The sequence below is a fragment of the Dama dama genome, chromosome 5 (assembly GCF_033118175.1).
Source record: "Dama dama isolate Ldn47 chromosome 5, ASM3311817v1, whole genome shotgun sequence".
Taxonomy (NCBI): Eukaryota; Metazoa; Chordata; class Mammalia; order Artiodactyla; family Cervidae; genus Dama; species Dama dama.
The window spans coordinates 44,277,229-44,349,317 of record NC_083685.1 but is presented as its reverse complement, the minus strand read 5'-3'; positions in this window follow the sequence as shown (position 1 = coordinate 44,349,317).

Here is a 72,089-nt window from a genome sequence, read left to right as displayed (position 1 = left end):
TTTGCTTTAGAAATGTCATCAACAAAGTACCAAATTTTATCATTCACATTTTTTTCCTCCACAAAACACTACAACATAGATCAGCCAAGTTCTTTGCCACTGAAAATAAGGATTGTCTTTCCTTCAGTTTTCAACATGTTCCTCTTTTTTGTCTGAAACCTCTTTAGAATCATCCTTAACATCTATATTTCAAGCATGAACCTCAAAACCTCAGCCTCTACCCATTATCCTCTCCCAAAGCCACTTCCACGTGTTTAGGTATTAGTTATGACAGCACTCTGCTCTTGGTGCCAAAATCTGTCCTAGTGTTCTTAGAAAGTGAAAGTTTACTCAGTTGTGTCCGTCTCTTTGCAACCCCATGGACTGTGGCCCACCAAGCTCCTCCATCCACAGTATTTTCCAGGCAAGAGTACTGGAGTGGGTTGCCATTTCCTTATCCAGAGTGTTCTTAGACTGCATAGCAAATACCATAGACTGGGTGGCTTAAACACAGAGACTTACTGTCTCACAGTTTTGGAGGCTGGAAGTCTGAAATTAGAGTACCAGGAGGTTGGGTTCTGATGAGATCTTCTTTCCTGGCTTGCAGAGGCTGCCTACTCACTGTGTCCTCACACTGGGTAGTGGGGAGTGGGGTGGACAGGACAAATCCAGGCTCTCCATGTTTCTCAGTTGCTATTGTTGTTTAGTCACTAAGTCATGTCTGACTCATTGTGACTCCATGGACCATAGCCCACCAGACTTCTCTGTCCTTGGGATATCCCAGGCAAGAATACTGAAGTGGATTGCCATTTCCTTCTCCAGGGGATCTTCCTCACTCAGGGATCAAACCCACATCTCCTACATTGGCAGGTGGATTCTCTACCACTGAGGCACCACAGAAGCCCTGTTTCTCAGCATAAGAACACTAATTTCCTCATGAGGGCTCTACACTCAGGACTTCATTTAAATTTAATTATTTTCCAAAGGCTTCATCTTTTACTACTATCACATGGTACAATTAGAGCCTCAACATATGAATGGGGGAGGAAGATACAAGTCAATCCATAGCACTTGACAGGATAATGTCTTCCCATAAATGACTTAATTCTTTATAAAGTTGCTTAATTTTTTAATCTTGCATTCTATTCTTTCTGTTCCTTGGTTTGTATTTTGCTTTATGCATCAATGATTACAAGCTTTTTACCTTAACTTGCCTTCTTACTGATAGCATGTTGGGAGGAAGATGCAGAAAGTATATGCATGTATACTCCCCAGTCAATAGGTCAATTTAAATCAATGAATAAATAGTGCCTTAGATTATATGAGAGTTACACAGCATAGAAACATATCCATGTTAACAAGTAGTTTTAACTGAGGGAGGGAGATAGCACATACACTCAAAAATTGGTAACTTTATGGAGATTTTTGTAAATGCTACAGAAAAGATATGAAGAAATTGCTATGTAAGCTGAGAGAAAGGAAATTTCATTATGGCTGGGAGAAATGGAAAAAAAAAAGTGATCTGCGAATTGAACCTTCAAATATTTTGATGAAAAGTATTTCTGCTTTCTTTTTTTCCTCAGTCTCTGTACTTCCTTTTTCTCAAGATCTATCTCCCTTTTCTTTCAATGAACTCAGCCTCATTATTTTCTTATACCTCTGACTGTTATTCAGGCATGGCCCACACTTGCCCTGGCCACCAAACCTCAGACACACAGACCTGTAGGAATTGGAGGTGAAAACTGAAATGTTTCTTGGGAACAAGAGGGAATTTACCCTGGGAAAAGACTCAGGAGAGGCAGGGACAGGAATGAGTCCCCAGCCTGGGCCAGAGGAAGTGTGCACCAGTTTTTATGCAAAAAGAGAAATCATCAGCCCTTTCAGCGGTGTTTGCCTCAGGAGTGTGGCTGCATTTAAGCAAAGCATCTGAATCAAGAAACTTCAGGAATCACCCATTAAAATTAAAGAGCAGAAAACACATAAACTGATTCTCCCTGGGAAATCACTTTCTGCATTGTCTAATTTCCTCATTGCATGTATTATATAATTGACCTTTCCTCACTTTCAGCTTCTATTTAAAAAAAAGAAAATTACAGTGAAATTATACAGGAAAACAGATATTTTAAAACATTTTTAGAATTAAAATTCAATATAGATTTATTTTTCCCCCCTCAGAGAACTTTCTTGTGCTACAACACAGTTCAATGACCACATCACAATATTACAGGACATCTGGAACTCAAAGAAGTTTCTTAAATGTAAGCAGGGTCAAGAGAGAAATGTGTGATTTTTGAAGTAAAAGTGATGACAGCATAATCAGATGATCTAGGAGGCCAGTGTAAGTTAGCTCTAGTAACAGCCACAAAAAATATGTGAAGAACAGAAGTTTAGGGAAAAAAGTACATCTAGCACATGAAAGAATCTTTAATATGCCAAGTGCACATTGTGAAGAATAATAAAATTCTGATATATCAGCTTCTGGTTTTTATCTAAAAATATATACATGTCCACTATTAGAGAAGTATCATAAAGCATTTAATTTTATTTTTAAAATATACTATCTATAAATGAGATTAAAAGTATTAAAATCCTTTGACCTTACCTATATCATATGTGCAATTTCAACTAGATAGGACTTCCCTGGTGGTCTAGTGGTTAAGAATCTGCCTGCTAATGCAGGGGACACGGGTTTGATACCTGGTCCAGGAAAATCCCACGTGCTGCGGAGCAACTAAGCCTGTGTGTCACAACTACTGAGGCCGTTCACCTACAGCCCCATGCCCTGAAACAAGAGAAGCCACTACAATGAGAAGCCTGCACACCACAATGAAGAGTAGCCCCCTCCCCACAACTAGAGAAAGCCCACGCGTAGCAATGAAAATCCAAGACAAAGATAAGTAACTCCTGTCATCATTGCAACTCTTCTTTTCTAATCAGTATTCTAACCCTTTCAAGGAGCTTTCTGTTAGTCACTGTTATATAATTCATCTTTCACAACTGAATATCTGCTAATGAACTCATTCCTGTTTCAAAAATAATTTTTATGCTTATTTGTGAAAAGTGGATTCTTCATTTCTTTCTCATTGCCCTGAAATCAAGAGAATCTTAAATTAATGGCTACTTACAACAAGATAATAAATTACCAACAATGATAAAATTATATACATAACTAATTTTAGAGCTCTAAAATATATACATCAGGGTATCACCTAGGGGTGAAAAATAAAAGCAATCACATATTAAACACCTACTAAATTATGTGGATGTTAGTATTACAATAATAATTTTATATATATATAAAAAAGAGATTGTCTTTTTTCAGTGAGCTTTAAAACAAATATCATATTTAAATATAATAGAATTCTGAATTTAATACTTCAGAATATTAAATTCTAAATTTAATATTCTAAAAATAATATGAAATTTATGTCACTGAATATTAAATATTAAATAGGTACAATATGAAAATTTAGAAAAAATAATAAAAATTATCGTTGGTTTAACACTGCAGTGAAACAATCTAAATTAAAAATACTACTGAGGGAGAAAGTCTTCTATTTTCCTGAATTATGTAGGCAATTAAAAAGTCTTTCCTTTCCTCAAGTAGTCAAAATCTGTGAATCCGTGGAAATTAAGCAACCCACTCCTGAATAACCAATGGGTCAAAAAAGAAGTCAAAGGGGAAATCAAAAATTTATTGAAAAAAATGAAAATGGAAACACAATGTATAAATACCTATGGGATGCTGCAAACACAATTTTCGGAGGAAAGTTTAGAGGGATAAATATCTGTATTAAGAAAAATAAAGATATCAAATATACAGCCCAGCTTTACATTTCAAGGAACTAGAAAAAGAAAAAATGTACTATACCCAAATTTAGCAGAAGGAAGTCAATTCCAAAGATCAGAGCAGAAATAAATGAAGTGGAGGTGAGAAAAAAACAAAAGAAGATTAATAAAACCTTGCACTAGTCTTTTGAAAAGATTGACAAAGTTGGCAAACCTTTAGCTAGATTAAAGAAATAAAGAGAGCATCCAAATAACTAAGATAACTAAGATCAGAAATAAAAGACATCATAACTGATAACACAGAAATACAAAGGATCATAAGAAACTACTATTAACAAATTATATACCCAAAAATGATTAACCTAAAAGGAATGGATGAATTCTGAGAAATATATTAGCTGCCAAGCGTATAATGTGAGGAAATAGAAAATATGAACAGATCAAAACAAGTGAGGAGACTGGATCAGTAATCAAAATCTCTCAACAAAGAAAAGTCCAGGACCAGATGGTCCCACCAGTGAATACTATCAAACATTTAGAGAATAATTACACCAACCAAACTGCTTTATGAATAAGGAAATTCACAGTATCAGATGGATTTACCAAGACTAAAAAGCAGTACATGAAAATATAGTTGATCATTGAACGACATGGGTTTGAACTGTGCAGGTCCACTTTTTTTTTTTTTTTCATTTATTTTTATTAATTGGAGGCTAATTACTTTACAATACTGTAGTGGTTTTTGCCATACATTGACATGAATCAGCCATGGATTGACATGTGTTCCCCATCCTGAACCTTCCTCCCACCTCCCTCCCCATCCCAGCCCTCTGGGTCATCCCAGTGCACCTGACCCGAGCACTTGTCTCATGCATCCAACCTGGGCTGGCGATCAGTTTCACACTTGATAATATACATGTTTCGATGCTGTTCTCTCAAATCATCCCACCCTCACCTTCTCCCATAGAGTCCAAAAGTCTGTTCTATACATCTGTGTTTCTTTTTCTGTCTTTCATATAGGGTTATCGTTACCATCTTTCTAAATTCCATATATATGCGTTAGTATACTGTATTGGGTCCACTTTTGCATAGACTTTTTTCAATAAATACCACAGCACTGAATGATCTGTGTCTAGGTGAATCTGTGGATGTAGAACTGCTGATGAGAAGGACCAACTGTGAAGTTATAAGTGGATATTTGACTATCGAGGGGTAGGCACCCCTAAACTCCAAGTTGGTCAAGGGCCAACTGTGTATTCTGTGATGATCCTACTATTCTACATGAAGAAATATACATTTTTTCATGAAAGATGGTGTTAAGCTAAAGACGCATACTTAAACCCTAAGGTAAATACATGCACATGCACACACACATACACACACACATTTTGGCTGAAAAAACAACTAAAGATGAAATATGATACTAGAAATACTAGATTAATCTACAATATGGAAGAAGTAAAAGAATTAAAAGAAATGAAAAAAAACAAACAAACAGAAAACAGTTTCAAACAGAAAAGAAAGTAAGATAGCAGGTCTAATTCAAACTATATAAACTAATCATATTAAATGGAATGATAACACAATTAGAAGTAGTTTATCAGACTACATAAAAGAGGAAGGATAAATCTGTTGATTATAAGAGATGCTCTGTAAGGTTAAAAAAAATATTTCAACAGTAATGGGATGGAAAAAGATATACCACTCAAATACTAATCATAGCAAAACCTGAATGATCATATTAAAATTAAAATATGGCCATTTTTATGCTGTTGCTGTTTAGTCACTAAGGCACGTCCAGCTCTGTTGCTGCCCCATGGACTATAGACCATCAGGCTCTTCAGTCCTTGGGATTTCCCAGGCTGGATTACTTGAGTAAGGATTGGCATTTCCTTCCTCAAGGTATCTTCCTGGATCAGGGATCCAACCCACCCCTCCTGCATGGCAGGCAGATTCTTCACCACTGAGCCAGATAGAAAAGTAGACATCAAAACAACGGATCCAAGAACAGGTATCAAGGGCCACTTTTATAATGATAAAATAGTTGATTATTTATGAAGACCTACCAACCAAATTAATTTGCCCCAATACAGAGATTCTAAATATCTGAAACAAAGTCAGAAAGAACTAGAGAAATAAACCCACATTTATAGTTTAAAAATGTCAATATTCTTCTCTCTGTACTTGATAGAACTATGAAAAAATTGTAGATGATATATAAAACATTTAAACAATTACCAGCCAAGCCAACCTGACAAGAACAATAAAAACAACAACTGCAGAATATGTATTTATTCTTAACTACCCCTGAAACATTCATCATTAAAATCAAATGCATATGGAACACTCAGTTTCACTGATAAAGAAATGTGTTTATTCTCTAAAAAAAGAATTCAACACATATGTACATAGTAGATTTATTCATAGTAGACAATCCACAACAACTAAAATGTCCATAATAGAAATGTGGAAAATTCATATGTACAAATGCTACTCAGTATACAAGGGAATTAAATATTGATACATGCATCATGAATAAGTCTGGAAAATATTATGCAGAAAGCAAGAAGTAAAATTTTAAAAAGTGGAGAAACTGTATTATTACATTTATGGGAATTTATAGAATAAGTGAAGCTAATTGGTGTTGAAAAAAAGGAGAGTATGAGTGTTTTCTGAGTTGAATTTTGACTGGGAGGGCTACAGGGTAGCTTCTAGGATAATAGAAGTTTTCTATTTCTTGGCAGGTGTGTTTAAAGTCTATACATTCTTAAAAACTAACTAATTGACTAACACACTTAAGATTTGCTCACTTCACTAAATGTACATTTTACTTCAGTGAAAATACATGTAGAATCTTGTCATATTAGATTTTTTACCAATAAATATCTACTTTTTTTAAAAAATAGACGTGCAGGTTAATAAAGAATACATTATGACAAACCAACATTTTATTACAATTATATTAATATTTCTGTAATATATATTGGCTTACATATGCTATTATTATGCATGGGTTTCAAAACAAATATTGTGGATGTTTAAAAACAGCAAATACTATACTACCAGTATAAAATATTTTCAAAGTATTTTCAAATCATATATTAATACTTTCCTAAGCTATTAAAGTTCAGCTAAATAATAGAGAAAAGTTATCCTAACTTGAATGCAACATCCAGGGTAATATGCCACAATCATTCTAGAAAAGTATTTTTGGCAATTCTTTGCAATAGAACCATTAATTTGTTTTAATTAAGATTTCTAAAATTAATTTTTAAAATTTTTAATTGCTGGACTATGGCATCCTAAGAAGTAATAATTACCTGTCCCATTGCCAAAGTGCTCTATTACATTCACTTGACTTTCTTTAGCCTTGCTTCATATATTCCTATTCAATCGAACAATATTATTAAGTTCTGAAGTTGATTACATGGGTTGCTCTGTGAATAAGCACAAGAAGCATTTCAGGCAGCTAAAAATAATGTTCTATTTGATTTTTACATGAAATACTTGCACCGATCAGCCCCTTTGAAGAATATGCACCAAATGTTAGAATTAACATGTTCACTACTTTAAACCTGCTCTGGAAAGCTACGAATTAGCTTGGTGACAGTTAACATTTTAGATATTATCTTTAATGGAATATTTTTAGTATTGTGCCTTTCCACTCACAAAATTAAAGTCCTTTAAAGTGTTCTCAATCATTAATTATGAGTAGAATAACAAAGATCCCCCTCTCTTTTTTTTCCATTTTATAGTTTGAAGTGAAACAATATTATCATGTTAAAAACAATTTTCTAACACATTATGTAATTTGTAAAAGACTGATTTAAGGAAACTAATTTTCTTATGTAATTAACAGAATCAGACCTTAAGGGCAATGTTTGTGAAAATAAATTGTAGTATAAAAGTATTGGTTTCATTATTGATCATAATGTTGACATGCATAACTTTAATATTTTAATTAAATACTGAGCTAAAAATTCAATAAAATTTATGAAACGTCGAGATACTGTGTGTTTATGATACATAAATAGATCATATGAATGACAATATTTAATAAAAATATGAAATCTATAGGCTTCCTTCTTACTGTTATTATTCAGCAATATGGTCACCACGCTTTTATGCTCTCACATAAAATACAGTAGTCCTTGAACTGTAGTGGTCTTATTCAGGCTAGGATTGCCCAAGTGAAGGTGCTAGAGGATGGAAGAAACAAAAAAATGGCTGCCAAACTGGGACGGAACATTGCGACCAAGAAATGAGACAGGCAACTTTATATAATGAACGGAATCTGTGTTTCACACATATCATATTTTCCAAGGATTATAATTTTTTTAACTTTAGCTATATTTGTATTACAAGGACTAATAATCATCATTTGCTACGCTTTTTGTAAGCATTTTGTGGTCTTCAACCAGATTCATCTCTTGCTTGGTTAGAAAAACCTCTTTTTTAGTTTTCAGTTGAATTATATGAGATATTAACTACAAATACTTCCGTGCTTCTTTGCTTTCTGAAAGATGAATAATACTTTGAGTGGTGTGATTATAAACATAAGAACACAGGATCACCTTGCTCCCAGAATACAGTGAGTACAAGTCTCGCAATCATGTCCGACTCTGCTATCCCATGGACTATTGAGTCCATGGAATTCTCCAGGCCAGAATACTGGAGTGGGTAGCCTTTCCCATCTCCAGGGGATCTTCCCAACCCAGGGATCGAACCCAGGTCTCCCATGTTGCAGGCAGATTCTTTACCAGTTGAGGTACAAGGGAAGCCCAGAATACCCTGAACTTTTTTATAAATATGTGATGCTGAAAGTCACACTCTATTGTCACTTTAACTTTGAGTAACTGTCATAAAATTTTAAAATGAGGTTAAAAAATGAACTTTGATTGCAGACTAGTGCTTATCTAGAAAATCATGAGAAGTGGGAAAAAGTCATAGATTATAAAAATATCTGAATGCTGAGGTCTGAGATAGGAAGGGGGGAAATAAATTCTGTTAGAATTGTTAATAGTCATTCCTTCTTTGATTGGTTTTAATGAGTTGAAAAAAAATCTCTAACTCCAAATACTATGCAACCATCACTAAATAATACTTTGGAAAATGGACTTAATGTAAATGTAGTTTGAATGCTTTCTGTCATTGGTTTAAGTTTTAAATTATGTCTAGATGTGATATAGAAATTTCTATTCATATTTATATATTCAAGTCACTTAGGCACGATTTTTCAAAAATTCAAGTGTTGTTTGGTCACCAAGTCATGCTCGACTCTTTTGTGACCCCATGGACTGGACTGTAACCCATCAGACTCTTCTGTCCATAGGATTTCCCAGGCAAGAATACTGGAGTGGTTTGCCATTTTCCTTTTCCAGGAGTTATTCCTGATGCAGGCATCGAACCTGATTCTCTTCTATTGGCAGGTAGATTCTTTACAACTGAGCTCTGTAATTTTGTGAATTTTTCTAATTATCTCAATTAATACCCATATCTGGGCCAGATTCAATATGCATTAAAGCATCATATGGCTCTAACATATAACTCAAACACTATACATGTCAGTTGCAAAGAAATAAACCATCAGTACCCAAATAAACAATATAATGAAAACAAAAACCACTGTATTTTTTTCAGGTATCCTCGTCAGTTCACTTTAGTCACTCAGTCGAGCCTGACTCTGTGATCTCATGGACTGCAGCATGCCAAGCTTCCCTGTCCATCAACAGCTCCCCAAGCTTGTTCAAACCTATGTCCATTGAGTTGGTGATGCCGTACAACCATCTCATCCTCTGTCGTCCACTTCTCCTGCCTTCAGTCTCTCCCAGCAGCAGGGTCTTTTCCAGTTCTTCGCATCAGGTGTCCAAAGTATTGAAGCTTCAGCATCAGTCCTTCCAATGAATATTTAGGGCTGATTTCCTTTAGGATGGACTGGATTCATCTCCTTGCTGTACAAGGGACTCTCAAGAGTCTTCTCCAACACGACAGTTCAAAAGCATCAATTCTTTGGTGCTCAGCTTTCTTTATAGTCCAACTCTCACAATCATACATGACTACTGGAAAAACCATAGCTTTGACTAGATGGACCTTTGTTGGCAAAGTAATGTCTCTGCTTTTTAATATACTGTCCAGGTTGGTCATAGCTTTTCTTCTAAGGATGTCTTTTAACTTCATGGCTGCAGTCACCATCTCTAGCAATTTGGGAACCCAAGAAAATAAAGTCTCTCACTGTTTCCATTGTTTCCCCATCTATTTGCCATGAAGTGATGGGACCAGATGCCATGATCTTACTTTTCTGAATGTTGAGCTTTAAGCCAACTTTTTCACTCTCCTCTTTCACTTTCATCAAGAGGCTCTTGAGTTCTTCTTCACTTTCTGCCATAAGGGTGGTATCATCTGCGTATCTTAGGTTATTGATATTTCTCCTGGCAATCTTGATTCCAGCGTGTGCTTCATCCAGCCTGGCATTTCACATGATGTACTCTGCATATAAGTTAAATGAGCAGTTTGACAATATACAGCCTTGACATGCTCCTTTCCCATTTTGGAACTAGTCTGTTGTTCCATGTCCAGTTCTTACTGTTTCTTCAACTACATACAGATTTCTCAGGAGACAGGTCTGTTGGTCTGGTATTCCCATCTCTTAAAGAATGTTCCACAGTTTGTTGTGAACCACACAGTCAAAGGCTTGGTGAAGTCAATAAAGCAGAAGTAGATGCTTTTTTCTGGAACTCTCTTGCTTTTTCTTTGATCCAACGGATGTTTGCAATTTGATCTTTGGTTCCTCTGCCTTTCCTAAAAGGCAGCTTGAATATCTGGAAGTTCATGGTTCATGTACTGGTGAAGTCTGGCTTGGAGAATTTTGAGAATTACTTTGCTAGCTTTTGAGATGAGTGCAATTGTGAGGTAGTTTTAACATTTTTGGCATTGCCTTTCTTTGGGACTGGAACGAAAATTGACCTTTTCTAGTCCTGTGGCCACTGCTGAGTTTTCCAAATTTGATGGCATATTGAGTGCAGCACCTTAACAGCTTCACCATTTAGGATTTGTAATAGCTCAAGTGGAATTATATCACCTACACTAGCTTTGTTCGTAGTGATGCTTCCTAAAGCCATTTGACTTTGCATTCCAGGACTTCTGGCTCAAGGTGAGTGATCACGCCATTGTAGTTATCTAGGTCATGAAGATCTTTTTTGTACAGTTCTTCTGTGTATTCTTGCCACCTCTTCTTAATATCTTCTGCTTCTATTAGGTCCATATGATTTCTGTCCTTTATTTTGCCCATCTTTGCATGAAATGTTCCCTTGATATCTCTAATTTTCTTGAAGAGATCTCTAGTCTTTCCCATTCTACTGTTTTTCTCTATTTCTTTGTATTGATCACTGAGGAAGGCTTTCTAATATCTCTTCTTGCCATTGTTTGGAACTCTGCACTCAAACTGTGCATTCAAATTCAAAAGAAAATATTTTTCCTTTTCTCCTCTGCCTTTAGCTTCTCTTCTTTTCACAGCTCTTTGCAAGGCCTCCTCAGACAGCCATTTTGCATTTCCTTTTCTTGGAGGTGGTCTTTGATCACTGCCTCCTGTACAATGTCATGAACTGCTGTCCATAGTTCTTCAGGCAGTCTCTCTGTCAGATCTAATTCCTGCTCTCTATTTGTCACTTCCACTGTATAATCTTAAGAGATTTGACTTAGGTCATACCTCCATGGTCTAGTGGCTTTCCCTACTTTCTTAAATTTAGTTCTGAATTTGGCAATAAGGAGTTCATGATCTGAGTAACAGTCAGCTCCTGGTCTTGTTGATGCTGACTGTATAGTGCTTCTCCATCTTTGGCTGTAAAAATATAATCAATCTGATTTTGGTATTTACACATTTTCTTAAATTTTAATATGTACATAAACATTATGCTTTGAATAGTTTGTAATTTACTGACATGTAGATTTTCCATTCTGTTTTTCAGAAACATAAATATCTTCTTTGATATAAGAATCATGGTCCTTTTAATTAAACTGTATACTTTAAGGGTGATTAGTTTTTAATAACTCTGATTCTGCAGATTAAATTCATGTTTGCCTTAAATAGGATAGAGTAAGAACTTGTTGGACTTCCCTGGTGGCTAAGATGGTAAAAAATCTGCCTGTGATACAGAAAGACTGGGGTTCAACCCCTGAGTGGGGACGATCCCGTGGAGGAGGGTATCGCAACTCACTCGAGTATTCTTGCCTGGAGAATCCCACGGACAGAGGAGCCTTACTACAGTCCATGGGGTCACAAAGAATTGGACATGACTGAATGACTAACACTCAATTTTCACAAGGACTTATTAGAAATAGCTCATTCTTTTGTGTTTCCTAAAGACCACTTTCTCGTTTCGAAAAATGAAAATGTTTATTTTTGTATATGTCATTTGACAGATAAACTGTTAAGAGTTTTTCACATCAAATATCTTGACCACCCTCGGTAGTGTATTACAAAGTGTAGAGTGCCGTCTACCAAGTAACATTATTCCCAAGTTGCATCATGCTTTGTTGATTTGTTTTCTGGATTTTGTTTACACCTATTATTATCCTTTTCTTTTTTTCTTTCTTTTTTTTCTTTTTTTTTTTTTTTTACAGTTTAAACATATTTTGATAAAACTGTGACATAAAAAATGGGACTCATTATTTATCTACATATCCATTAAGTTTTCCCACATACACACAAAAAGTCATGTTTGTTGTTGGCTTGATAATTTCAAGATGTTACTGAGGTAACCACCACCAAAACTAGGGTAGATAAGTAAGATAAGGCTTTATAGATAATGCCTAAGAAATCTTCATGATAATGTCTAAAATCAGGTTTTATAGATAATGTCTAAGAAGGATAAATGGTGAGTCAATTTTGAGAAATAATTTTCATGTTTAAATATATTTATGGCATTGATTTCATGTCTAAAGTGATATAATTGAAATATGGATATTATTACAGGTTTATTAAACTATACAATTTTGTAGAGAAGGTCAGATAGTAGTTCTGCATGTAAGTATGAATTTTTCTCATAAAAAGGAGGCATAAAGAAGAATAAGGAACCTAGGTTACTGGAGATATTTCTTCCTTCTTTTTTGAAATATTTCAAAGATATAAGGAAATGTACATTTTTAGAGTTGTAGTCAGATAATCCCAATGCTTTCTACAAGAATGTTAGCTATTTTTCTGTGCCTAGTTATCTGAAATCAATAATCTAAGTTCCATCTAAAAATACTAGAAAAAATAATATAAATCAAATCAAAAAGCAAGCAGAGGAATGAAATAATGAAATGAGAGCAAAATGTTGATAAGGTAGAAAACAGAGACGCACTAAATATAAAGCTAGACTGGGAGCAATTACCTCTGAAACAAATCCAGAGAACTAGATGAGCAACTCCTACATATCAGGTGAATGAGAAGGTGGATATGGAAAGGCAAAAACATCTCCTGCTGAAATCCCAACCTCAGCACAGTGCCATGTGACTGGGGAAAAGCTCCCAGCTTCATGAGAGGCAAACTGTTTGACCACATTTAGCACCCAACTTTGAAACATCTAAAGGATAGATCCCAATACTACAAGCACTGAAAGCCAATAAAGCCTATGGCCACAGGACCTACAAGGCTACAAACACAGGCTCAGTCCTTAGCAAGCATGCGAGCATTCACTGCTGTTATTCCTCCAAGGCTATGTGCAAAATGAATATGCAAAAACATCCATTTCCCAGTCTTTCCCTTAAAGAGCTCTATTGATATTGAAAGCTGCTACCATAATGTACTTCTAATTTCCCACATATCTAGGGACTGGCTGTAATCCTCACCAGAGACCTGGGAACTCTTCTACCATATCCCTCTAGCTTACTCCATGTGGCAGAGGGGTTCCTGCACTCATTAAGAACTGCTGCTTCGTTTGCTACCATCCTAGGAGAGTCATGAATGCAAGCCTATTGGCTAGCAAAGCTATTTTGCTTTCTAGTTGAGACCTGGGACTTGAGTTCTTTGGTTTCTCTGTCTTTACTTGCATAGTGATCATGTTTTCAGGAGTCTGTTTTATTCTGGGGCATCCGCTGCATTTTTTACAGTACAATATCTCTTAAATTCTCATCAAGTTTTACCATAAGAGCAAAGAGAATTTTCATTGGTATAGAATTTATCTACATTTATGGCTGTCATACAAAACCTATACATATTTAATGTATACAATTTAATATGTTTGGAAATAAGTATGCATCCATGAAATCATCACAACAATATATTCCAAATATATAACCATTAAGCCTAAAAGTTTCTTTTCATGGTTTTTATTATTATTGTTTTTAGTGATAAAAATAGTTCATATAAGGTTTATTCTTTTAGCAAAAGTTTAAGTATATAATACAGTATTGAAAAATATAAGTATTATGTTTGATGTTTCTTATTTTCAAGATTATCAACTTCATTCACATTTTAAATCCAGTTTAGAGCAGTAAGAATTCTACTACTAGTCAATGCCTCCTACGTGCTTTTTCAAATAAGTTTGTCTATCACAAGAATATCTTACTGAGGTCACAACCCACTAAAAAGAACTCTGAGACCTTTAGCTGATATATATTTTGAAGGGCTAGTAAGGTATAGACTGTAAGGGGGGCTGAGTTGTAAGATGCCCCAACTATTGCTATCCATTCGTAATGGGCATTAGTCTCTCTGACCTCTCATCTTCAAGGCAACCTGGCCAGAGTTCTAAAGAGTTAACTGGTTTCGGCCCCTAGCATTACTGTCTTTTAATCCTTAATTTAAGTGCATATCTCTGTAACTGATAGCTAGAAAGGGTGGAATTTTCTGTTTATTCAAGAGAAATCATAGTACTACTCATTAGAGTGAGATCAACTTAAGGCAGACTACAGATTGGTGAGGAAGGGTCTGTATTAGGAGGAGTATTAGCACTGCTCATGACAGTATTTGTGCATCTGTCTTTGAACCTACATCCCAGAGCTCTCCCTACAAGCACCTCTTCAACTGTTCCTCATAAATACAAAGAATAATTTACTACCGTGTTGGCCATATGATGTGGTCAACATGTTGCCACCAGTTCCCATGGAACTGTTCAAATCTCAGTAATCAGCCCACGAGCCCTCATTCTTTCTCTCCTTAGAAGTTGTGCTCCTTCAGCATTCCATACATGAATGGATGGATTCCATTCATCTAAGAATGATCATGCAGATTGTGCCCTACCCAAACTCACTGCCCAAGGTGGAGGAATTAGGTGTTGCAATCCAATCAGGGCTACTACTCAAACTGTGCACTTTGTGAGCTGCATTGTCCTGGAGGAAGACATGCCATCTTATAATAGGCCTTCTCAGAAGAGACACATTTGAAAAAGTGTATTTCTTCACAGACTGTAATAAAGGGTGTCTGTTTTCTGATATTATACTGGTGACAGCTTTCAATCACACCTATCTCCTTTTTCCTCTCACTCTACCACTGGGCAAGCTGATAAGAAATCCTAGGTGCTTCCCCTCTGGCACCAGTGGGAAGGTCAGCCAACAGGGCCTCACCCCAGGGAACCCTCATTCTGGTCCCCTGCCCTAATCACTGTAAAACTTCCAAGTCTGGCTCATTTCTTAACTCTCTCAATCCATCTCAGTCCTGCTTGGGAACCAGCATTTTTCTTCATTATGTGAGTTATAATAAAAATAAACTTCCTTTCGGTGCATATGCGTTATCATTAACCTAAATATTCAAACCAAATTTCAGGTAGGGGTCCCATTCTGTTTCTGCATAGTGATCACAATAAAGGGGAAGCTTTTCCTCAACTCCCACAAAGGCTCAGAATATGCTGCAAATGTAGACTGTGGTTATGCTAGGGACAACAGCTACAAGCAGCAGAGGAAAAACCTTATGGAAATAAGCACAGAGGAATAGGCAAGAGTAGCAAAAGACAAAAAAGTGTGACTTGGAGACATAATACCTCCATCTGGCAAAGAGCAGAATCTACCAGTGCTTGGATTAAAGGAGGACTCCGGTGACAAATACAACTATTGTGACAACTACTACCAAAAAGAGATCACCATTCCCTCTCTCATGTTCCCCTGGGGGGTCAGAAGTGTTGAACATAAAGGGTGATGGTACTGAGACCACTCATCATGTTGTCATCAGGAAGATTCCAAAGTTTATCAAAAGTCATTTTCACAGTTTGGCCTGGTGTTTATTTTTACAATACCATACAACTTTCTAGATGCACTAGGCCTCACTGCATTTTTTTCTTCAATTTTCAGTCTGTAGCCTGAAGCTATATACTTAGAATTTTTATTTTGCCTTTATTAGATTTTTTCTTATTGTGTATGTGTGTGTATATATGTTAATATATTAATAAATCTTATTCAAAGACTGACATATTAGCCTGTAGGTTCTCATTGTTGAAGCAAATTTATTTTCTGGTTCATTTAATGATAATCAAATTACAGAAACAGATAAAAAGTGAAAGGCAAGTTACTCAATCTAGCATGACCAAGACTGTCACAGTCTTGACCTAAGGATACAAATTGCTTCTGTTGAAATGATTTAAAAAGGTATCCCTTCCTTTAGAGTTGAAATTACATTTTTACAAATGAAGTTCCTCCCCCCCACTAATCTTGATCTCCACATGGATAAAATAATTAGAAAATTTACCCAAATCAATACAAGAGTTGAATGCAATGTTCAAGAATTTCTAAACAGAATACCTGAATGTTCATTTTTCAACTACACAGTGTATTGGACATGTAATCAATGTTATTTTTTAACTGTGGCTAACTAGTAACCCTCCATTTACTTGAATAAAAATTAGAAATTTGCTGTACATGTGATATGCATGAGATAACAATTTTGAAAAATCTAAATTATGCCACTTGTGTGCCCTACAATCATTAGGACAGGAAAACTATTATTCTAATAAATCTAAAGATGTATCATTTATGTTTCTACTAACCAAATTCATTTGTGCTTTGTTCATTTCAAGCCTCTTAAATTTGTGATTTGTTGAAAATCCTTCAACTTAAAATTAAAGTCACTGTATGCACATTGTAGGGAAAATTCTTTGAACCCAAACTTCTCAATCATTAGGTGAATGGTAGACTGATGTCTTAAGTTGTTTTGGGGGGCTGGATTGCTTTGTTTATCTTAAGTTCTCTTCCCTGGATGCAGGGTAGGTGAAGGGGTCAATACTACTAGATCTGGCTGATCTGATTTTCAATTTTAGTGGATGGCACTGACTCCGAGTATAAACAACAGGCCCTTCTCCACTTTCTTCTGGAGAAAGGAAAGGCTACCCACTCCAGTATTCTGGCCTGGAGAATTCCATGGGCTATATAGTCCACGGGGTCGCAAAGAGTCGGACACGACTGAGCGACTTTCACTTTCTCCACTTTCAGGTCATCTTCCCTTCCCTCATGGGCTCTACAAAACAAGTATAAGTCTTTGCTATTTAGAGTTAAAAGACATGCTATTTTCATGGATTTGCCTTTGAAAATATGACATCAGGTTTATATGCAATAAAGAAGAAGTAATCTGAATTTTTTTTGTTTTTGGATGTAAAAATTATGTTTTTAATAATGTATGATTTTGACACATTTTACTTGTTTCTACTTTTCTTAGTTTACTTTTTTTTTTTTTCCTTTGGGGGAAAAAATGGAGCTTTCCAGTGCATTTATATAACTTTACCATGTTCTGCCCTTTCTCATTTCTATTAATTTCCAAACATGGTATCCTCTGTAAGGTTGTGTTTCTTGCAACCTGGATCCTCAGAGCAGTTGTCTTTAAAAAAATGCAAATGATTCTCTGTCATCTGCAATAGTATGTTTGTGACAATTCCTTTGAGGCAAAGTAAAGAGGATTAACTGCATCGTTATATCTTAAAAAGGACACATGATACATCTTTTTATTTGAGATGTTGCAACAGCATTTTCAGATAACTTATGCTCTTCCATTCATCAAATATATTTTGACTGACACCAGACAGTACTGACCCCCATAATGAATTTTTGGCCTGAAAGTATAGTTTATACACTCTAATATGTCAGTATTCAGTGTGGTTGTGAAAAAGGAAAATTCCAGAACACCTAAGCTTGTCAAAGCTGTTCATCTACAATTACCATCTGTTTTAGGCACAAATAAATTCAAAGTACATAATTTGTGTGTGTACTGGCAAGTTCAAGAATTGTATTTTAGTGATTATAATTTAATAATTACTTTAGATTGACTTGCTTGGCCAAAATCTCACTCTTTAGTACTTGCTACAAATAATCAAAATGCAATCCAGGAGAGCTATATTATTAAAGGTGGGTTTCTCCTATATACTGTTCAGGAATAATGATAATTTTAACAATGGTTATAACTGTGAACAAGGCTTAGCATCTCACATGCATAACCATTTCTTATTTTTTATGCCTGTATTACATACCTACTCTAAGTGTTCCTATTTACCTAGGAGGAAATCTAAAAGAAGTTATGTGACTACCCTAAAGTCACAATTCAGTAGAGAACCAATATATTTGAAACCATAAATATCTGTTTCTGACATTTTATACATTTCCTATCTAATGCTTAGTACCAAAATTTTCATTTTATGATTATCAGGATGGTTTATATATTATCTTTTCAAATATACATACTCATAGATGTATGATTTTATTTTAATTTGTATCTGTGCTTTAAAAAATACTTAAAGAGTAAATTATCCTTTCCTTACACTTTATTCATTTTTTTCTGGTACCTGGAATACTCCTTTCTATCTAAAAATTGCATTTACTTTCAAAATATTATTTTCTATGTATCTTGTTTTCTTGACTGCTGAATCCATATTAAATGTGATTTCATCACAATAACCATGAGATGAGATATAGTCATAAACAGATACTAAAGCATTGGAGAGTCACTGTAATTACAGTTCTTCCTTACCTAACTACAGACCAAAATCTGAACACATACTATTAACGTAAATATTTTTTCAGAGATTAATCAATCAAGACCTATTCTGCCATCAGAGAAAACAAAGATCTTTATAAAGTAAATCTCACTTGACTTTCCCGAAATGAATAATCATATAAAAACAAAGGCATTTAAAATCACAATGCATATTCCTAATAAAATTATATCCTTTTATTTTATTCATTTGAATATTTGTCCTTCATTGTGTAAGCTTTCCAGGAGTGCTCACTTTAACAGCCTTTGCAAATATAACTTTAAATCCCATTCCAATATACCTTTGTACATACTTGTTGAAGTTTAAATCAAACATTACTAATCTTTTGACCCTTCCTCCATCCCAAATAACTACATTATTTTTTATTTGATCATAAATCACTTTTATATTCCCCTAACATTATATTTACAATCTCTTGAGAATAAAATATAAGTTCTTACCTCACATTTTTTTCTCTGACCCTGCCACACTCCTCATTCATCATACATTTATTTATTTTCTCAGTGTTTTATGAGTGCAATATAAGTGCCAAACACAGTACTTGGCACTAGTAAAACAAAGATGAATAAGACATAATCCGTGCCTTAATATCTACCAGTTTCTGAAGGAGATAAACTTGCAAAAAAATAAGTAAATGGAATTTAACTGAAATTCTATTATATCACAGAGAAAAGAGTCTTAAATTGAGAGAAATCAGAAGATGTTTCCAAAATTAGTATTTTAGTGAGATCTTAAGAATTTTCTAGGTGAATATGAAAAGGGGAATTCTAAGAAAGGACAGTAGGTGCATATAGAGAGATAAAATTCTGCTAATTATTGAGACCATGAAATAGGATCTGAGAATGGGAGTGGCAAGAGATGAAAGCAGAAGTCTATTTAGAGGCCTAAATGTTAAACCTTATGCATCATTGTTATTTAAAAAGCTTTTATCTAATTGTTAACAATAAAAATCATTAAATTCCTTTAAGCAGGAATTAACTGGCAAAACTTGGAAAATATATGAGAGGGGTAAAAATTGCTATGTAGCTATAATAATAATCCAGGGGAGAGAAGATGAGGCTGGATTTAATAGTATGTAAGTTTATATGAATAAAGTGGCTAGAATCATATAACAACAGGTTGACAGATTTTACAGCATTTTAGAGACAAATTTAAAAGGCGGTAAGACAAAAAGAGGGTTACAAATGAGTAATGTATTATCTCAAGCAACTGTAAACACAAATTTGTTTGGCTGACCAAGTAGTGAAATGGCTTGACATGAGATATCCAGCAACTCAGGAAACCAGAAATTTTAAACTGAAGTGTTGGCATTGACTTACTAAGTCAGTTTTGTAGATAATAAATTTGAAATTTATTTTCAGCTGCTTCTAGATAATTGAAAATGGGAATCTGGCATTCTGTTGTGATTTGAGGATTTTAATATCCATACATCTAGTTCTTCAATAGTTGTTGAATACATACCATATGCCCTGTTATGTGCTGTGCATACTAGCTGTCACGTACAACTCTTTGCAACCCAACGGACTGTAGCCCACCAGGCTTCTTGTCCATGGGGATTCTCCAGGAGACAATACTGGAGTGAGCTGCCACACCCTTCCACCAGGGGATCTTTCCAACCCAGGGATCGAACCCAGGTCCCCCACATTGAAGGCATATTCTTTACCATCTGAGCTACCAGGGAAGCTAGAGACTGAATGTTTGATCTGCTTCAAAATTCATATGATAAAACTCTAGTCCTCAATGTGACAGTATTTACAGGTGGGTTTTTGGGAGATAATTAGGCTAAGAGTTGAATCTTCGAGGACTAGTGCCCTTATATGAAGAAACAGAAAGGGGCTCTCTTTCTCATTCTCTCCCCTATACCCCCCAACCCCACTCCCCAACACACACACATCTGAAGAGACAACAAGATGACGACTGGATGTAAACCACAGAAAGTGCCCTCACTGGACATTGGATTTCCTGGCACTTTATTGTTGGACTTCCCAACCTTCTGAACTGTAAAAACTAAATGTTTGTTATTTAAGTCACCCAGTCTATGATATTCTCTTATAGTAGCTCAAACTGACCAAGACATGCTTGTCCTATGTTCAATTCACTGATGAACAAAAGAGACATTCTTTTTGTCTGGTAGCTTACATTATATTTGAAAGGGAAGGTAGCAATACATAAGGAAATAAACAAGGTACATTCAGCTCATATGATAATGCATGTAGACAAAAGGAATTTTCAACGTGGTATATTATGAAAAAGGATAAGAAACAGATGGATTTACACCTGAGGGGTCTCTCTGTGGAGGTTATATTGGAACTGAGATATAAATAATAAAGATAAAGGGAAACCTCTTCCATGTAGGAACAAGTGCAAGTGGAAATATACTTTAAGGTAAACAACAACAACAAAAACAGGAACAGGAACAGTGTAGTAAGGGTAGGAAGACAGGCACAAATTTGTGTGACACATGGCTTTAGTTCCTAGGAGAGAGAGATTAGAATGTAGAAAGTCTCCTGGGGAATTGATCTAAGGTACAGCACATGTCAGGGAGCAAAGAAAGCACGACTGCACAGGGCAACGAGTTGAACTGGAATAGAGGTAAGGGGTGCTGTGGGGAGTTGTGCAGCTGGGGTTGTCAGGTTAGAGGCCAAGGAGGCAGGTCTTTGCACACCTGCCAATGAATGTGGGCTTTCCACTGAATGAAATAGCTCTTTGAAAGAACGTAATTCCTGGAAAAAGGCTAAGCTGTAAGACTTAGGAGCCAATGCTAGCCAGCTTCTAAGGAAACAGAGATCTATCCCTCAAAGTGGTACACAGAGCACCATAACATCCAATGTTGCAGATGTGGACCATGGTGATGAGGTTTAATTTTGTTTAGTATCATGAGAATCTAATGAGTGTTTCAAGCAAGTGTTTATTCTGATTAGATTTATAGTTTTAAGGTGAAAGTCGTGGCTACCATATAAAGAATTGTGAGAAGAAATCAATGTGGGATATGGAAGAAGGGTGAGCTGAAGAATATTGGAGTAGTCCAAGTGAGCAATCGTAGTGGCTCAGCCAAAGGTAATAGGGATAGACAGGAGATTAGGAGCCAGAGGCATGGGCTGAAGGTGGTTGAAAACTCTCAGAGAAAGAGTAAAACCAAGACAGCTATGGCTAGGTCACTGGAAAACAGCACTAAATCAGTGCAGAGAGAAGTCATCAAAAAAAAAAAAAAAAAAAAGAGAGAGAGAAAGAAAGAGAGAAAGAGCTACAAAGAATACTGAGTGGTAAGACAGTGACATAGTGTGACATCAAGTAAATATTAGAAGCTTTGTGTTTCCACAAGTAGAAAATCATTAACCATATCAAATGCCACAAAAGAAATCTAACAAGATAAAGATAGGTATTTCCACTTGGTGAGTTTATCCATGGTGGTTTTGTATATGTAATAGAATGGCATATTAAAAAGCAGAGAAATTACTTTGCCAACAAAGATCCATATAGTCAAAGCTATGGTTTTTCCAGTCATGTATGGATGTGAGAGTTGGACCATAAAGAAGGCTGAGCACTGAAGAATTGATGCTTTTGAACTGTGGTGTTGGGAAAGACTCTTGAGAGTCCCTTGGAATGCAAGGAGATCAAGCCAGTCTATCCTAAATGAAATCAGTTCTGAATATTCATTGGAAGGACTGATGATGAAGCTGAAACTCCAATACGTTGACCACCTAATGGGAAAAACTACTCACTGGAAAAGACTCTGATGCTGGGAAAAATTGAAGGCAGGAAGAGAAGGGGACCATAGAGTATGAGATGGTTAGATAGCACCACTGATTCAATGGACATGAATTTGAGCAAGTTCTGGGAGATGGTGAAGGACAGGAAAGCCTCGTATGCTGTAGTCCACGGGAACGCAGAGTCAGACATGGCTGAGCAACTGAACAACAACAATGGAATCGAAGACACTGAGGTAGACAGAAAAGGAAATGGGAAGTGAGGAAATAGAGAACACACAATGACTGACTACTCTAGATAGCAAAAGATTTAACTAAAATGGCAAAAAGAAATAAGACAGGGTTTTAAGTTTATTTTTACGTCTTATGTGTTTATATATAAAAAGAAATATATCTAAATGGGTTTTCTAGTATGCACATGCACAAACTATACACAGGACAGAAACCTAGAATGTGAAGAATTAATAAAAGACAAATTGACAACAATGGAACATGTCTTCATAATCAATCTTCTGTCACAAAGATCAGCTTTGATTAGATATGTGTGAAGATGGGAAGGGTTATAAGTGAAAAGTTTACATCAGATTTATCCTATTGCTTTGCAGAAGTTGAAGACAAAATGGGAACAATGAAACATTAAGAAACAATCTCAGTTTCAAAAACATCAATGTACACCTTAAGGGTGATTTCAGTTATCGAAGATTTGCAATAAAACATCCAACTATGAACAAACTAAAATATAGTATCCTTACTCTGAGGAAAATTATAAGCAAGGAAAGAAAATGTGGACAAAGAATGCCTTTAGACATATGAGATACTTTGGCTTTGTACTTATTAAATTCTTTAAGACAATCAAAAACTCACTAAAAATTTGCATTTTTTGGTGAATCTCTTTTCCATGACTTGATTACTTTCTCAGTAGGCAACACTGGCTTTCTGCAGTCAGAACACACATAAACTCAAAAGAGATAATGGTTTCTACTTGTAAATGTGCATCCATAGTTTGCCCATTCACTGCATAATTTTATTGGCATTTAGAATAAATGGTAAGTTCAATATATGCTTACTAGACTTAGAATGGTCTTGCCAACACACAAAATAGAGTTATATCAGAATATGATTTCCATTTAAATGTCTGAGACTTTAGTGATAATGGAAGATACAGACTCATTTTAGTATGGCATTTTTATTTTGTAATTTTTTAGTAGAATTCTGTTTTTCTCTTAGCAATATAGCATATTAAAGTACTGTAGCCTGAATTATTACAAACATAAAAATAGATTTAAAACAGACCATGCAAATGATAGGAACTGTATTTATCTAGTTTAGCTCTTATAATCTTGAGTAAGCTATTAATATTGACTGAAAATTCAACTATTATCCTACTAATAAGTTTGAAGCTTTAAAAACAACTTAAATTGTATGATTTACAACATAAAATCTACCTCATTATAAAAGTTACTTTTATATCAGATATTATAAATTAATGCTAAAACACATGGAAGAGTGACAGAAAGACCATTACAAAATTCTATTTTGGGTATTATAATGGAGATAATATGCTGCAATTTTGTTTAATGAGTTGCAATTAAGAAACTGTTTCAAGAGTTGCATGTGATTTCTTTTAATTATTAGTTATTAGATGTTCCTGCATAAGTATATTTAAAACCACATATTTGAACTGTAGGAAATGATAAAATCTCTTCAACATAGTAATATTTCTTGTGGACTATAAATCAATAAAATTTAAAAGGGAATATGGTACTTTAACAGCATTATCAAGGGAATATGGTCATTTTCAGGAAGCCTATTATTTGTGAAATGTAAAGAAAACATATCTAATATGTAATTTGAGTATATTTTGACAAAAAACCTAGGGGACATAATATTGAATAATAATTTTGAATATATTCAATAATATTTAATAGTATTCATAATATTGAATGTATATCTACACAAAAGGTACTGCAGATAACTCTAAATAAATATTAAGATGACTGATTAAGTGACTTACGTTTTAGTCAGCTAGTACTGCCATAACAGAACACTACAGAGTAGATGGCTTAAACAAGATAAATTAACTTTTTTCACAATTTCAGAAGCTAGAACCCCAAGATCAACTTGCTCTCAACCAGCATCTGTGGGGCCTCTCTTCCTGGTTTGGAGGTGGCCACATTCTAAGTGCATCTTCACATGACCTATCATCTACGCTGGTACAAAGGCAGAGAGATCACTGGGGTCTCCTCTTTTTATAAGGCCATAGTTATACTGGGTTATGAATCCTTAACCTTAACCACCTCCTTGAAGACCGATTTCCAAATACAGCCACCTTAGGGGCTGGGATTTCAAAATATGAATTTGGAAGGAACAGAGTTCAGTCTACAACATTTACTATGCTACATAATCTTTCATAGCTTTAGATTAATAAAACATTACTGTAGGATTCTATGGAAATCAGCATAAATCTTTGTTTTATTCCAGAGTAGGTTAAAAACCCATTAAATTAGCATTGATTTTGGAATTTAAAAAAGAATATACATTTTTTTTAACCAGCATCCTATGGCACATTTGGCATATTGCTTTGAAAAGATTCACAATGGGTAAAATACAAAAACAGTATTATTATATTTCACACTCTATTTGAATATGTAATAAATAATGAATTAACTAATTGCCAAAGCAAATACAGTTTGCCTAAATGGGAAAAATCTCTCAATATCTGAATCGTTAACAACAGAATCTTATTTACACTTCCTATGAAAATGTATGTCTAATATCAAACTAGGATAGTTTAAAAACTGGTGTTACTGGGAAATATAAAATATTGCAATAAGGTATTTAACATATTTAACATTCAACATTCTTAACATGCGTACATTGATCACATTATATTTGTAATATAAAAAAATAAAAAATGAAGAAATATTTTAAAATTCATATAAAAGGAAGACTATTATGCAAAACCAACCCTTCCCTTAATAAGCTATTGTTATATAACTTGTTTAAATAGTTGTGTATCTGATCTCATCACTTCATGGCAAATAGATGGGCAGACAGTGGAAACAGTGACAGTCTTTATTTTCTTGGGCTTCAAAATCACTGCAGACGGTGACTGCAGCCATGAAATTAAAAGATGCTTGCTCTTTGGAAGAAGAGCTATGAACAATCTAGACAGCATATTAAAAAGAAGAGACATTATTTTGCCAACAAAGGTCCGTCTAGGCAAGGCTATGGTTTTTCCAGTTGTCATGTATGGATGTGAGAGCTGGACCATAAAGAAAGCTGAGCACCAAGAATTAATGCTTTTGAACTGTGGTGTTGGAGAAGACTCTTGAGAGTTCCCTGGACTGCAAAGAGACCAAACCATTCAATTCTAAAGAAATCAGTCCTGAATATTCACTGGAAGGACTGATGCTAAAGCTGAAGCTCCAATACTTTGGCCACCTGATGTGAAGAACCGATTCATTGCAAAAGACCCTGATGCTGGGAAAGATTGAAAGCAGGAGGAAAAGGGGACGACAGAGGATGAGATGGTTAGATGGCATCACCAACTCGATGGACATGAGTTTGACCAAGCTCTGGGAGTTGGTGATGGACAGGGAGCCCTGGAGTGCTGCCATCCATAGGGTCACAAAGAGTCAGACATGACTGAGCAACTGAACTGAACTGAAAGCTGAAGATATCTATTACTACAGATTTTTAAAGAAAGTATTACAAATGTGGATTTAATGAATTAGTTTTAAACACAGCCATTATAGGAAAGTTGACACTTTATTGTTAAGATAGGAAAATGTGATTAAAAATAACATTCTGATGTGAAATAACATATAATTTATTAATTCACTCAATAAATGTGCTAGTCTAAGCTAGATATTATATTATCTCCCAGTATGTCTAATGTGAGCAAAACTGATCAAGAATCTCTCCGTTAGAATTTAGAATCTAGTGACAGAGACACACCAACACTGATTAGACTCTTTGATAAAAGCTTATGAGACTCTCTGTGAACTGATTATAGAGAGAACAGTTCTTCCTTGAGTGGAAGGGAAAGTCTTCCTTTAGAAAAAAATGGAGAAGAATTTGGAGGTACCACAACATGTAGGAGTGAGGAGGAGAAGGTTGATTCTGGGAGAATGTCAAGGAACAAAACAGGATTTTATCACTGGCAAAATTAGAAAAGTTCGAGTCTAAAGCAGAATCTCTTGATAATGAATAAGAGAGAGGTATGTTAGTGCATGAATTTAGTTTTGCTAAAAGGGTCTGCACTGAAACTAGGTAAAATATTTAAGGATAGATTCAGAGAAGAGAGAATCAAGAGAATATTAATGAATGTTGCAAGAGAATGCAAGTGAAAGTGGCTATTGCTGTAATTTTGCCTGAAGTGCAGTGTGTTTCTTACTTCCTTAAGGGTGAAAATGTAATGCTCAATTTAGTACACTTTGCAGAGTAAAACCCAAAATATGATGACAGGGGCCCCTTAATATTTCTTTTTAAAAGAGTATTCCCTTGGTCCTTGAAACCTTGCTATAAAATTACTAATTAATATTTGGCAAGGAATTTGGAAAGGTGTGTATTCCCAGACATGCCATAAAACATCATGGTTACGACGTAAAATCAAGGCTACAGTACACCCATTAAAAGGATTTATAACTATGTTTTAACTTCGAGTGGTGATGGAAAGAACGCCAGACAGCTGTTAAGGGGTTGAGAGCAGAAAATATGCTCTACTGTTCATCAAAAAAGATGGCACTGGGGATACAGAATTTGTTTTAAGTTGCTGAAAGAAGTTGAAGAATTAAACGAGCTTGGAATTGATATTTTTAAATTGGAACATACTTTGTGATTCACCAGAAAATCTAATATGATGAAACTCTCAAGAACATTTGCAACAGAGATGCTTACTTGTGAAACAATGATTGCATTACATTTGATATTTTAATACAGAACACTATATTTGGAAGATGAGTTTACACACACAAATAATTTTTAAACAGAGAGGCATTCATTGATATCAGGATAGACAGATACAGCTTGGAGCCTTTAATATGTAATCTAAGTATCACTGTCAAACTCCAGTGGTTGTCTATTGAATGAATTACTTGGTTTAAGAATAAAGATATGTTACAAAACAGAGCTTCAAATGCATAATAAAGTTTTACTCAGGCACTTGTCATCTATAGGTGTAAAAATGTTACCATATAATGTTCATGCAGACAAACGATATGTATACTCATGCACATATTGGTTGGATTTCACACAGGTTGCTTTTCTGTGCCATCTGAAATATTATAATCATCTAAACTTTAAGTTCTCAAATTTCAAATTTCAAAGATTAGCATCAATTAGGAAAGATAAGAATTTAAGAAACATAGTTTTTAGTATTTAAAAATTCTAGAGTTAGGAAGAAAATATTACTTTGCTAGTAATTTCCCAATTCATGATTCAGTTCATTTCAGTCGCTCAGTCGTGTCCGACTCAGGGTGACAATATATAGCCTTGATGCAGCCCTTTCCCAATCTGGAACCGGTCTGTTGTTCCATGTCCAGTTCTAACTGTTGCTTCTTGACCTGCATACAGATTTCTCAGGAGGCAATTCATGATTATGAGCTTCTAAATGTGAAGGAATTTTCATACTTTTGTTTAGTTGCTAAGTCGTGTCCAGCTCTTTTGAGATCCCCATGAGCTGTAGCCCACCAGGCTCCTCTGTGCATGGGATTTCCCAGGCAAGAATACTGGAGTGGGTTGACATTTCCTTCTCCAGGGGATCTTCCTAAACCAGGGATTGAACTTGTGTCCTGAACTGGCAGGCAGAATCTTCACCACTGGCTGAGCCACCTGAGAAACCCACCATACTGTTACTACTACAGCAAGAACAAACACTGCCCCAACTAATATTATGACTAGTGTCACCATTCCTACTATTGGTGATTATAACAGGAAGCACTCGAGTGCTCGGTACACGTTAGACATTAAGCTGAGATTTTTAAGTATGTTATACAATTTATCTCAATGATGACTATATCAGGTAGAGATTATTAGTATTCTCATTGTACAGGTAAATAAATATGTCCCAGGTCACAAGGCTAGTGAGAGCAAAAGACAGTATCTCAACCCAACACTGTGTGTTACCATACTCCACACCTTTTACTCTAGGGGAAGGATGAAATTTTCATTCACAGACAACTGTTGAGAAGATGCATACCTCCTTTTTTTATGATTTAAATTAAAATACAGACAGAAAACAGAAGAGGCTAAATCAAAGTATTAACAAAACATTTTGAAGTTTTGCTTTTAAGTAAATTTTGCTGAATGATTTCTTTACATAATCAGAGTTAATAAGTATCCAAAAAGGAAAACACATTACTCTCTCTATATTAAAATGTCATGAGCAGCTGAGGGGAAGTTTAATCAATATACTAAGACTCAACTGCAGAAATCTATAAAGTTTGTTTAAAAAGTTCAGCTAATTATACACATGTGGAAAGTATCAAAACAGATACCGCTGAGCTATCCCACTGGTTTAGTTATCCATAATGAAGCAGTAATACAGGATTATGACAGGCATGGTATTTTGAGACATGTGACAAATTCTCATGAGGAGTTAGTTAAGCCTTTATAATCAAACATACAGAAAATTCTGGAAAATCAAAGATGAATAATATTTCCAAGTGAAAGAATGGCCCATATAACTCTACATAGCTCTAGCACACAAACTTTGAGAGGACTCCAGAGTCACACATGTTCACTGGTTACTATAAAGGCACTGAAGGTTAACATCTTCTACGAAAAATACAGAAGGTAAAGGCACTGAAGGTTAGCATCTTCTACAAAACAACAGGACTGGAACTCAGTCCTTCAAACAAACACTGTAATTCTCTGCAGCAAAATATGCAGTGTTTGTACTCTCCACTCCCACTTCCTCAAGTCAAATCCCCAAAAGATAGAGGTTTTGTTTACCAACCCCCCTCAAGTGATAGTTACTTGGAGTGGACATATTTATGAAAAATGGATAAATACCATATGGCTGCTATACATTATAACAAAATCCTAGCTCATCAGGTATCTTTAACAAAAATAACATTGAAGTTTAAAAGTATGTAAATAAATTTCTTTTTATGGATAGTCAGTTAAAATAATCATTAGAGTAAGAAATCTAGAAGGAAGGGAAGGAGAGAGGGAATGAAAGACGGGAGGAGAAAGAAGGAAGGAAGGAGAAAAAAGATAACTTGAGGCTCTAGATAAGGTTATAGATAATCTGAAGGCAGGTCAAGAAAAGACTGAATTAATGTTTATGTAAAACATAAAATTCAAAATTTTTTTTAAACTAAAATATAACATCAAATAAAATAAAAGACTTGAAATATTTATTTATGGAATGTGTCTCCTTGATTGACTTGAAGTGTTTTTACTTGCTACTGATTTTTTGCCATGTACTTTTTAATTAATGTCATTTAATATTGACATTTCCAGGTATTTACCTTTTCATCCTCTACAGTATTTAGTAAAACATCTTATTAAAAGCTCAACGTTTATTAATTTCATTGTTCAAAAAGAAATGAAAATTTCTTTTACTGATTGCAACTCTTGGAGTAGTAATCCTCTATAGAATTTTCTATAGCTATTTAGTTACATTAGTTACAGTCTTTAAAGACATTATAAAGCTAATTATAGTTAGATTTCCTCCTGCAAGAGTACCAAAATGCAACTAGTTTTTGAACAACTATTGACAGGAGGACGCTGGATCCCACCAAAACTAGATACCCCACGTTCAAAGACATAGGAGAAGCCACAATCATGATAAAATTAAATCCCATACCTGCTGGGTGGGTACCCCACAAACTGGAGAACAATAATACCAAAGAAGTTCTCCCACTGTTGTAAAAGTTCTGAGCTCCCAGTCAGGCTTCCCAGCCTGAGGATCTGGCAAAAGGACCAGGAATTCCCAGAGAATCTGACTTTGAAGGCCAGCACAATTTGATTACAGTACTTCCACAGGACTGGGGGAAACAGAGACTCCACTCTTGGAGAACACAAAGAAATTTGTGTGAGCCCCAGTACACAGAAGAAAGGAATGGTAACTCCACAGGAGAATGCACCAGAGCTACCTCCTCATGTTGGAAGTTCTCCTGTGGAGCTTTGGGTAGGCAGTGGCTGATGCCAGGACAGGGAAACTGGTAACAGCAGTCCTGAGAGTTGCCCCTTGGTGTAAGCCCTCTTGGAGGTCACTCTTAGCCCTACTGTAGAGTCTGAAGGCTCCCGGGTTGGGTTGCTTCAGGACAAACAACTAACTGGGAGGGAGCACAGCCTCACCCAACAGCAGACAATTGGATTGAAGTTTTACTGAGCACCATCCTGCCCACCAGATCAAGACCCAGTTTTTCCTTCTCATCAGGAAGCTTGCATAAGCCTCTTAGCCTCATCCACTAGAGGACAGAGGCAAGAACCACAATCCCACATCTGCCAGAAAGAAAACCACATTACAGAAAGTTAATCAAAAAGAAAAGGCAGATGGTTATGTCCCAGATGAAGGATCAAGATAAAACCCCAGGAAAAAACTAAATGAAGTGCAGATAGGCAACCTTCCAGAAAAAATGAATTCAGAATGATAATAGTGAAAATGATCCAGGATCTTGGTAAAAGAAAGGAGAAGATGCAAGAAATGTTTACCAAAAACCTAGAACTAAAGCACAAACAGACAGAGATGAAAAATACACCAGAAGGAATCAACAGCAGAATAACTGATGCAGAAAGACAGACGAGTGACCTGGAAGACAGAATGATGGAAATAACTGCCTCAAGATGGAATAGAGAAAAAAAAGAAGAAGACAGCCTAAGAGACCTCTGGGACAACATTAAATGCTCCAACTTTCATATTATACAGGTCCCAGAAGGAGAAGATAAAGGACCTGAAAAAGTATTTGAAGAGGTAATAGCTGAAAACTTCACTAACATGGGAAAAAAAAAAATAGTCAACCAAATTCAGGAAGCACAGAGAGTCCCAGGCAGCATAAACCCAAGGAGGAATATGCCCAGAAACAAAAATTAAACTGACAAAAATTAAAAACAAACTATTAAAAACAATAAGATAAAAATGACAAAATAACAAACAAGGGAACTCCCATTAGGTTATCACCTGATTTCTCAACAGAACCACTACAAAGAAGAAGAGAATGGCATGAAATATTTAAAATGATGAAAAGGGAGAAACTGCAACCAAGAATACTCTACAGAGCAAGACTCTTGTTCAGATTTGATGAAGAAATCAAAAGTTTTCCAGATAAGCAAAAGTTAACAGAATTCAGCACCATCAAACTAGTTCAATAACAAATAGGAACTTCCCCAATTAGGATACACAAGAGAAGGAAAAGACTTACACAAAATAAATATGAAACAATTAAGAATATGGTAATAGGATCATACATATCGATAATTAACTTAAATGTAAATGGTTTAAATGCACCAACCAAAAGATGTAGACTGGCTGAGTGAATGAGAACATGTGCATGTATGCACTTCCACTTACCACATCACTGTGCTTAACCCCCAAATTGTATGTAATTATTTTATATTGTTAGGCTAATCATGTTTCCATTATGACTTGCAATTATAATTATCTTTTATTTTTTGTCCTGCAATGATTGTTAAAACTGATAAACATCTGTTACTATTGTGATTCTGAAACTATTATTCATTTAATAATAAGTTGGAATCAAGCAGTCTCTAAAATCACTGCAGACATGAAATTAAAAGATGCTTGTTCCTTGAAAGAAAAGCTATGATAAACTTAGCATATTCAAAAGCAGAGACATCACTTTGCCAACCAAAGTCCGTATAGTCAAAGCTATTTTTTTTTTCAGTATTCATGTACAGATGTGAAAGTTGGACCCTAAAAAAGACTGAGCACCGAAGAATTGATTCTTTTGAATTGCAGTGCTAGAGAAGACTCTTGAAAGTCTCTTGAAAGGAAGGAGTTCAAACCAGTCAATCCTTAAGGAAGTCAACTCTGAATATTAATTGGAAGAATTGATGCTGAAACTTCAATACTTTGGCCACCAGATGAGAAACGCCAACTCACCGGAAAAGACCCTGATGCTGGGAAAGATTGAGGGCAGGAGAAGAAGCTGGTGACAAAGGATGGGATGGTTGAATGGCATCACCGACTTAATGGACATGAGTTTGAGAAAAGTCCAGGAGATAGTGAAGGACAGGGAAGCCTGCCATGCTGCAGTCCATGGGGTCACAAAAAGTCATACATGACTTAGCAAATGATCAACAACAATTTGTTTAACACTTTGTGTCATGATAGGTCAACAGAAAATAATAGAATTCTATATCACTAAAACGACCACTTAATAGAAAAAAAAAAAAAAAACAGATGCTATTTAAAATTATCTTGTAGTTTTATTCAAAAATACAAATACCCAGGTAATTTTTTTTTCCTCCAAAGCTCTAGATGTGAGTCTAATGAGCAGCCATGTGTAAAAACAACTGGACTATATGATGATTCTTTTTTTTTTTTTACTTTTATCTAGTTTCACTTTCTCTATTTCATATTCAGTGCTCCCATTTCATTTATGTTTTCAAATTTCTCCATCACTTTTTTGTTATTCTTTCTCAGGCCTCTATCAAGTGTAGCAGAAAAGCTTTTGTATACACACATGTGCATTTAAATAGCATGTATAATATATACACACACAAACACACACATATTTTAGGAAATATGTGAATTTTTTTCCAGGTAAAAATTTATGACATTTTGATTCCAGTTGTTTGACTAACTATAACTAGAATGCTAGATTTCTAGAATATAGTCACCCAAAACTTGATATAATTTCATTTATTCTGGGATCTAGTATTACTGCTAAAAATCCAGAAATCTTTTTTTTTTTTTTTTTTAATTTTTATTATTATTATTTTTTTTTTCCAGTGGGTTTTGTCATACATTGATATGAATCATTTATCTTAGTGTTTAAAAAAATTGAATGAGCTTTGAAACTTCTAATCCAATTCTGAGACTATAAAGAAATACTATGTTGTAAAAATAGACAAGAAATTAACATGTGATATGATATAATTAACTAAAGTCACATTGTGTTTAAATCTCACAAAATTTTATACTAGTGTCCATTATTTTTTTTCATACCTTATTTCAGATTCCACATTGTATTCAGTTACATTGAGCAGCTTCAGCTGCGTGCAACAAATTCTGATAAATCCTCTTTTCACTTTTATTCTCTCATAAATATTTTCTATTTTTCCTTGTTATGGCTCCTTAAATATACCTATTTTTTAAAACGACATTTAATTTCCAAATACATGGTGTTTTTAAACTATCTTTGACATTAATTATTCATTTTATATTAATTTCTCATTTAAATGCTTTTTTCTCTGCAATCACCCTCTGTGTTTTCAGTTATCTAACACGTCACATTGCACTTGAAAATATGTGGGTTATTTTCAAATATCTTTTGATACTGATTTCTAAGAGACTTCCACAGTAATAAGGGACACTGTGCAATTTCAATATCTTTAGATCATGAAAATTTGTACCTTATTTTATGTCCATAGATATGTTTCAGTGTCTCCTTGTTTACAGTCTCTGGAAACTTGAATAGAATTTGTATTCTGCTGTTGTATGAAAACAGTATAAATCTTAATTATGTTGAATTGGTTCACATTGCTTTTCAGGTCTACCATATCCTTCTACTTTTCTGTCTATTAATCTATTAATTTTTGAAAGTTTGATATTGAAACTCCAACTAAAAATCTTTATCTACTTTAAAAATATATGTAAATATAGTGGAACTATAGATAACTTTGTTTTATATTTTCCAACTCTCCTATAAATATGCTATACTTGCATAATTTAAAAAATAATAAAGAAAAAATAAAATTAATTGTAGCTAGAATTATCTTTTAATGTGTCTCCAGTTTAAGAAGGAAGTGAAGCTTAGGTAAGTAATCACAGGATACAGCCACATAGCAGTACTTCAATGTTGAAAGATCATGTCTCACTTTGGTACAGACCAATATAAATTACGTCTTTAGTTCCTTCCGCCGTCTTCATTGGTAATAATTTTTAGAAGGTCATATGACTCCCTTATAATTAAAGCATATATCCCACCGCCCCCTTTCACAAATATGATTGTCAGTATGTGAAAGTCTTTGGGGAAGCTTACAGGCACATTCATTAAGTAACAGCTGAGGCCATTGCTGGTCCCGCTTATCTCTTACTTGACCCCCTGTTTGCAATATGAGTGTTGCTAGATTGCATTATGAGGTTTAGAATGTACATAATGAAATACTGGAATAGTAGGCTTTTGAGTCATACCAAGCTTGGAATACATATCATGAAATTAAATTATAAAAGAAAACAAATGTTCGACTTGTTTGGTGTCTTTTATTTATTTTTTTAGACTTTTATTAATCATAGTTCAACTAACAATTATCTCACTTTTATATAGTATTTATAAACTTTTACAAGAAAAGAAATTTGGGGCACATGTATTCATTGTTTTACTTGTTACTATAGGCTTTTGTTAATTTTTTAAAAAAGATATTAATTAAGTTCACTACCAGGTTGGTTTGAATGTTTCCTACAACGTCCAAAATTTTTGTTTGAAACTTTTTACTCATACATCTTAACATAGCTCCCTAAATAGTCAGTTAACATTTGAATCCCACTACTTAATTATATTCATGTTTCCTTTTTTACCTTTTTATATCCATCTTGAAATAGTTTAGATAATCTTGATCATTATATCTTACATTAGAAATATAACTAAATTACTAATAACTAACATTTATGAACATTTCCATACAGATCTACCAGAATTAAAATTATCTAGTTTAATCTTCACAATAAACCCAATAAAGTAGGTAGCATTATTATATCCATGATTAAATAGACTTCAAAACATTAAAAGCTTTTGTAAAGATCATATACTTATTGAAACAAGCAAAACAATTACCCATTAACTAAAATCATAGCTTTTCTTTTGAAACATGAATATTAAACAGAAAATATCTCTAATATGATTTACATCTCATGGAATCTGATATTAAGCCAACTCAGTGGCAAGAGAATTAGATATGAGAAAATTTCTTGATCTACAAGTGATTTACTGAGTGACTAAACTCTTTCAGATTTATGATGATAAAAACACGTGTGTAAGTACAAATGAGCAAATGATAAATTGTGAGACTCATAAAAAATAGCACCCAGCAAATAAAACCAATTCTTATTCAAGGAGATAGAACATGACACATTTTTTGTACTGTGTATGTTGAGGACTGAGCATGTAATACTTTGATCTATAGTATCTACCTATCTACAGCTAGATTCTTTTCTTATTTTCATTAATATGCCATAATATGATTAAATAAATAATGCCATGCAGTTTAAAAGATATTGGCTGATTTGTTTTAATGTTCAGCTCAGTTCAGTCCCTTAGTCATTTCTGACTATTTGCTGCAGCACGCCAGGCCTCCCTGTCCATCACCAAATCCCAGAGTCCACCAAAACTCATGTCCGTTGAGTTGGTGGGGCCATCCAAACATCTCATCCTCTGTCATCCCCTTATCCTCCTGCCTTCAATCTTTCCCAGTAACAGGATCTTTCCCAATGAGTCAGTTCTTCGTATGAGGTGGCCAAAGCATTGGAGTTTCAGCTTCAACATCAGTCCTTCCGATGAATATTCACATCTGATCTCCTTTAGGATGGACTGGTTGGATCTCCAAGCAGTCCAAGGGACTCTCAAGAGTTTTCTCTAACACCACAGTTCAAAAGCATCAATTCTTCAGCGTTCAGCTTTCTTTATAGTCTAACTCTCACATCCATACATGATTGCTGGAAAAACCATAGCTCTGACTAGATGGACCTTTCTTGGCAAAGTAATGTCTCCGCTTTTTAATATGCTGCCTAGGTTGGTCATAGCCTTTCTTCCAAGGAGCAAGCATCTTTTAATTTCATGGCTGCAGTTACCATCTACAGTGATTTTGGAGCCCAAGAAAATAAACTCTGTCACTGTTTCCACTGCTTCCCCATCCATTTGCCATGAAGTGCTGGAACCAGAGGCCATGATCTGAAGTTTTCTGAATGTTGAGCTTTAAGCCAACTTTTTCACTCTCCTCTTTCACTTTCATCAAGAGGCTCTTTAGTTCTTCTGCACTTTCTGCCATAAGGGTGGTGTCATCTGCATATCTGAGGTTATTGATATTTCTCCCAGCAATCTTGATTCCAGCTTGTGCTTCATCCAGCCCAGCATTTCTCATGATGTACTCTGCATATAAGTTAAAAAAGCAGGGTGACGACATACAGGCTTTACATACTCCGTTTCCTATTTGGAACCAGTCTGTTGTTCCATGTCCAGTTTGAACTGTTGCATTCTGACCTGCATACAGATTTCTCAAGAGGCAGGTCAGGAGGTCTGGTATTCCCATCTCATTAAAAATTGTCCACAGTTTACTGTGATCCACACAGTCAAAGGCTTTGGCATAGTCAATAAAGCAGAAATAGATATTTTTCAGGAAGTTTCTTGCTTTTTCGATGATCCCGTGGATGTTAGCAATTTGATCTCTGGTTCCTCTGCCTTTTCTAAATCCAGCTTGAACATCTGGAAGTTCATGGTTCATGCATTGTTGAAGCCTGGCTTGGAGAATTTTGAGCATTACTTTGCTAACCTGTGAGATGAGTGTAATTGTGTGGAAGTTTGAGCATTCTTTCCCTTTGCCTTTCTTTAGGATTAGAATGAAAACTTATCTTTTCCAGTCCTGTGGCCACTGCTGAGGTTTTCAAATTTGCTTGCATACTGAGTGAAACACTTCCACAACATCATCTTTTAGGATTTGAAATAGCTCAACTAGAATTCCATCACCCCCACTAGCTCGTTCATAGTGATGCTTCCTAAGGCCCATTTGACTTCGCGTTCCAGGAGGTTTGGGCTAGGTGAGTGATCACATCATAATGATTATTTGAGTCGTGAAGATCTTTTTTGTATAGTTCTGTGTATTCTTGCCACCTCTTCTTAATATTGTCTGCTTCTGTTAGGTCCATACCATTTCTGTCCTTTATGTGTCCATCTTTGCATGAAAATTTCCCTTAGTATCTCTAATTTTCTTGAAGAGTTCTCTAATCTTTCCCATTCTATTGTTTTCCTCTATTTCTTTGCACTGATCACTGAGGAAGGCTTTCTTATCTCTCCTTGCTATTCTTTGGAACTCTGCATTCAAATGAGTATATCTTTCCTTTTTCCTTTGCTTTTCACTTTTCTTCTTCTTCTTGTTTTTTTGCTTTACATTTGCTTTTCTCCTTTGCTTTTCACTTCTCTTTTTTGTTTTAATGTTACTTATGTCTTAACAAAAAAAAACTGAAACTTGAGTTGGATTTTTTTTTTTAGTTGTTAGGAGCAACGAGGACTTATTACCTGGCATTCCATATTTCCCCAAGTAATCAGACATGGTTTTAGTACCCCCATTCTTTAAACTGAGGTGCACATGACTGAATGTATCTTTATTTTTCATACTGGTATGCATGAATATTCATTGGAAAGACAGAAGAGCCAATCCTTTTGCCATTTGATGAGAAAAGCCAACTCACTTGAAAAGACCCTAATGTTGGGAAAGATTGAGGGCGGGAGGAGAAGGGAGGTGACAAAGGATGAGATGGTTGGATGGCATCACTGACTTAACAGACATGAGTTTGAGAAAACTCTGGGAGATAGTGAAGGACAGGGAAGCCTGTCATGCTGCTTTCTATGGAGTCGCAAATAGTCAGACAGGACTTAGCAACTGAACAACAACAATGATGCATGGTAGGAACAAGTGCACACTTGGGTATGCAAATGAATCAAGGTTTGACAGGAGTGAAGCTAATATAATCATAGAGTATGCAGGATGAAATACTTAAGAGAAACAATGTTTAATTAAGATTTTAATTTTAGGTATAGGGACTTAAATGGAACCTGCTTAAGCAAGAGGACTCAAGGTTAAGGTTAGTTTCATGGTAAACTTCCCTCATTACAACAGTATACATATATACATCTTATATATCCATCTTATGTACATCTTATTAGTAATAATGGATATTTTCTAATATTATGGTTTATGGCACAATCTGTAAAGATATATGTTAGGTAGTTAGAATAGGAAAACAGAGTCCAGAATGGTGGTGGCTAAAAGACAAGGAAGGGAAAAGCCCGTGAAAATAGAACAAAGGAAGGTCTGAGGACCGGAGTGAGGACCTCAGGCAGAAAAAACAGCACTCCTGGCTAGCCCAATTTACATAGGGCAGGTCCAGGGGGAGGAGAAAAAAACATATAAAAAGAGGAGCCATAGATGTCAGGGGAGTGTGTAATGTCCTTGGTGCTGTCTTATCACAACAAAAATTTGAAGCGACAGGCCAGCGTTATAGCCCTAGGACAGGCCAGTGCTACAGCTCTCAGACAGACCAGTGTCACAGCTCTTGGGCAGACCAGTGTCACAGCTCTCAGATGGACCAGTGTTACAGCTCTGTGTTACAGCCCAGTTTTACTTAGAAAATAAAGGAAACTATATCCTCAAGGTGTGAGGGCGTGACAACTCAAAAGATGCAATTGAAGAGAAGAGAAGAGTGGGGAGAGACAGGGAGAGACACCTAGCCCTTTGGCTCCTCTTTTTATAAGTTTTTGTCTCATCCCCTTGGGCCTGCCCTATGTAAATTGGGCTAGCCAGAGTGCTGTTTGTTCTACCTGAGGTCCTCACTCCCGTCCTCTGACCTTCCTTTGTTCTGTTTTCACGAGCTTTTCCCTTCCTTGTCTTTTAGCCACTGCGATTCTGGACTCCTTTTCCTTTTCTAACTACTTAACATATCTAAGACCACATTAAAAAAAAAATTATCTCTCCTAGTCAGTCACTATATTTACATATGCACTTATGTGTCTTATAATATTTAACATACCCAACACTTACTGTAACAGGCACTGTTCTATATATTTTTATATTTATGAATTATACTGTGGAGCTGTTCTACCACCTATATAAAAATGATAAAAAAAAGTCAAAATAGGTCATCTAGGGTTTGATGCAATTTAAAACCAACTTAAGAGATAAAAATTACACTTTGGGACTTACATGGTGGTCCAGTGGTTAAAGAATCCACCTTCCACTGCAGGAGATGTGGGTTTAATACCTGGTCAGGGAACTAACATCCTAACATGTCATGGGACAATAAAGCCCATGCACCACAACAACTGAAGGCCAGTGCCCTAGGCCCTTGGTCCCTAACAAGAGAAGCCACTAGAATAAGAAACTGGTGCATTGCAACTAGAGAGTGGCCCCCACTCACCACAGAAACTAGAGAAAGCCCATGGGCAGCAACAAAGTCTCAGTGCAATCAATAAATGAATAAGTAAATTTTAAAAAAAACATTATGTTTCAATCTAAGGTTTAGAGATAGACACCATTTTAGTGCAGTAATGCTCAGAATTTGATAAAGAACATAGATATCTAAAGGAGAAAAGGACCTGTTAAAAAATGTATCAAAAGTGATCTCATCTCTTACAAGAAAAGAAGAAAGGAAGGAATGGAAAAAGGTGGAAGAAAAGGAAGGAGAGATAAAAGTACAAGAGAGTAATTATGAGTTGCAATGGAAAAAAATCTACTATTATGTACATCAAGGCTTTGCCAGTGTATTTTCCAGACTTCCAGACATATATTTCAACAGCATAGATAAAGTAATCCAAAATATAACCCTGTCATATCATCAGCACTGTTTGGTATCATTCTTCTTTTCTTAAGCCACTTTGACAGGCAAAAAGCAAAAAGTAGCGTCTTATTTTTAATTTAATTATTTTTAAAGTTAATTTTAAATAAGTTTGAACACTTGCACATAGATATGTGAATTCACATTGTCTACCTCTATAAGTTATCTTTTCATTATTTTTTTTCTCAGTGTTCTGAACGGTATTTGATGTTTTCTCAATTATTTGTTAATATAAAAGAAGTCAAACATACTACATTTATGTTCCTTTTTTAATCATTTGACTCTATACTGTGCAGTATTTTATGGAACATAGTTTATAATTTTACATAGCCACATCTTCCCCTATTTTTGCTGTAATTTGTAAATTGGATGTAATGCCTAAACAGATATTCATCTTTCTAACATGTTTATATTTGTTACTGCTTCATTCAATACATTTTAAGCTATTTATGCTTTTAATAAATTCATTAAACTATTTACCATCACTTGAATTAGGGTTATAATTTCCTTCATCATTAAACATGTATTCAATTTTTCACAAAAGTAAATCACATTATGGTTAGATAAATACTACATACAAATGTACACATACACTTACTTGTTCACTTGTTTAAGCCCCTATTAATCATTCTATCAAACAGTAGGTTTCTTTCCTAATCTGTATTATCATTATATAATGAACTTTAACATTATATAGCAAGTGACCATGCAACACAGACACACACACACACACACGTACTCTTATTTTTCCAAAAAGAGGCATTTTCAGTTATTTTCCATTTTCTATAAATATAAGTACTATTTGAAAATAGAATACTATTTTCAGTAGTTTGGATTTTGGAAGCTTATATTTCTATATATTGTGGATAAATGATATTAATGCAGTAAATTCAGCCTGAATATGCTATCTGCCTAATCAATAAGTTAACTGAATTGTAATATACTTTGTTTTTCATGTAACCAACCTTTCTATTAAGAGGGCTGCTTTCAAGAAATAAGATACCCTCACACAAGAGGGTCATCTATAAAAGTGTAAATAATGGATTCTTTGAAAGGAAATATCAAATCTGAGATTGAAGTCAGTCACTAGCCTACAGACAAAGCATTTATTTTTACCTTTGCAATCAGATAATGGTAACTGTTCTGAGGAAAGTATGAATTTGAAATTATCTATTTTCATTTCCTGAAATTCATACCTTTATGTGTGCTACTGATTTTCAGATGACTAGTTCAATTCCACTGGATCCAGAAGTGCCAGTTCTCACAAATTCATAACTCCAAGTGAACCTCAGAATACATAGGTCAAGCTCCAGCATAGAGTTCTCTTGATGTTTTGATTAAAAGTGCATTAAATTAAAAGATTAAGTTTGGAAGAAGTGAAATATTTGTAAGTTAATATTTCTTTCCACATACTTTGATTTAACTTCCTGTCCCTCATTGAGTTGAAGTTATATTCTTCATGCAGTCTTCTTCATCCACATAATTTTTATAATTAAAAAATAATTTATTTTTTTTCTCTTCCTCATTTATTTTTATTAGTTGGAGGCTAGTTACTTTACAATATTGAAGTGGGTTTTGTCATACATTGACATGAATCAGCCATGGAGTTACATGTATTCCCCATCCCAATCCCCCCCCCCCCCCACCTCCCTCTCTACCCGATCCCTCTGGGTCTTCCCAGTGCACCAGGCCCGAGCACTTGTCTCATGCATCCAGCCTGGGCTGGTGATCTGTTTCCCTATAGATAATATACATGTTTCGAAGCTGTTCTCTCGAAACATCCCACCCTCGCCTTCTCCCACAGAGTCCAAAAGTCTGTTCTGTACATCTGTGTCTCTTTTTCTGTCTTGCATATAGGGTTATCATTACCATCTTTCTAAATTCCATATATATGTGTTAGTATGCTGTAATGTTCTTTATCTTTCTGGCATACTTCACTCTGTATAATGGGCTCCAGTTTCATCCATCTCATTAGAACTGATTCAAATGTATTCTTTTTAACGGCTGAGTAATATTCCATCATGTATATGTACCACAGCTTCCTTATCCATTCGTCTGCTGATGGGCATATAGGTTGCTTCCATGTCCTGGCTATTATAAACAGTGCTGAGATGAACACTGGGGTGCAGGTGTCTCTTTCAGATCTGGTTTCCTTGGTGTGTATGCCCAGGAGTGGGATTGCTGGGTCATATGGCAGTTCTATTTCCAGTTTTTTAAGAAATCTCCACACTGTTGAGGCAGCAAGTCCCACTCCATGGGCTAGAAGGCAATGCTGCTGTGTGGCCTTGCAATTAATTCCCAGTGTTCAAACAAAAGGTGTCAGCAATGAGGTACCTACTATTACAGAGCTTTGGATGAGCAAAGAACACTAGAGGTTTGTTTGGTTGAGCAGCAAAAAAGCTGATGCTAGAATAAAATAGTGAATGTGAAGCCTTACTTAGCAACATGGAGCTGCTCTCTCCTGCTGCGTAATCTGCAAGGGGCAGAGAGAAAGCAGTCCCTGTGTCTGGTTGCTTGCCAGATATTAGGCAGGACATAGAGGAAGAGGGTAGCACTCTCTTGCCCACACTGAGGTTGACACTAGAGGTCGGTGGAGATAACAATCCCCACTGACCATCTCGATCCCCACACCTTTCAGACTTCCCCTTCTCCCTGCACTTTATGCATCCAAGCTCAAATGCCTCTGTATTTGGTCCTGTGAGGGAGGGATCTCCTAAATTCAGTTAAGCAAATCCAGGCTGAAATTCTTGGTGGAAAAGGGAATTTATCTGACATTGTATATGAAGCCCTCTGGGTCAATTCAGTGACTCCTTCTTGTAGTTTCCACTTCTGAACGTATAACTGATATTGATGTTTAATGTGCATGTACTGTGAACACCCAACCATGTTTCATCCATTCAAGGATGGCCACATACAGACAGATAACCCCTGTATCCTCTTATGAGGTTCAGCAGAAGCAAAATAGAAAACTAGGAGGAGAAAGGAGAATCACAGAATTAGTTAAAGAATTAGAATTCTTAAATATATCACTACCCAGGACAAGAGCATCACCTGTCTCATGACATCCTTATTTCTGAGTTTTCCAGCTTAGACCCAATGACTAATAGAGGAAGCACCTAAGAGGTGCTTTCACTCTTCGTGTGAAAATGATGCTTAAGTGTAACTGGCCTGATGTTATATGAAAAAGTGGCAGCTATACCAGTGAGGACAATTACTTTCCACTCTGCCACTTGGGAGAAAAGCTGCTTGCTTCATGGAGCCCCTGGTTTACAAAGATCTTCTTCAGTTCATATCTTGGTTTACTAATGATTTGGCTAAGTGAAAATCTGATTGTATTTTTTAGGAGGCAGATTCCATACAACCTGAGTGACAAGGCTGGAAGACCAACAGAAGGGTTAAAGACACTTCTCTGAGTTTGGCTAAAAATGGTGGGAACAAACCACTGCTGATTGAATAGTCTGGATCACTCATAAAGAGCCACAGTAAGAGCTCTCTGTTGAGATCAACTGGAGTTAAGCAGCTGTTGAAATCTGTATCCAGATCTCTTCCAATGGAACCAAAATCTACCATCATACCAGAAATGGCAACACATCCACTCTCACAGACAGGGCACACAATAAAGAATAATGTTCCTGACATCAAAGCTGTCACTGCATGTTGCAAGTCTTGTCATCACTGCCAAAAGGCTATGTTTGTAGCAAACCATCTTGAGGGATGAGGTCATATCTTCCTTTGGGACAAACAGCTTACTACTTACTATGAAAGCTTACCACTTATGAAAAATGGTGACTGGCCAAGGTAATTTTTTTTTTTTCACGTGCAACACAAATCTATTCCAAGGGCAGTAACCCTCTGAGTCCCTCCATTCTCCTCCTGTGAGACTTGGGTATAGGAAGTATCAATTCACAGCATATTTATGCTGTTTGCATGAAGAGATAAATGAAAAATAAATGAATATTAAGGTATTGTGTCTATTACACAGTTTCTCTCTTGTTTTCTGCCAGCATGCAGGAAAGAGTAGCAAGCTTTCAAGTAGATAAAACTAAATTTCAGACACAAATATGTCCTCTCTTGGATGTGAACACATATTACTAACTTTTACACTTACAAAAAAATCTAGATCTCAACCAGTTGGTCTCAACCAATTATGGGCCATGCAATACCACAGCATTTATCACTGAAAAAAATCTGCATATAAGTGGACCCGTGAAGTTGAAACCTGCATTTTTCAAGGGTCAACTGCACTTTATTTTTTTCTAAAATCCCTGAGGGTTTGCTGTTCATGCTCTGATGCAAGGTTGCCTCCACACTGGTCACTGCAGCCCCTCCTCTTCCATCCTCTCCCACAAAAAGAAACCTCACTCAAGGCCAAGGTGGTGTGTGATTATTTGTATCTAAAAAAGTCCAAGGCAATACCTTTTTTACTTCACATTTCATTTGATCTTCTGTGACATTTTCTGCTCTTCTTTCCAGCAAAACTCCTAGATAGAATTGTGTGTATGCATTGGACTGAATTTTCCTCTTCTCTTTATTGAACTCTCTTCAAGCTGACTTCAGTATCTCTCTCTTCCCTCCCTGTTGCTTCTCTGTCCATTTCTTCCTCTTCTCCAGCCACACTAGCCACTTTGTTGTTCTTGGAGCACAGTAGGTGTGTTTTACCCTCAGGGCTTTTTCACTGGCCCTTCCTTCTACCTGGAACATACTTCTCACAGGGCTTACTCTCTCACCCTTTAAAGTCATTGCTCAAATACTACCATTTTATTGATACCTACTTACCGTGACTAATTCAGCATTCAAGTCTTTTCCATCCTTTCTAAAAACACGGTATACTTGTGCATGTTTTTCTTTCATTGTTCATAAAATTATTATTTCCAGTTTCATGCAAATAATATTAACATACAAATAATATCTGTCCTCGAGGAGTGTAAATAAGCTTCTAAATTCTGTGTCTCCCTATTTAATTTGTTTTAGTGTATATAACTGAAGAGTGAATGTCCTGTGTTCAAATTAGAAAATATTCCTAATTAACTGTGGCCTCTACATCTTCCTGATTTGCAATGCATAAAATGCAGAGATTAGTAAGATATGGGACTGCTATTCAAGGGAACTATAATCCAATATTTGGAATCAAATAAAAACAAATGACTATGGTGCAAGGGAGAGCAATATAAGAGTTGAAAACAGAATGTAACATGAGATTGTAATAGATTCTGAGTGTTGGTGAGAATATCAGCAAAGATTTTCTGGGGATGAATCATAATCCACAAAGGTAAATAGGAAAGGTAATGAATAGCAGAGAAGTGAAACAACATGTTGAAAGGCAAAAGCTTGGACAAGCATGCCACATGTTTTGGCAACAGTTGATATTCCGAGATGAATGGCAGGCTATACATATTAAAGAAATATCAAGAGATGAAGTTAAGCATTAGCTTGGTGACTTGAGTGCTAGACTGGAAAACTGATCCACCGTATGCTGTTGACAACTGATATTGCCTGGTGGTATTTGAGATCATGAGAATAATCTACATGAGAATATAAAGTTCATTTTATTTGGTAGTTGAGACTATAGGAGGATGCAAAAATGATTGGCATTTTCAGTTTTTGAGGCTGGGCAATGCGCATTGCCATTAAAAATAATAAGGCTCTAGAAGCATGTAATTGGTTTTGGGTTTAACCTATAAACAAGGTGATAAGTGAGGCTTGGAATGTTTACATGGCTAATAATTGGCATAGCAATGGTTAGTGGAGGGGTGGTCTGAGTCCAGAGTCCCCGCACTTAAAAACTTCTCCCAAGTGCCTCTCTGGAGCATTTGGATATTGAAAGCTTATGGCTGGGACTCTCCTGGTGGTCCAGGGGTTAAGACTCTGCCTGCTAGTGCGGGGGACACAGATTTGATCCCTGGTCCTGGAAGATGCCACATGCCTCAGAGCAGCTAAGCCCCCGTGCCATAACTACTGAGCCTGTGCTCCAAAGACTTTGAGCCACAATTACTGAGCCCCTCATGCCACAAATACTGAAACCTGACCATCTGGAGCCCGTGCTCCACAACAAGAGAAGTCACCACAAGGAGAAGCCACAACAAAGAGTAGCCCCATTCACCGCAACTAGAGATAGTTTATACACAGCAGTGAAGATCCAGCAGAACCAAAAATAAACAAAAAGTTTGTTACATGCCTTGCATTTACTCACCTTACTATATTTTTAGTGTGTAGCCTCTCATTTGGAGTGTTAAGAATTTTAGTCTCTGAAATTATATTTAAATATAATGATAAATGTGAATCCTGGATAATCACACTTAACAAGTGAGGTCATGGTGGAGAAATTTCCAGAAGTGAATTATGACTCAAAGCTATTCTTGAGACTTATTAACATAGATATAAGTAGAATGGAATAATAATAAAATGATAATGGAAATCACATTTCTATAATTGTGATAATCCATATTCTTTAGTATCCCAGGTTAATTTGTAAAATTAGTATGAAATGATAAATTAATAGAAAGTTACTGTGCTACCAAAGTTTAATTTGATGAGACAGCACTTAGTTTAGCGATTCTACTTGGCGTTAACTTTCTTAGATTTTATTTTTTCTTTTCTGACATTCAAATTGTAAAATGAAATGATGTTTAAAAGGAAATAAAAGCCCTGGCTCTGAGCATAATGTGCTTTTTTATGTGGTTGTATTCATTTCATTTCATACCGTGTACTTGGAGTGTAGATACTTTACACTTCTGGTTCTAGGTTTGACAACTCATATAATACAGGTTAGTTGTATGTAATTCTCCAATCTACTAATTTGAACTTTATAAATTTAAAAAACATGTTTTAATCTAAATCAAATGACAAAGTTAAAATTATTTTAATAAAGCATAGCCAAGTACGATCATATTTTAGAATATAAATATGCATTAATAGAATAATGTAGGTTTATATTGGCACCAAGGTTCTTTATGAAAAAATATTACTATTGGACATATTATTTATTATTGTATAATGAATTTAGAGACAGAGTCAAGTATCTGAGTTGATGAAGTCACTTTTTCTGTGTCTGTATACTCATTGGCAAAATTTATATTTTTGATTCATTTATAAATGAATTAATTCACTAACATTTTGAAAAGTTCCATAATGAATCGTTCATATCTTTTGTATCCCATGGGAACTCAGTATTTACTGAGGCAATGGAATAATTTTTAGAGAATGATATTCACCTTATTTACATAATCAAAATCACCTAAATTTGTATCATAGGATTTATTTTAAACTCATCAGTAAGACTTATTCTGAATCTAATTATGCATAAGAAATCTGAATATATGACATTTAAAACAAATAAACAGATTGAAAATTTAATTGAATGTACAAAATTAATTGAATTTTTTGAGCATGTAAATAATTTTGTGTATAAACCATCTATGTTCCATTTTTAATTTTTATTATTTTTTGAGGGTCTTTTATAGCTAAAACTTAGCTAAATTAGCTTCTGTTATAAGTAAAAATAAAATTATGACAGTATGACATTTATTATATATTCTATGATCTTTAGTACAGGTTAAAAAATTGTGAAAGTATAGTGTAAAACTGCATCTTAAAAATTATATATGTCAGTGAAGTGTCCCAGGGATCATTATTGCAACAAATAAGACATGCACAGATAGAAAAATCATACTTCTTGTACTTAAGAATTTATCCATATTCATGCACCAAAATATACTCTTAGGAAATATAATTTAATTGGGGCAATTATAGATGCATACTTAACAAGTTGTAGGAGCACAAAGGACTGAGTTGGCTAACTTTGATTTGGGGAAACTTAGAGACAAGCAACTCCAAAAGCTTGGTTGAGTCGGCAGAACTTACAGAGCCCAGAGAATTTATCCACAAGTAAATTTCTGTATCTTTGGAACTAGCATGCATTGAGATACCAAATCAGGAAGAAGCATTGCTTAGAATCCTGTATTAAAATAAACTTCTGAATTTTTTATTAAATAAAATTAGGAACAAGGCTCTGTTTAAAAATGTATTTAAAATATATCCACAGTGTTGCTATGAAATTTAAACAATACATACACAAATAATAGATAGCAAATGCATAATAAATAACTATTATCATTCATTTCTTCATTTACTCAATAATCACATATTGAATGCTAATTGTGCTCTTGACACTATTTTGGGTTTTGGAATTACTATTAGTTAGTAAAACATGCAATGTTTCCTGTGCTAAGGGAGTTTATATTTGTAGTAGAGAGAGACAAAATATCAATAAGTAAGTTATACCAAAAAATAATAATGCTACAAAAAAAAAAAAAAAAACCAGAACAAATGGGAAGTGGAGCGGGCTTGCATTTACAAATAAAGTGACTGGAGAAGGGTCCACAGAAAAAATAATACCTTATGAAAGAACTGAAGCAGGTGATGGAAAGAAAAATGCAGGTATTTGGGAAGTGAACATTCTAGGCAGAAGTGAAGGTAATGAATGGTAAAGGCTTTAAAGCTCTGGAGTGATTGGCCTATAAAAGTAACATCAAGGATGTGACTACAGCAAAATGAATGGAGTAACTATGAAACAAAGACAGGAATTAGGCTAAAAAAATAAAAATAAAAAATAAAGTGAGTAAATCAAACTCTAACAAACTCATTAATTCATTGACTAGAAAAAAAAAAGATAGTAGTTTCAACAAATGTGAATGGAACCATACACAGAGAAAAGAATGAATCTCCACATACATATAACACCTTTCACAAAAATTAACACAATATGGATCACAGACCTAAATGTAAAATTCAACACTAGATAATTCCTAAAGATAATATAAGGAAAAATCTTGAATATCTTGGGTAATCTCTTTAGATATAGACTTAAATCTTTGACATATAAACTTTTAATCTTTTAAGACTTTTAAGATATAATGTCAAAGGCAAAATATATGATATAATTGATAAGCTAGACTTCATTAAAATTAAAATTTCTGCTCTGTGAAGAATAGTACAGAGCATAAGAAGACAAACCACAGACAGACTGAGAGAAAAGGTTTGCAAAAGATATATTGATAAAGGAGTTACTCAAAATATAGAAATAACACTTAAAATTCAACAATAGGTAAATGAATAACTATAAAAAAGGGCAAAAGACCTGATTAGACACCTATCAAAGATGATATACATATGGCAAAAAAGCATGTAAGAAGATGGTTCAGACTGCATGTCATTGGGAAAATAAAAATTAAAATAACCATGAGATGCCACTACACACTTATCAGGAAGCTTAAAACGCAAAAACACTGACAACTCCAAATGTTGGTGAGCATGTGGAGTAATCATTCATTGCTGGTGGGAATGCAAAATGGCTCGGCCACATTGGAAGACAGTTTGGGAATCAGGTTTCCTATAAAATGAAACATACTTTACTGTCACTTTACTTGTCACAACAACCACACACTCCTTGTTATTTATCTAAAGGAGTTAACAGCTTACGTCCACACAGAAGCTGCACACAGATGTTTCAGTTCAGTTTAGTTGCTCAGTTGCATCTGACTCTCTGCGATCCCATGGACTGCAGCAAGCCAGGCTTCCCTGTCCATCACCAACTCCCAGAGCCTACCCAAACTCATGTCTATCAAGTTGGTGATGCCATTCAACCATCTCATCCTTTGTCGCCCACTTCTCCTGCTTTCAATCCTTCCCAGCATCGGAGTCTTTCTCAATGAGTCAGTTCTTTGCATCAGGTGGCCAAAGTATTGCAGTTTCAGCTTCAGCACCAATCCTTCTAATGAATATTCAGGACTGATCTCCTTTAGGATGGACTGGTTGGATCTCCTTGCAGTCCAAGGGACTCTCAAGAGTCTTCTCCAACACCACAGTTCAAAAGCACTCAGTTCTTCAGTGCCCAGGTTTTTTTATAGTCCAACTCGCACATCCATACATGACCATAGCTATGGAAAAACAATAGCTTTGGCTAAACAGATCTTTATTGGCCAAGTATGTCTCTGCTTTTTAATATGTTGTCCAGGTTGATCATAGCGTTTCTTCCAAAGAGCAAGCATTTTTTTAATTTCATGGTTGCATTCACCATCTGAAGTGATTTTGGAACCCAAGAAAATAGTCTGTCACAGTTACCATTGTTTCCCCATCTATCTGCCATGAAGTGATGGGACCAGATGCCATGATCTTAGTTTTCTGAATGTTGAGTTTGAAGCCAACTTTTTACATTATTTTCATTCATAATTCATAATCCAAATGCCAAAGAATGCTCAAACTACGTAAAACTGTGCTCATTTCGCATGCTAGCAAGATGATGCTCAAAATCTTTCAAGTTAGGTTTCAGCAGTATGTGAACTGAGAAATTCCAGATGTACATGCTGGATTTAGAAAAGGTAGAGGAACCAGAGATCAAATTGCCAACATCCACTGAATCACAGAAAAATCAAGGGAATTCTAGAAAAAATATCAATTTTGCTTAATTTATTATACAAAAGCCTTTGCATAGATCACAACAAACCGAAAAATTCTTATAGAGATGGGAATACCAGACCATCTCCTAAGAAACCTGAATGCAGATCAAGAAGCAATAGTCAGAACTGGACATGGAACAATGAACTAGTTGAAAATTGGGAAAGGATTATCGTTACCATCTTTCTAAAGGAGTACGTCAAAGCTGTATACTGTTACCCTGCTTATTTAACTTCTATGCAGAGCTATGCAAAATGCCAGCCTGGATGAATCACAAGTTGGAATCAAGATGGTTGTGAGAAATATTAACAACCACAGATATGCAGATGACACCACTTTAATGGCAAAAGGAGAAGAACCAAAGAACCACTAGATGAGGGTGAAAGAGGAGACATGAAAGATGGCCTATAACTCAGCATTCAAAAAACTAAGATCATGGTATCTGGTCCCATCATTTCATGGCAAATAAATGGGACTAAAGTGGAAGCAGTGACAGATTTTATTTTGTTGGGCTCCAAAATCATTGTGGATGGTGACTGTAGCCATGAAAATAAAAGACACTTGCTCTTTGGAAGGAAAGCTGTGACAAACCTAGACAGCATTTTAAAAAGTGGCAACATCACTTTGCCGACAAAGATCCATATAGTCAAGGCTACGCATTTTCCTGTAATCATGTATGGATGTGAGAGCTGGAAGATAAAGAAGGGAGCGCCAAAGAACTGATGCTCACCAGCCCTTGTCTACTTTGAAAAGAAAATTCTGACAAGGAGACAGAAGGTATAGAGGAAAGTAAAGTGTTTATTAGACAAGTAGAGTACATGCAGAAAGAGGTAGAGGCAAATGCAGACAGAGAGCTGTAAGACTTGTGCCTTTCGGAAGTTAAAAGATTTATAAGAGGGCTTCCGGGTCTTTGTTTTCCCTCTGGCCAATTGTCTTGCTTTTTCTCCATGGCTAATTTGTCTCAAGACCGTTCCCCATGTGCACACACACCCCTCAGCCAAGATGGATTTCAGTGCAAGGGCCTTTTGCGGGTTGGGGGGAGGTGGCAGGACTTATGGTACTGGCGTCCCCTGCCTCTTGGCCCTTGGGAAGTATTTCTGTGCATGTGTAGTGTCTCTCCTGCCCCACGGAGGAGACATATGTGAACTCATCTTTCACTCAAACAAGATTTAACCCCTTTATGTCCCTGCCATGACTATTATCCTAAAGTGTCACAGGAGACAGAGTCTGGCTATTCACCCTGTTTCTGTTCATTCTACCTGAAAGTATAAACAAGAGTCTGGTTGTAAATTCCTAAGATGAAGCCCACCTATCTCTTACCTCAAATGGATAAATAAACTGTGATACATCCAGACAATAGAAGCCTAAAAGGAAATGAGCTATTAAGCCACAAGAAGGAATGGAGGAAACGTCAATGAACATAACTAAGCTAAAAAAAGCCAATCTGAAAAGGTGGTATGCTCTCTAATTTCAACTAGATGACATTCTGGAAAATGAAAAATTGTGGCAACAATAAAAATATCAATAATTGTCAGAATAGGAATGCAACAATGAATGAAGCAGAACACAGAGGATTTTTAGGGCAGTGAAAATAGTCTGTATGATACTATAATGACAGATACATATTATAAATTTGTACAAACCCATAGAACGTATAACACCAAGAGTTTCTTAGGTAAACTACGGACTTTGGGTGATTATGATGTGTAAATGTAGGTTTATAGATTATTAAAAATAACATGTACCACTCTGGTGCAGGATGTCAAAAGTGGGGAAGGTTGTGGGTATATGGGTAGGAAAGTACATGGGAATTCTGTACTCATTACACAACTTTGCTTTGAACTTAAAAGTGTCCTAAAAATTAAAGTCTATTAAAAAAGAAAGCCTACTGTATGTTAACCTAACCTACTATGCAACCTAATATTATATTAACAGACTTTTGAATTTGGGTCTTAAACAACATCTTGTGGTGAATTTAACTGACTTATCTCATAATTATGCTTGATACTTACAAAGGCTTTTTCCTTCCCTAGAAGCCCTGGGATACTAAATCATAAGGACCTGGAAGGACAACGGGAAAGATTTCTGCTACATTTATTGAACAGATTTGACTACATTAAAGCGCTCCACAGGAAGGACAAGATGAGTTGTAAACAAGGGGAAAGACCCTTTTAAGTGCTGATAATGACCCATAAAACCTTTTTTTTTTTTAAACTTTAAAAAATTTGAGGTGGTTGTCTAAAGCAAAAGACAAAGTAAAATAAAATCAGCTGGACTCATGCTCCCTATGGGAAGCCAGCTCCATAATCAGGAAAATGACTATGCCCCCTTCCTACAAAGGACTTAGAAATGTAAGTTTTCTAAAGCAGCTTATATGAGTACTGATCTCAACTAAAAGGAGGTATTCTAGAAAATTATTAAAATTCTCATAGACTCCCTGAGTGAGACTCCCTCCTTACTCCCTGTGAAGAGACTTCCCTATTCACAGAAGAATCATTTCAATTACTTTAAGAATAACACTTTACTAGAAAGCAAACATGGTATTTGTTACATTACTTTTTGTTTTTGAGCTCCCAGTGATATCCCCACAGTCTAATTTCTGAGTGGCTATGAATTGTAACCCAGGTTTCAACAGCATCTGTATTTATAAGTACAAAAATTTGATTGCCAATAAAGTAAAAACTAGACCATCTTGAGTAACATTTAATAGCAAAGTAATTAACATGGACTCAAGTCCTCAAGCCCTAAATTCAACACAAAATGTTTCATTGACTGATTGGAAGGATGATGTAGAAAAGAAAAGCATTTAATTAACATATAAATAGAAATCTGGCTCTTAAAAGTACAGACTGGAAAAGACAGATCTAACATCATTTGGTTGATTTTGGTGAATATATAAAAATCATTTTACAAGCTAAATAATCCATTATATTCAAGACCCAAGATTTTTTATCTCAAGGATCTAGGAACCTTTCTTCTGAAGCAGCATCACTGAGGAAGATTCACTCTGTTTCCCATTTTGGGTGATAGGGAAGTAGTCTAACTTCAAAGGGCTCCTCCTCCATGTTGCAAAGCCACTTCTTGTCATAGAGATATGAGAAATTTCTTTTTCCTCTGGATAAAATCTGCTAGCTTACACAGGTGGTAACTCCAATTTAAGATGAACTTTGATGCCAAATTGTACTGTTCCTCTTACTTGTGAACTAATTATTATTTATCTTGAATTTATGTATGTTATGGGTCATACTTTGGCTACATATGGGTGAGTTTTTTTTTAAGTCACTGCAATCTCTTACCAGATGTCTGTGAGGCACATCACATTCTGTCTTAATTATTCAATAATAAAATAGCTTTTTTTTAATCTATGAAAAAAGAAATATCTTTTGTGGGGATGGGAAAGGAATTTGCTTTTAATAATATATTCCCAACAGTTGTCAAGCAATGAGTTTGTAGTCAGAGCAGGGTTTCAGGCTGAAAATATATACTGAAGTATTGTCATTCTCTAAATGGCATATAAAATCCAGAAGTAGGTTGAGATCACTAAAGGAGTGAATGTAAACAGCCTTGAAAAGACATCAAATCCTAGCAATGGGCCACTCCATTGTTAAAAATTTGCCCCCCAAAAATCCAGAAAAGATGACAGAGAAGAAAAAAACAAAAAACAACCATGAGGTAGGGAGATGAGGAGGAGTATAGAGTTCTGGAGGCAAACTGAAAAAAAGTACTAAAAAACTAAAGCATGTTCAATTGGTTAAAACACTGCTGTTAAAGCAAGATCTTGAAAATGAAACACCAGATTTAGCAACTCAAAATTTTAGTAATCTTAGCATAGTTTTTTTTTTTTTTTTTTTTTTTGGTGCAGGGGGAGTTTAAAGCCCCACTGGAGTGGATTTAAGAGAGCATTTTCAGCCAGGTGTTCATTGGTAAAGACTCGTATGCTGGAGCTAATAGAAACTCATATCATATGTTTTCGTCTAGACAAGCAAACAAAAATAAAACCACGGAAACCTCAAGGAAGCCCCTTGAGCACATCACATCCCTTTCAAACACCATGCTGGACAATTTGAAGTCAGTCCTCATTCGTGAAATCAGCCCTGGTGGGGGTATAAGTTTATACTATGAAAAGCAGAAAATACTTGAAATCAGGGTATTGTTTTCCAGAAACCCTGTTGTTTAACATTTACCAGAATATCACTAAGCAAAAATCAGACACAAGAGAGTTTCAAGGATTGGAAGAGGGTACTGGGTAAAAATAATATTGTCAAGAGGTTTTGCTCTGAAGAAAAGTAAAAAAAAAAAAAAAAGGGCAGAAGCTGGAAGGAAACGTAGGATGGTTAAGACAGCTGTGTCTTGCTGTGGTAGAGTTGTCTGGTATGTTTTTGTTTTGCTTATCACAAAGAAGACACAGAAGCCATAGTTAAGTTTATCACACATTTCAGTCAAGAGGAAAACAATCTGATGGCACAGAAGAGGAGAGAAAGATGAGCAGAGTGACTGCTTTGGTCTCTAGGGAGCTGATGGGGTCCAGTGAGCTAATGATGGTTTTGGAATCCACAAGAATCTCTGGACTTATCATTCATGATGGGTGGGTACCTGCAGGCAGGTAAATAGATGATGATGATGGAAGATCTCTTCTAAATGCATTCATTATTTCTTCAAAAGACATTACATTTTAAAAATATATAGCTCGTATTTATTCTGTTCTTTCACATGAGACATTTAGATAGAAAACATTAATTTTACAGTCTAATTATGTAATATATACACTAAAATATATCATATTGCAATCTTAACCTGCTGTGTTAGGTTTATACATCTAATTGGCCCACAAACAGGTTTCCCTGGTGGCTCAGTGGTAAAGAATCCACCTGCCAATGTAGGAGACATGGGTTTGATCCTTGAGTCAGGAAGATTCTGTGAAGGAAATGGCAACCCACTCTAGTATTCCTGCCTGGAAAGTTCCATGTCTTACGGGGTCCCAAAGAGTCAGACACAACGGAGCAAATAAACAACAAAATAACAGGTCAACAAATAGCGTCACCTCTTCAAGAGGCCCATAAAATGATTTAATTGGAAGGACCAAAGGATCCAACAGAATTAGACACTCTGTACCAAACGCTTAACTCATACCAAAGAACAACACTGGCTATGACTTTTCTGACTCAGCCTATAATCTGCTCCTTCAGTGAGTATCTGCTGTAGTTTGCTACTAGATATCTGCTTATATAATAACCATTATATTTGGTAACATACTCTCTGGACAGATAACTGACATAAATTTTAATGTCCATTGCAAGCAGAAGAAAATCCAGTTTTTCAGTTCTACTGCTCATGTATTTTTTTAAGAATATGTGTATATAGTATATAAAATTTATATGTTATATAAAATACACACACACACACATATATATATATATCTCCATATATAAATGGTGGCTCAGATGGTAAAAGCATCTGCCTACAGTGTGGGAGACCTGGGTTTGATCCCTGGGTCAGGAAGATCCCCTGGAGGAGGAAATGGTAACCCACTCCAGTATTCTTGCCTTGAAAATCCCATGGACAGAGGAGCCTGGAAGGCTACGGTCCATGGGGTCGCAAAGAATAAGACACGACTGAGCAACTTCACTTTCACTTTCATATATAAATGGAGTTACTCATTGTATAAAATAAACTGTACATAATATGGCCACTGACATAATAAACTATTCTCTCCTTCTTAGATTATATGATGCTTTTAAACAGATTGAATATTTTCAAGAATTATTTGAATCAAATATTAAGTGACATTTTCATAAAAACTTTATGTGTGTGTATGTGTTACTGAAGCATATCCATTGCTGAATACACCACAGTTGTTTTCTTTCTAGTAAAAGAAATCTAAACATGAAGTTAAAATTTCTTACATCTTCATGTCCATTCAATAAATCCAACAAGTCAAAATGGGAAGCACTAAACAGCTGTTATTGTCATCATCTATCCACATGCTTCAATAATACCCTATCCAACTGACAAAGGGACAAACCCAGCATCTTTATCTTTTCCTCATAATTTAATTTGCAAACAGCGAGGCTGACTCTCTTACCCTCTAGGCCCAGTGTTAGCCTTATTGAATGAAAATTCAATTCTCACCAAAGGCCCTCAAGGGTAATTACTGGTCCATGGTGAACAGTTTTGAAGAAAGAACTCCAGGTGAAATCCAAACAATGTCTCTTTGTAATGATAAAAATCCTATCTCCTTGGATTTGCATTTCATTCCTCTAGCAAAGCAGCCTAATGATTTGTTTACTTTCTATAGTTTTACAGCAGGCACAAGCATCAGGGTTTTTTCCCCAATTATTCTTATCCCTTTTCTTGATCAGTTTCTCAAGTATATTTCAATTTTAGAATTTTTGTTTAGGAATTGCCAACTACTGAGTTATATCGATATTTATTTGCATTTTTAATGTATAAAGCAAATTTCCTGAAGTTCGTAAATAAAGTTGAGTGAATTTACCTGAGGAAATGTTTACTCAAAGAGCAACTGATTAAAAACTCCAAGAAAAAGACAGACTTGAGAGTAATAATTAAAACTGGCTGACAGAATGAAACAGTCACAAGGTGAGGTTTTGTGAGCAAAAAAGAAAAGATTTTCTGTTTGCTTGTTTCTCATCACGTAGATACCTCTGAACCTGAAAGTCAACTCCAAGGTTGTCATTTAAAATTTCTTTTAAAAAGGAAGAAAATAAACTTACTCAAAACTTATCTAAATAAAATAATACAAAGCTTCTGTCCAAGGATTTATGGCAAATGCTTTACTCATCCTCCCAGTTATCCAGTCATATTTAGTTCTGAAGAACTAGACAGTCAAAAAGAACTATATCACTTTGAACTTGTAAAATAAATGGTTATATTAAAAAAAAAAAAAAAAGGTACAAGATACTAAAACCTATTTTGTCATTCAAAATTACATTTCCTCCAGATCTAGCCCCAAATAACAAGAAATATAGTATCAAATTTTATTAATTAGTCCTATGTGTCTTTATTGACATCCATATAACTTTGAAAATAAAAAAAAAATAATGCTATTTTGATAGAAGAGATGAAAAAGAAACACTTATTGCAAAGATTTGAAGGGAAAGAATAAGAAAGTGTGATGGCCCTTACTGCAGAGGACAAAATTTACCACCCCCAAATGTGCTTCTTTGGCATAAGGAGTAATTTACACTGATTATTTGTACGAAACAGAAGACTCGGTTTGGTTTTCTTGTTGTTCTTATCTTCCCTTTAACAGCCTAAAATAATTTACATAGAGACCCTGTTCCTGGAATACGCATTACTAGAGATGTTTGAAACGCACTCCAGTGTTCTTGCCTGGAGAATCCCAGGGACGGCAGAGCCTGGTGGGCTCCCATCTATGGGATAGAGCAGAGTCGGACACGACTGAAGTGCCTTAGCAGCAAAGATATTTGAGAAGGATAAATACTAGGCTGAGCCTAGCGCTCAAAGTTCACTCAGTCATTGTCTCTGCATGGCCCAACAAATATCTGTTCAATACACTTTTGCTGTTTCACCTCCATGTGAATTGCCTTCCTCCATTTTGAATTCCCAAACTACTGTCCTCAACATCCTCTTTTGTCTTTAATGGACAATACATTTAATGTGAGGTGTTCAGCCATTTTGAGTGTTACTAATTTTTCCTGGGTCTCTCCATTGTACACATATTTTTAAGCTTTGGCTTGATTTTTTTCTTGTTAGCCCGTTTCACGTCAATTTAATTCTTAGACCAGTCAGAAGAACATATAAGGGTTGAGGGAAATTTCTTCCTCCCCAAAAGAATAGGTCAAGAAGACAAGGACATTTAAGTGTAACAAAAGTAATGTAACCAGAAAGAAAATTAATCAGAAAATTAACAGTAATTAGTTCTATTTAAAAAACGATGGGGGAGGGAATTCCTTGGCAGTCCCCTGGTTAGGATTCTGAACTTTCACTTTTGGGGCCAAGTTCAATCCTTGCTGGGGGAACCAAGAAAGAAGGAAAGCCAAGAAGCACAGCCAGAAAGGAAAAAAAAAAAAAAATGGGGGAGTGAAAGTTGAGGGAGGAGAGTGGCAGAGAAGGTGCCCATGGTCACCAGCTGTGCCTATTCTGCAACAATATCCACAAGTTTCAGTGGACTTTAAAAGGTCGATTTCAGGGGAATATAAGCAGAGCAATAAGGGAGACATCCTTTGGCAGAATTGTCTAAGGTAAAGGAGATAGCCTGAGGGAAATTTATCAAACACACACACAACAACAAACACAGAACAAAACACAGAACAGTAAATCACAAGAAAAGAATCAAGAAAAGAAAAGGATGAGACACTACCCATGATGGGGGTGAAGAGAACGCAAGAGATTGAAAGTCTGAAAAACTGTATTTAGATGCTGACTTTGCCTCTTTGTAGTTGGTTTACCTGGAGCAGATACTGAGTCTCTTAATGATTCATTTTTCACATTTGTGCAATAAGTGTAACATCTAACCTTCACTGTTATGGTGTGTTAAAGGAAATGTTGACTGTGAGGCTGCCAGGGCTAACACCATGACAGGCGGCCTGGACCTAAGTTTTGGCTTCCCTCGAAATGGTAAGATTCCCTACTCCCATCAGGCAACCTGGAGCCAGCCAATCAATATGCGCCCAGTAAGAAACAAAGGGAAAGCTAAAAAGCCCGCAAACGCCCAAGTTTGAAAAAAGCCCGCGAAAGTTTGTACCAATAAAATTGCTTTGTAAACATGTAACCAATCCGCTTAAGCCAGCTACTAACTGCTTATGCATACCCTATAAATTTGGGTAACAGCTTGGGTCCAGGCCTCTCTGACCCTGCACCACTGTGTTGGTTGTGGCAGGAGCCCTGGCTCGAGTCAGTAATAAACTTCCCTTTTTGCGAATTGCATTGTCTTGGAAGCCTTCTCTCTTCCCGCTCGGGGATTCGGATATCGGGCATAACATGACCAATCACTACTTGGCATATAGGTCCACATCCAAACAAACAATCATCCTGTATCCAATGTATTCATTAGTAGTAAAATAGGTTAATAAATAAATAACCTAATCAAACACCTGATGATTGATGTTATGAGCATTAATTTTGCAATCATTAGTGTAGAATATATTGGTTTGGTTATTTGTCCCTTTTAACTAAAATTGAAAAAAAGACAGTTGCTACATTTCCTTTAACAATGAATACATTTTATATCCTATGTTATGGAGTTGAGTATTTTTAAATACAATTATTATATTAAAATTTGAGTTTGTGTTAGAAAGAATATTTCATTCAGATGCAGTTTTCTTTTCTGTTTTTATTTAGGTTATTTTTTAATCTGATAACAGGATAAAATAGAGAGGGCTCAGGTTTTCTGATCAGGCAAACTTGACTTCCCAGTTGTGTGATCCTGGGAGCTTTTCCAACCATTCATGAGTGCCGGGGGATGATGGACAGCTGATCATATGGTTTCTGTGATACCTGATGTACAGGATAATCATACAATACTACTAAGAGATTCCATCTTCTATTAAAAACTGCAACTAAGACCCAAACTTAGGAAGTCCATTCTAGGTTCAATGATCCACCAAGTTTGGAGTCAAATATCTTTCCTCAGAGCTTGTTGAAATGGTGACCCAAGTTGGCAAAAGATGAAAGGAGGAAGACAAAGAGGGGAAGAAGCAAGGGGGTATTCAGAGTTCCTAAAAAGGGGTAATTTTTGCTTGTAAATCCTATACAGAATATGGAAGGCTTCCACTCTCTAAGGTAGTATGAATGACCCCAGCATAAGAAGTGAAAAAATGAAAAATAAGTATTATATTCCTTCATTAGCTCCTTCTACTAAATCTTTGAGCTACAATGCATAATTGTAGCATTGTTTATGCTATCTGGTTTATACTTAATTTGTACAAAATTCACACTTGGTAACTGACAGAGATTTAAACCCAGTTTGGTTTTGCACTATTATTTTATTAGTTTTAATTCCTAGGCTCTACATCTTGCTATAGTGTGTGGCAGAAAATAGGAACTTGATATATTTTTCTTCATTCTCTCTTTTCTGAAAATACAATTTGTCACTATGTATATGCGAGTTTAAGTGCAAAATGGGCAAATCTGGGAGCCAAAAAATTATACAACAATCAGTATTGTAATCAAACAATTCTCTCAGTAAAGATAAGGCCTAGGAAGTCATGCCTACAGACGTCTTCACATGTACTATTTTGTACATTGGGCTGGATGCCTTTCCTCTGCTTCTCCAGGTTCCTACCTACTCTGGTCCATCCTGCTCTATGCCATAGGAGTGTGATCTGTAGAAATGGCAGCCATGGCGTCCTGTGCCCTCTAGTTTCCCGGTAAGTCATATTAATGTAAACCAAGCAGGTGATCTGAATGATGAAAGGTATTTATTTTGTCAGTTTCCTCCTTGAAGGATAACCACAGGCTGGCTGGGTGTCTCCACAAAAGGTCACTTCTGCCTCCCAGGCTGTGGCCTCCTCCTCCCAGATCCCAGTAACCTCTCATTCTCTCCGTCCCTGGTGACCACTCTACCTGCTGCTAGCCCTTGGGCCTTGTGGTTTCCTTAGACCAACACACTTTAGAATGTATCTTTTATTAAAAAAAAAAAAAATAGGAATAATTTGATTGCACCATTTTTTTTTTCTATTGGGGCCTTGACTTACAAATAAATACATTTAATGAATCAATTATTTAAAAGCTATGCAAAGAGTGATTAAACTTTATGCACACATGTGCTCAGTTGCATCCTGTGTCTGACTCTTTGCAACCCTATGAACTGTAGTCCACCAGGTTTCTCAGTCCATGGTATTCTCCAGGCAAGAATATTGGAGTGGGTTGCCATGCCTTCCTCCCACAGGAACTTCCTGACCCAGGGATCGAACCCACATCTCCTGTGGTTCTTGCAGGCAGAGTCCTCACTGCTGAACCACTTGGGAAGCCCAAATTTAAACAATCAATTAGTTAAAAGCTATGCAAAGATTGATCATACTTTATACACATCAGTTCAGTTGCTAATTCGCGTCTGACTCTCTGTGGCCCCATGGACTGCAGCACGCCAGGCTTCCCTGTCCATCACCAACTCTTGGAGCTTGCTCAGACTCATATCCATAGAGTCAGTGATGCCATCCAACCACCTCATCCTCTGCCATACCCTTCTCCTCCTGCCTTCAATCTTTCCCAGCATCAGGGTCTTTTCTAGTGAGTCAGCTCTTCCCATCAAATGGCCAAAGTATTGGAGTTTCAGAATCAGTCCTTCCAATGAATATTCAGGACTTATCTTATTTAGGTTTAACTAGTTTGCACTCCTTGCAGTCCAAGGGACTCTCAAGAAATTTTTCCAACAACACAGTTCAAAAGCATCAATTCTTCGGTGCTCAGCTTTCTTTATGGTCCAACTCTCACATCCATACATGACTATTGGAAAAACCATAGCTTTGTTTAGATGGACCTTTTGTGACAAAGAAGTCTCTGCTTTTTAATATGCTATATAGGTTTGTCATAGCTCCTCTTCCATGGAGCAAGCATCTTTTAATTTCATGGCTGCAGTCACCATCTGCAATGATTTTGGAGCCCAATAAAATAGATTTATAAACATGATGAATCATTATTTCATCACAGAGCCTAAAGTATGCAAGTATATTATAGATTAAGTATTGATTTTAAGTGAATACATTTGCAATATAAATGTTGAAATTAGAATGAAACTTTTCAGCACATATTTTTTATTTTCTCCAGTCTCAGACAGGAAAATATTAATTCTAACTTCCCATTGTTGCATCTCATTTCTCAGAAGATATGGCTGGAAAATTTCGTGTCACAGCTTAACATCTGTTTCTTTTTGGTATTTTTATTTTTTCTTTTGAAGTTTTAGCATAAGTTGCTCTTCTACACATCATAGCAAACTGTGGAAAATTCTTAAAGAGATGGGAATACCAGACCACCTTACCTGCCTCCTGAGAAATCTGCATGCAAGTCAAGAAGCAACAGTTAGAACAGGACATGGAACAACAGACTGGTTCCAAATTGGGAAAGGAGTACTTCAAGACTGTATTTTGTCATCCTGCTTATTTAACTTCTAAGCAGAGTACATCATGAGGAATGCCAGGCTGAATGAAGCACAAACTGATATCAAGATTGCTGGGAGAAACATCAGCAACTTCAGATATGCAAATGACACCACCATTATGGGAGAAAGTCAAGAGGAGCTTAAGAGCCTCTTTATGAAAGTGGAAGAAGAGAGTGAAAAAGCTGGCTTAAAACTTAACATTCAAAAAACTAAGATCGTGGCATCTAGCCCTTCACTTCATGTCAAAGAAATGGGGAAACAATGGAAGTATTGACAGACTTTATTTTCTTGGGCTCCAAAGTTACTGGAGATGGTGATTGAAGCCATGAAATTAAAAGACGCTTGCTCCTTGGAAGAAAAGCTATGACCACTTGATAGCGTATTAAAAAGCAGAGGCATTACTTTGCCAGCGAAGGTCCATATAGTCAAAGCTATGGTTTTTCCAGTAGTCATGTATGGATGTGCGAGTTGGACAATAAAGAAAGCTGAGTGCCCAAGAATTCATGCCTTAGAACTGTGGTGTTGGAGAAGACTCTTGAGAGTCTCTTGGGCTGCAAGGAGATCAAACCAGTCAATCCTAAAGGAAATCAGTCCTGAATATTCATTGGAAGGACTGATGCTGAATCTGAAGCTCCAATACTTTGTCTACCTGATGGGAAGAAGACCCTGATGCTGGGGAAGATTGAAGGCAGGAGAAGGGGACACCAGAGGATGAGATGGTTGGATCATATCACCAACTTGATGGACATGAGTTTGAGCAAGCTCCAAGAGTTGGTGATGGACAGGGAAGCCTGACATGTGGCAGTCCATAGGGTTGCCAAGAGTCAGAAACGACTGAGCGACTGAACTGAACTGCTCTCCTACACTGTTGATGGGTATGTAAATTGGCATAGATGCTATGCAGAACAGTATGAAGGTTCCTTAAAAAACACACAAAAATATAGCTACCATGTGATCCAATAATCCCACTCCTGGACGTACATCCAGTGAAAGACGTAATTTGAAAAGATACATGCACCCCAGTGTTCACTGCAACACTATTCACAATAGCCAAGACATGGAAGCAATCCAAATGTTCACCAACATAGGAATGGATAAAGAAATGGTGGTACAAAAATACAATGTGGTATTTTTCTCAGGCATAAAAAAAGAATGAAATAATGCCATTTGCAGCAAGATGAATTGACATAGAGATTATCTTACTAAGTGAAATAAACCAGATAAAGATAAACATCATATAATATTGCTTATATATGAAATCTAAAAAACAATTATATAACTGAATTTATATATAAAACAGACACACAGATATAGAAACCGCACATGTTTACGAAAGGGGAAAGGAGGGGGGTAGCAAATTAGAAGTTTGGGATTAACAGAAAAACACGGCTATATGTAAAACAGAAAACCAATCAAGGACCAACTGTATAACACAGGGAACTATACTCAGAACTATTTAACAACCTATAATAAAATAACTAAACTATAACTGAATCACTGTGCTTTATACCAGAACCTAGGACAATACTGTAAATCAACTATGTTCCATGCTAAGTTGCTGAATTGTGTCTGACTCTTTGTGATCCTTTGAACTGTAGCTCACCAGGTTCTTTTGTCCACGGAATTCTCCAGGCAAGAATACTAGAATGGGTTGTCATTTCCTCTTCCAGGGTATCTTCTCTGCCCATGGATCAAACCTGCGTCTTCTGAGTCTCCTGCATTGCACATGGATTCTTTACCACTAAGCCATCAGGGAAGCCCCAAATTATACTTTAATTTAAAAAAAAAAAAAGTACCAAGAAAAAAATGAAGTTAGCATAAGCTGAACCTTGTTTGCCTTTGAAAACTGTAAAGTATGAGCATGTTATGGTTTGTCTCTTTTCTCAATATACCTTTCCTATTTGCAGTAATCACATGTGCTATGATGATAGCCTGACTTTTAGGCACTACTTAAAGAGCTACCTTTAAAGTTATGCAGGTAGTACTAATACTAAAGAACTCTCCTGCCAATGTAGGAGACTTAAGAGATGGGGGTTTGGTCCTTCAGCCAGGAAGATGCCCTGGAGAAGGACATGGCAAACCCACTCCAGTATTCTTGAATGGAGAATCCCATGGACAGAGGAAACTGGAGGACTACAGTCCAAAGGGTCACAAAGAGTCAGACATGACTGAAGTGACACAGCACGCATACACACACACACATAATAACAAGCAGGAGATTGAGCTTATTCTAAAAGGCTGACCCCTCAGAAGTTCTGAGGCTGCTGTACCTCTCACAAAACCAGAGGAAAATATTTAGAAAGTAAAACAACTACATCTGCTTTCAGAGAAAGAAAAAGGTTTTCTATGGTAAGAAAGATAGTCTATTGCTTGCTATTAAAATTTTTGTATTCTCATAAGTTTAGTCATATTTATTTTAACCAACTTTTAAAAGCTTATTTCACATTTCCTAAAGGCCCATCACATTTATTTATTCAAGTTCAGTGTTTTTGTTCCATTACCTTCACATAAAACCTCAAGGGCATTGACATTCTGATGACATTGTGATCACTAGACTTGAGATGACTCTATACCACTTTCTTATTTTTCAGCCTTGTCTCATTTCCCAGCCACATTAGGGCTAAGAGTATAATAGCTTAGGCTTCTGTGGATTGTTGAAAGAATATGTCAGGAAACAGACTGTGCTACCTCCAGGAAAAGAAGCCCTTTCTTATCAATGCCATAATTGCCATCCCAGTCAATATTAGCTAATTGAAATACCAGTGATTAATGATCTATCCTTTTAAAGGCTTTTCTTATCTCAGTAAGCTTTTGAAACCATGCCTGGGAGGTCTATATCATTTTCCAGTAATCTTTTTCTTTCTTTCTCCTCTAGTTTTAATTTTCCTGTCTTTCATCTTCATCGAAACTGTCCCTACTCAGGTGTCTAGGCTACATGTGTCATTTATTTCTTCTGTCACAGTCTCCCTCCTCATTCATATTGCCATACGTCTTCCTGTCCTGTGGTGTCTATCCCTTTAATAGTACATATTTATCATAGTATTTTATCCCTTCCCTCTGACTAAATATAGTTATAGAATAGGCACAAAGAAAAAGGGAGTCCGATTAGGTAAGGACAGTTCTAATTGCTAAAATGGTAGATATAGACAGTATATGGAAGTTGTTTTTATCAACCTACCAAAACAGCTTTTCTTAAAGACAGACAAAAATTTCAAGGACTTTAAACCACACCTCCTTAGTTTTATAAGCAGAAAAGTCAACTGCATTTTGTATATACTTAATATTAATTTGTTGCTTTCATGTTATTATTATAAATAGTATGAGGAAACCTAAGAATAATAAAATCTGTGTTATTCTGTGCATAGTCTCTCAAAAAGATAGGTGTTGAGTTCCACGATAACTTCCTCTAGATCAGGACCTAAAAAGAAACAATAGTTTCATCTCAATAATACTGAACACAATGTGAATGTTTTCAAAAATCATTAAGATCTATTGAAATAATAACAAGGAATATAGTCTCCTAAAATTAACCTTCCATAAATATGAAATGTAGAGCTTCACTTTGTTTCTGTCCATGAAGACAGAAACACTTTTTCTTTCCTGTCTTAAAAAAAAAAAAGTGATACCTCCAGAATATTTCTTCTTCCTTTAGATTGTCTGGTAGGTGGAGAGCCATATTCAAAATACTATAGATTACACAGATTAGTCTAACATTATTGTAGGGTAATTTTGACATATTCATAGTGCTTTTGGCCTAAATGACTATTACAAATACATAATGGGAGATCTCAGGACTAAGGATCAGTTTATATATCATTTTCCATTTATTGAAATGCATACCAGGCTGATACAATTTAACATTGAGGGGGGCTTTCCTGATGGTCGAGTGGTTGAGAGTCTGCCTTCCAATGTAAGGTACATGGGTTTGATTCCTGATCAGGGAAACAAAATACGACACGATGTGGGGCAACTAAGCCTGAGAGCCGCATTTAGAGAGCCCTTGCCTCAATGAAGAGCTCGAGAGCCACAATGAAAGACTCCATAGGCCACAACTATGACCTGACACAGCCAAAAGTAAATAAACATTTTAAAAATAAATAAAACTTCATACTTAGTAATGTTTATCAAAAATGAGACTACCTAGTAAGACTTACACAAAAAATGAAAACAGTTTTGAGATTCTTAAAAACTTCTCTATATTCAAGGGACAAAACATTGAGGCATTTGAGATTAGAAGGATCTTTCATTTAGAGAAAGAATGATCCTAGCAGGGATCTTCTTGATTGTAATGCATTGCATCACCTATCTCAAGAAAAAAGGTGGGACTGCTGTCTTTTAGTTCAAATCAAGTTATTTGAAAATAATTCCAAGAGCTTAAGGAGCAGTGGCTGGGCTTTGCTGGAGCAGCCGTGAAGAGATACCCCACATCCAAGGTAAGAGAAACCCAAGTAAGATGGTAGGTGTTGTGAGAGGGCATCAGAGGGCAGACACACTGAAACCATAATCACAGAAAACTAGCCAATCTGATCACAGGACCACAGTCTTGTCTAACTCAATGAAACTAAGTCATGCCATGTGGGGCCACCCAAGACAGTTGGGTCATGGTGGAGAGGTCTGACAAAATGTGGTCCACTGGAGAAGAGAATGAATGGCAAACCACTTCAGTATTCTTGCCTTGAGAACCCCATGAACAGTATGAGAAGGCAAACTGATAGGATACTGAAAGAGAAACTCTCCAGGTTGGTAGGCACCCAATATGCTACTGGAGATCAGTGGAGAAATAACTCCAGAAAGAATGAAAGGATGGAGCCAAAGCAAAAACAATACCCAGTTCTGGATGGGACTGGTGATAGAAGCAAGGTCCGAAGCTGTAAAGAGCAATATTGCATAGGAACCTGGAATGTTAGGTCCATGAATTAAGGCAAATTGGAAGTGGTCAAACAGGAGATGGCAAGAGTCAATGTCGACATTCTAGGAATCAGCTAACTAAAATGGACTGGAATGGGTGAATTTAACTCAGATGACCATTGTATCTACTACTGTGGGCAGGAATCCTTTAGAAGAAATGGAGTAGCCATCATAGTCGACAAAAGAGTCTGAAATGCAGTACTTGGATGCAATCTCAGAAATGATAGAATGATCTCTGTTCGTTTCTAAGGCAAACCATTCAATATCACGGTAATCCAAGCCTATGCCCCAACCAATAACGCTGAAGAAGCCGAAGTTGAACGGATCTATGAAGACCTACAAGACCTTTTAGAACTAACACACAAAAAAGATGTCCTTTTCATTATAGGGGACTGGAATGCAAAAGTAGGAAGTCAAGAAACACCTGGAGTATCAGGCAAATTTGGCCTTGGAGTACACAATGAAGCAGGGCAAAGTCTAGTAGAGTTCTGCCAAGAGAATACACTGGTCATAGCAAACACCCTCTTCCAACAACACAAGAAAAGACTCTACACATGGACATCACCAGATGACCAAACCAAAATCAGATTGATTTTATTCTTTGCAGCCATAGATGGAGAAGCTCTATACAGTCAGCAAAAACAAGACTGGGAGCTGACTGTGGCTCAGATCATGAACTCCTTATTGCCAAATTCAGACTTAAACTGAAGACAGTAGGGGTAACCACTAGACCATTCAGGTATGACCTAAATCAAATCCCTTATGACTATATAGTGGAAGTGAGAAATAGATTTAAGGGACTAGATCTGATAGAGAGCCTGATGAACTATGGATGGAGGTTTGTGACATTGTACAGGAGACAGGGATCAAGACCATCCCCATGGAAAAGAAATGCAAAAAGGCAAAATGGTTGTCTGAGGAGGTCTTACAAATAGCAGTGAAAAGAAGAGAAGCAAAAAGCAAAGGAGAAAAGGAAAGATATTCCCATTTGAATGCAGAGTTCCAAAGAATAGCCAGGAGAGATAAGAAAGCCTTCCGCAGGGATCAATGCAAAGAAATAGAGGAAAACAACAGAATGGGAAAGACTAGAGATCTCTTCAAGAAAATTAGAGGCTGTATATTGTCACCCTGCTTATTTAACTTATATGCAGAGTACATCATGAGAAACACTGGGCTGGAAGAAGCACAAGCTGGAAATAAGGTTGCCGGGAGAAATATCAATAACCTCAGATATGCAGATGACACCACCCTTATGGCAGAAAGTGAAGAGGAACTAAAAAGCCTCTTGATGAAAGTGAAAGAGGAGAGTGAAAAAGTTGGCTTAAAGCTCAACATTCAGAAAACTAAGATCATGGCATCTGATCCTATCACCTTATGGGAAATAGATGGAGAGACAGTGGAAACAGTATCAGACTTTATTTTGGGGGGCTCCAAAATCACTGCAGATGGTGACTGCAGCCATGAAATTAAAAGAAGCTTACTCCTTGGAAGGAAAGTTATGACCAACCTAGATAGCATATTAAAAAGCAGAGACATTACTTTGCCAATAAAGGTCCGTCTGGTCAAGGCTATGGTTTTTCCAGTGGTCATATATGGATGTGAGAGTTGGACTGTGAAGAAGGCTGAGCGCTGGAAAGTTGATGCTTTTGAACTGTGGTGTTGGAGAAGACTCTTGAGAGTCCCTTGGACTGCAAGGAGATCCAACCGGTCCATCCTAGAGGAGATCAGTCCTGGGTGTTCATTGGAAGGAATGATGCTGAAGCTGAAACTCCAATACTTTGGCCACCTCATGCAAAGAGTTGACTAATTGGAAAAGACCCTGATGCTGGGAGGGATTGGGGACAGGAGGAGAAGGGGACGACAGTGATGAGATGTCTGGATGACATCACCGACTCGGTGGGCATGAGTTTGAGTAATCTCTGGGAGTTTGTGATGGACAGGGAGGCCCGGTATGCTGCGATTCATGGGGTCGCGAAGAGTCGGACACGACTGAGTGACTGAACTGAACTGAATGTGTCCCTTGAAAGTTGGAGGAGCTAAATACCTAAGTTGTAAGTCATACCTGTGGTAACCAAAACAGAGAGAAATTGAAAGAATCAGCAACAGAAGTTCAGAATAGAAGTCTGATATATAAGATGTACTTACAACCTCCAGAGTCTTGCAGGAAAATGAGTGCATGGATGCTCTTGCTGGATAGGGTATAAGTCAACATATGCCATGTACAAGAGGCATGCTTCTCAGGGCTCAGTAATGAGGAATAAGAAATAATTAAAAGATACTGTGAAGGTTACTTTAAGAATTCAATAGATAAGAACTTTCTGCTAAAGCCAGGGAAGTGGGGGAAAAGAGGCACATTCTCAAATGCTACAAGAGTGACTCTTGAACAAGGAGTAAGCTTAGTCTCCTGCTTAAGACTGAGAGTGAGATGCCAGCTCTGGACACTGCCAGGCAAGAAAGAACCTTGAGACACATCCTTCTTCTCTTCTTGATCCAGTTGGGAAAAGGTAAGAACTCTGAATCTGAAGGGGAGAAAAGCTGAAACATCGAGTGGAAAAGGAAAGCAGAATCAGTTTATAATAGATCTCTGCCTGGGATAAGAGTGAAGTCTCAATATTAAACCAACTTTTAAATTTTGAATATTGCATATGAAGTGACTGAGCACCAGCACAGGACTTTGTAGTTACTAAGCTAATAGTTTAGTGCTTAAGAGTGACCAGAAATGTAGTGGAAATTGTTAAGTTAAAGGCAGGCTAATCCACTGAGTGACTTTAAAGGCAGAATGGCCTATAAAGTAGGCAGTTCCATTGAGATTAGAGCTCATTAAGTTATTTCCTGTTAAAGAGTTCCAGTTACAGAAGTTGAATGACCTTGGGCAGGTAACAATTGTTTTGATGCTGTTTTATATCCATTAATGGTGACAGATGTGGTGATAATTGCCAAAATAGTGTGACAGGAAGAAAAAAGCCTGACAACGTTAAGACTCAAGTTACACACCGATAAAATCCTTGAAAATATATATTTTATAACAGAACAATCTGAATTGAATATAAACAGAAATTCCAAGCAAATAACTAATATTTTACTATATTTATATTTTAAATATAAAATAACTATATTTGTCTTTTAAATAACTCATAAAAACATCTTAATTAAATATAAAAAAATCCAACAAGTCATGGATATTATAGTTGAAGCAATTCTACTCAAACTGTAATTGAACATAGGAAAAATATTTTTGAAATACAATATGAAACTATACTAACATATGAGTAATGTGAGAAAAGTTCAGTGAAAGTGTTATTATAGTTTATATCTTACACCAGCACCCAAATAATTTGAAAATAATATTAACTGCAAACAACATAGCAAAATGCATTGCTCTATAAAGAATTATGTCCTATGAATCTGGCAAAAAATATAGTGTTATTGTATGCACATGGCTCGCAAAGTTTAACAGCAAGGTAATTTGGTTTTCAGAAGTAAAGATAAATTTTTTATAGAAATGTCCCACTATTATCAAGCTGTCACCTTAATCAGGGACATAACAGAAGGTATTCAAGAGACCTGTTAAGAAAGGAAATGTGATTGCTTAATTGTGATAGATACAAGTGACTTTTTTCTTCTCTCTCTTTTTTCATGTGAACTAAGTATATGGAGATAGAGTTTCCCATTTTTTATTGATCCTGACTACTGATAACTCATCAACAGAACAAAAAGCTGAGTTCTCTTTGTCTTCCACAGGAGATAGTCAACTGTACATCCTACTGAAGAGGACAATAGCAAAGTTTAAAGCTATAAATATGGAACTCTATACTGACAACTAACTTTTCTCTATTAGAAATTATTTATGGAAAAGATGTATTTGTTAAGCTATAGAGTGATGTACCAAGTTTCAAAAATACTACTGAAGGAATTGTGACACGTACTTATGAGTGGTGGTGTTGGTGGTTTAGTCACTAAGTCGTGCCCAACTCTTGTGACCCCATGGGGTGTAGCCTGCAGGCTCTTTTGTCCATGGGGATTCTCCAGGCAAGAATACTGGAGTGGGTTGCCATTTCCTTCTCCAGGGGATCCTCCCTGGAGATTGCTCAATCCTGGGAATTGAACCGGGGTCTCCTGTATTGCAGGAAGATTCTTTACTGACTGAGCTATGAGAGAAGGCAAAAAATATAAATATAAATCAAATCCCATGTGATTTCATCATCTAAGTATCAATTCAATAGACTATATTATGTATTGATAAGTAGGGTGTTCATTGTTGAGTATCCAATAATGTTAAAATGTTTATTAAAGTATAGCAATAAGGTATACATTTAAAATACCATAATGTCATAAGTATCTCTGCACCTTCCTCTCAGTTTTGTTGTAAACTTAAAACCACTCTTAAAAAATAAGGTCTAAAAATTGTGTAGAAATCTAAATATTCTGTAGGAACTGCAGGCTCTGTATCATCTAGGAAGCCTTTGATAACAATAGTTAAAAAAAAAACT